Source organism: Cucurbita pepo, chromosome 15 (assembly GCF_057944985.1).
Source record: "Cucurbita pepo subsp. pepo isolate OVF chromosome 15, ASM5794498v1, whole genome shotgun sequence".
NCBI classification, from domain to species: Eukaryota; Viridiplantae; Streptophyta; class Magnoliopsida; order Cucurbitales; family Cucurbitaceae; genus Cucurbita; species Cucurbita pepo.
In genome coordinates this window covers 2,861,470-2,933,558 of record NC_141812.1, presented here as the reverse complement: position 1 = coordinate 2,933,558, position 72,089 = coordinate 2,861,470, and the positions used below count along the sequence as shown (strand labels likewise).

The 72,089-nt window shown below is 35.8% G+C and overlaps 7 protein-coding genes, 2 non-coding genes and 1 pseudogene across 9 annotated transcripts in view; 6 read left to right on the top strand and 4 right to left on the bottom strand.

Annotated features, from left to right (window-relative positions):
- Positions 1-1,107, top strand: part of LOC111811474 (7-deoxyloganetin glucosyltransferase-like) — a 1,841-nt gene extending 734 nt beyond the window's left edge. The window contains exon 2 of the mRNA XM_087117790.1: positions 83-1,107. Within this exon, the coding sequence (XP_086973916.1) occupies positions 83-1,023 (941 nt within the window). The 3' untranslated portion in view covers positions 1,024-1,107. The remainder of the gene's footprint in view (positions 1-82) is intronic.
- Positions 1,108-13,267: 12,160 nt separating this feature from the next.
- On the bottom strand, positions 13,268-14,554 carry LOC147789171 (uncharacterized). Its single transcript, XM_087118242.1, has 3 exons — positions 14,474-14,554; positions 13,780-14,359; positions 13,268-13,677 (listed from the first exon to the last, which is right to left on the bottom strand). Exons 1-3 carry the CDS (start codon positions 14,552-14,554, stop codon positions 13,268-13,270), a joined length of 1,071 nt encoding a protein of 356 aa, XP_086974368.1.
- Positions 14,555-21,563: 7,009 nt separating this feature from the next.
- On the top strand, positions 21,564-23,408 carry LOC111811602 (7-deoxyloganetin glucosyltransferase). Its single transcript, XM_023698533.2, has 2 exons — positions 21,564-22,075; positions 22,371-23,408. The coding sequence occupies exons 1-2, from the start codon at positions 21,577-21,579 to the stop codon at positions 23,309-23,311; spliced, it is 1,440 nt and encodes a 479-aa protein (XP_023554301.2). The 5' UTR covers positions 21,564-21,576; the 3' UTR covers positions 23,312-23,408.
- A 4,766-nt stretch (positions 23,409-28,174) lies between these two features.
- On the bottom strand, positions 28,175-33,720 carry LOC111811909 (Peptidase M20/M25/M40 family protein). The gene is made up of 10 exons (XM_023698965.2): positions 33,301-33,720; positions 32,860-33,104; positions 31,600-31,708; positions 30,421-30,559; positions 30,287-30,344; positions 30,153-30,170; positions 29,923-30,045; positions 28,746-28,899; positions 28,629-28,662; positions 28,175-28,504 (listed from the first exon to the last, which is right to left on the bottom strand). Exons 1-10 carry the CDS (start codon positions 33,622-33,624, stop codon positions 28,398-28,400), a joined length of 1,311 nt encoding a protein of 436 aa, XP_023554733.2. The 5' UTR covers positions 33,625-33,720; the 3' UTR covers positions 28,175-28,397.
- A 6,739-nt stretch (positions 33,721-40,459) lies between these two features.
- LOC111776333 (uncharacterized) lies at positions 40,460-41,407 on the bottom strand. Its single transcript, XM_023655762.2, has one exon. The coding sequence runs from the start codon at positions 41,297-41,299 to the stop codon at positions 40,592-40,594; it is 708 nt and encodes a 235-aa protein (XP_023511530.2). The 5' UTR covers positions 41,300-41,407; the 3' UTR covers positions 40,460-40,591.
- Positions 41,408-53,190: 11,783 nt separating this feature from the next.
- On the top strand, positions 53,191-54,356 carry LOC111776373 (AT-hook motif nuclear-localized protein 23 pseudogene; annotated as a pseudogene).
- A 2,749-nt stretch (positions 54,357-57,105) lies between these two features.
- Positions 57,106-57,187, top strand: TRNAS-UGA (transfer RNA serine (anticodon UGA)). Its single transcript has one exon. It is a non-coding gene; the product is annotated as a tRNA-Ser (tRNA).
- Positions 57,188-57,263: 76 nt separating this feature from the next.
- TRNAS-UGA (transfer RNA serine (anticodon UGA)) lies at positions 57,264-57,345 on the top strand. Its single transcript has one exon. It is a non-coding gene; the product is annotated as a tRNA-Ser (tRNA).
- Positions 57,346-57,949: 604 nt separating this feature from the next.
- LOC111811331 (AT-hook motif nuclear-localized protein 8) lies at positions 57,950-63,103 on the bottom strand. The gene is made up of 5 exons (XM_023698116.2): positions 62,469-63,103; positions 62,334-62,386; positions 60,430-60,561; positions 58,671-58,832; positions 57,950-58,546 (listed from the first exon to the last, which is right to left on the bottom strand). The coding sequence occupies exons 1-5, from the start codon at positions 62,929-62,931 to the stop codon at positions 58,214-58,216; spliced, it is 1,143 nt and encodes a 380-aa protein (XP_023553884.1). The 5' UTR covers positions 62,932-63,103; the 3' UTR covers positions 57,950-58,213.
- A 5,618-nt stretch (positions 63,104-68,721) lies between these two features.
- Positions 68,722-72,089, top strand: part of LOC111811551 (mitochondrial carnitine/acylcarnitine carrier-like protein) — a 4,094-nt gene continuing 726 nt past the window's right edge. The window contains exons 1-3 of the mRNA XM_023698453.2: positions 68,722-68,881; positions 70,648-71,082; positions 72,064-72,089. The exon at positions 72,064-72,089 is cut by the window's right edge and continues 726 nt beyond it. Coding sequence (XP_023554221.1) covers positions 70,691-71,082; positions 72,064-72,089 — 418 coding nt within the window. The 5' untranslated portion in view covers positions 68,722-68,881; positions 70,648-70,690. The remainder of the gene's footprint in view (positions 68,882-70,647; positions 71,083-72,063) is intronic.

Here is a 72,089-nt window from a genome sequence, read left to right as displayed (position 1 = left end):
TATGTAAAGATTTGGTAATTTAACTAATTTTTTAATTTGAGACTTGCTTTATTTGAATTTTGACTTATTTATTTGTGAACAGATGCAAGTCATATCACAAACGGATATTTGGAAAATACAATAGAATGGACCGATGAAATGAAAAATATACGTTTGAGAGATCTTCCTAGTTTTATTAGAACTACAAACCCAGATGATATCATGCTAAATTTCCTCACTCAACAAATGAAAAGATCTCAAGAAGCTTCTGCGATTATAATAAACACATATGAACCACTTGAACGAGATGTTTTGAATTCTCTTTCTTCCATCCTTCCGTCTATTTACACTATTGGTCCACTTCACTTGCTTGCCAACCAAATTGAGGACCAAAGTTTAAAAGTGTTAGGTTCAAATCTTTGGGCTGAGGAACCAAAGTGCGTTGAGTGGCTGAATTCAAAGGAACCGAACTCGGTTGTTTATGTAAATTTTGGTAGTATAACCGTGATGACACCGGAGCAATTGATCGAGTTTGCTTGGGGATTAGCGAACAGTGGGAAGCCATTCTTGTGGATTACAAGACCTGACGTAGTGGTGGGAGATTCCGCCATTTTGCCACCTAAATTTGTGGAAGAAACCAAAGAGAGAAGCATGATAGCAAGTTGGTGTTGTCAAGAACAAGTGTTGAACCATCCTTCGGTTGGAGGGTTTCTAACGCATAGTGGTTGGAATTCAACGCTTGAGAGTATCTGTGCTGGCGTGCCGATGATCTCATGGCCTTTCTTTGCTGAACAGCAGACAAACTGTCGTTATTGTTGTACTGAGTGGGGCATTGGAATGGAAATTGATAGCAATGTCAAAAGAAATGAAGTGGAGGAGCTTGTAAGAGAGCTAATGGATGGTGAAAAGGGTAAGAAAATGAAGGAGAATGTTATGAACTTGAAGATTAAAGCTGAAGAAGCATATAATCGTGGTGGGTTTGCTTACAAGAACTTGGACAAATTGATCGATGAAGTTCTTCTATCAAATATGAAGACGTTTTAGTTCAAATAATCATTTTAAATATCTACAACACTGCAAGGTTTATCTAATAAATAAGAAATAAATTTTCTTATGATTGTTTTGTCATGATTTTGATTGTTATCTTTGGCAAGTTTGCCTCACTTACATGCTTCCTAAAGAAAGCACATTTGACTTAGAAGTTTCTATGATTGAGTCACTAAAAAAGAAGGTAAAAGATGTTAAGATCGCTCAACAATTCACATAACATCACTCAACAATTCACACACTCGATCAAGATGAACACAAAGAATATGAGAGAGAAAATGCAAGGAGGAATATTGGCCAAAGTTTTATTGATGACTTCAGGAATGTAAAATGAGGGAGAATACCGAGAATGATAGGATTTTGAAATTACTAGGGTATATATATGGTTTCAGGTTACTATATATAGGTTTAACCGATTTTAACCTAATCTACCATCTACATTTCTATCCAATTTTACTAAAAATATCTACCAAACATATCTCTGCCCGATCTTTACTGTAAATAGGCATCAAGCTCCATATTTCAACAATGTCCCACTAGTAGACTGATCTAATCAACCAAGAGTTTCATTCTCAATCTGCACCATACCACTTAGGCTTTGTACAACCTCAATGTTCCAACATCAACACAACATGTTTGCTAGATTCTTTGCACCTTTTATCTCCTCCAAACACATCGTCATCTTCCACTAATTTCAAAGTGAAATGGTATCGTCTTCTGTATTTTGTTTTTGAATGATAGACCGGGTTCCTCACCAACTGTATGACACTCTAACTATCTTTTAGATAATCCGTCATCCATAGCATCTCCTTTCCAGCTTCAACTATTGCTACATACTCAGCCTCAACTGATGAAATAGCAACTTATTTATGAAGCCTAGACATCCCATCATCCATGACTTACTCCCACTTGGTTGTATCCTCTAAATGTAGGGCCTTATCAAGGGGCTCTCGTTCCCCTTCATTAGTCACCAACCGATAGTGTAAAGAAGGTACATATCTATCTGGTATTCTGATAGCTCTGGATTTTCTTTTCAACACTTGCTCAGGTGTCACTTGCTCCACTTTTGGTTCCTCAGCAACAGTCTCAGAAGTTTCTTGAGTACCCGCTATAACATCACTAGATGAATCTTTCAGCAACTCAACCTCCAACTCCCACTTGCTTCGTTGTCCTGAAACCTTTCTTCAATTCTCTAGCAATCTTTGTGAAGCTAACTCGTTTCTTCTTGCTCATAACGCAGTTCTCACAAGAACTCATATCAACAAATTTCAGACCTTCCAAAACTTCTTTCACAGCCAACATCTTCATCCCTTTGACGCTCATATGTCCAAGTCTATTGTGTCATAGACTTGAATTAGAAGCACTCTCAGCAACAACAACTATGTTTACACAGCCTACAGTGGTGTATAAGGTTCCAGATTTTGTGCCACGTGCTACACCCATAGCACCCTTCACAATCTTGCACAAACTCTTTCCAAACTCTGTTGCATAACCTGTGCTGTCCAACTGACCAATAGAGATCAAGTTCTTCTTGAGACCAGAAATATATCTGACATCTTTAATGTCCACTGATTTCCTACCATAGTTTTTATGCAGACATCCCCTTTTCCTTCAATCTTCCAATCTTTGTTGTCGGCAAGATACACCTTCTCGAAATTTCTAGACTTGAAATTTCGAAACAACTCTTTATTTGGAGATGAATGAAAAGATGCACCTGGATCCAAAATTCAAGATTCAATCGGACTGTCCACGCTAAGGATTAGAGAATCCCCAATGTCGTTTGCTGAATTTACCGAATCATCGTCATCCTTTGATTTGTGATTCTGCTTCTTCTTTGTACTATCTGCCCAAAAGTGACCTTTTTCTCCACAACTCCAACACTTCGCATTTGGTTTGTTTGGAGATTTTCCCCGATTCTTTAATTTTGATTGCTCATTGTTTGGGCCCTTTGATTTGTTTCTTCCCCTTTGGTCAACACTAAGAGCACTACCAAATGAATCCCCAATTTCTCGTTTGAGAATACTTTCGCTAAGAACTACAACTCGGATTTTATCGAACTTCAGCTTCTTAGATCCTCGGGAACTGCTGATCGTGGCAACAACAGTATCCCACGACTCGGGTAAAAATGACATCAAAATCAGTGCCTTAATTTCATCTTCGAAATTAATTTCCACCGAATTCAGTTGACTTACAATCATATTGAATTCATTTATATGATCAGTAACAGATCCACCTTCATACATTTGTAGATTGAATAATCTCCGCATCAAATACACCTTATTCATAGCCGACGATTCCTCGTATATATTAGACCGCACCTTCAATAGATCTGAAGTTGTCTTCTCTTTGATGATGTTGAACGCCACATTTCTGAACAGTGTCAATCGGATCAACCCGAAGGACTACCGATCATTAAGTTTCCACTGCTTCGTGGTCATAGTATCCGGCTTAACCCATAATAGGGGTTCGTAAAGATCTTTTTGGTACAAACAATCTTCAATCTACATCTTCCAGAAACTGAAATCGAATTCATCAAACTTTTCAATCCCAATCTTTGAAATTTCCATCTTCACAGATCATGATGGATCTCTTCTCGCTCTGATACCAGTTCTTAGGGCTCAACAACGCACACACTCGATCAAGATGAACGCAAGGAACAGGAGAGAGAACATTCAAGGAGGAATAATGACTAATGAACGCAAGGAACAGGAGAAAGAAAATTCAAGGAGGAATATTGACTAAAGATTTTATTGATGACTTGTACAACAATATAGAATATAGAGGACGAAGAAAAGTACATTTTGAAATCACTGTCTAAAGGAGTATATATATAGTTTCAGTTTACTAAATATAAACATAGGTTTAACCGTAATCTACCAATATATCTCTACCAAATATTTACTAAGTATCTTCCATATATATTTTTATCATATCTTTACTAAATATCTACCAAACATATCTCTACCGAATCTTGACTGTAAATAGGCATCTGACTCCATGTCCGAACAAAAGAAAGGTGCACTTTATCATATTAACTCTGAATTTTTTAAGCCTATCTTATCCTCAAAATCGGTCTCATTCATATATGGTCCATTTTTTTTTTCTTTTTTCCTTTTTTTCTTTCTTTCTTTCTTTCTAGTGTCACAATCATCATATGTTTTATTTTATTTTATTGCTCATTATCAAGAACACCTCACTCATACGGCAAAGAAATGCAATAAAATCCCTTCATGCTCAACAAATCAAAACCAATCCCATAAAATAATGCCATTTTATAATAAAATATTTTGTTCTTAAAAGGGTTTTGAAAAATGAATGGTTTTTAAATACAAATTGGTGTTGGTTTGTTCTTGTCGGATGATGTCGAGATCCTTTTATCTTTATCCATATTCAACAAAATAGACAAAAACAGTTTAATTTAGTGTCCCACGTACGAGTCAATATAAAATAGGACAACATATTTAATTACGCTGTCAAGTATCATGATACACATATAGTTTTATTTTATATGTTTGAAGATATCATTAATTTTTTTTATATTTATTTCTTGATTACAAATTAATTACATTTTTTAGTCTCTAAAATATGTAGAGTTTGATACTAATTTTTTTAAGTTTTAAAATTCAATATTTTAATATTCGAGCTTGGAAAAATGTTTTTTTTTTTTTTTTTTTTGTTATTATTGTTAATTTTATATTATTTAAGGTTGACTAGACATTTTTTTTTAAATTATTTTTAGACCAATTTAAGATAAATATATTAATGTTATAGTTATGAAATGGTGATGTGATAAAAATATATTTATTATTAATTTTAATATTAAAGTAAATTAAATTCTAAGAACTTTTATTTTTCTTTTATTTTTTTAATTTTCTTTCTCTGTCTTCTTTCTCTTTCCTCCCCATCTCATCTCCACCAAAATTCTTTGTTAGTATTGCACAAATTCACATTTTCAATTTAGACTCAAATACGTAAAAGAAAATAGAAAAAATGGAAAGAGAAGTATACGAGTTAATACTCGGATGGTAAACTCCAGTGTGGCTAGAGGATTATATCCTCAATACTGTCTGTATGCAGGAAGGGCTCGTGCAGCTGCCGCAGGATTTGAAAAAGGAATTGATCGTGATTTTGAACCTGTTCTTTTCATGACTCCTCTTAACTGAGACAGGCGATCTAATGCTTGAAGTCAAAATCAATACTATCTATAATTGTACGTACTAGAAGTCATCAATATAAATCCCTAGTTACCACGGAGTTTATCATCCCGGTGTTACCATATATATTTCTTTTTGTTTCTAGTATAAATAATCTTCCGTTTGCATCTTCTAGAAATCAAAATCGATCCATTAGACTTCTAGATTATATCTTTGAGCTTTCGCTATTGCATCTTCACATATTGTAACGGCCCAAGCCCATTGCTAGAAGATATTGTCCTCTTTGGGCTTTCCCTTTACGGCTTCCCCTCAGTGTTTATAAAACGTGTCTACTAGGGAAAAGAAGTTTCCACACCCTAGTAAAGAATGATTCATTCTCCTCCCCAACCGATGTGGGATCTCACAATCCACCTCCCTTCGGAGACCTTCGTCCTCACTGGCACTCGTTCCCTTCTCCAATTGACGTGGGACCCCCAATACAACCCCTTTTTGGGGCCTAGTGTCCTTACTGGCACATTGCTTGGTGTCTAACTCTGATACCATTTGTAATATGCTTGATATGTGTGAAATGTTTATGATTTACGTTATGATGTGATGCATTTGACGATATGTTTGAGATATGATATGTGTACGGTATGACATGATATGTTGAGAGACATGATATGCTTACGATATGATCCACGTGACATGATAAGATGTATGATATGAATGACATGCAATAAGATGTTTCAACATGATACACAACCCTGAAACTACATGAAAAGTTATGATAATGATGTGATATGAAGGAAGACGCTAGAGGGATTTTCATACATGATAATGAAAAAGGAAAAATGTTAGGACCCCATGCATCATTGTGTGTTCATGCATTGGGGATATTCCCTTTTATGATCGTACCAACATGTAGTTGGTGACAACAAAAATTGAAGTGAAATTGAGAGGAGTGATTTGAATGATTGGAAAGGGAGGTCATTTTATTGTTGGGTTTTATATCCTAAAACTCATAGTTTGTAAACAAAAACATATTCTATTTTCAATAAAGTTATTATTGTTATTTATTCAATAAAGATTGTTATTGAATAAAGTGAACTTTACGATCATTAATCTAAATCCAATAAACTAAGAACACTCTGGCTATAGTATGATTACTTGAACTATATGTAGAGACATAAGAGTGGATCAAGTTCAAGTATATAGTCAAAATGATCTATAGTATAAGGATAAGGCTGATAACCTTATTCTGGGGACACTATGGATGCGGCCCACTTTTGTATATGATATAAACAATGTGATCACTAAATTGTACATGTGGAGACATGTGAGTGGGGGCGTCCTATGCAATGAGTATTGCATAAGATCGGACCATGAAGAAAACCACTCTCACTTTATAATGTCGTTTACTGTTGAGACTGATTTTCTTTTCATTCGATAACCTAGGTAACTCGATTTTAATCCTGAGCTAACCATGAACTCCTGTTTATTCGGAATTATCCTTAGATTTGCATGGGTGAGAGTGACTCTAGTTCGCCAACTCAATAGGCCTCCCATTTCAGGGGTAAGACTGGGTGAATGGCTGGGGACGTGGGGTGCAAGATGAAATTCACTCCTACCCACTTTTAGGGATAGAAGAAAGGTAGTTCCCTTAAGCACTTACTCCAGGTCTTGAACAAGGGGCCCCACCCTATCAATTGGCCTGAGAGGGATTCGGTTTACTGGTTGGACCACAAACCAATTGTTCATTAGAGGATCAGTGAGACATAAGGAACAAGAAGTAACTTTAGGCGTAAAACGGTAAATTGACCCAGCTCTAGTTACGAACAATCTGTGAAGGATCGACTTACTAATCATGGTTATATCAAATGGACAGAAATATATCTATAGTGAGGGGAGTGCAACTACTAGGCTATAGTGGAGTGTCCTAGTAGTTAACGAATGTTGGTTAACAAGGTTAATGAGTTTAGCCGGTTAATCTTGGATCGTTGGAGCCCATGATCTATAGGTCCATTAGGTCCCTCTGCTAGCTCATATCGGACTAAACCATAGAACAGTGTGACAAGTGAGTTCGAAGTGTTCGAATTCAAATTAGGGAATATGCGCTACATATATACGATATATTTAACCGCATTTTTGTTTTATTTACGAATTAAACAAAAGGAGAGAATCGGAGATATTTAAATAAGATTTAAATATCTTAATCAATTATGTGTCGGAATTGATTGAGATTGGCATTTGAATTAATATTAAATATTAATTAAATAGTTTAATTAATCATTTAATGTTACTTTAATTTGAAATTCATTATTCAAATTAATTGTTGAATTAAAATAAAGAAAGTCAAAATGTTGACTTCATTTAATGGAAAAATTCATGTTAGTGGAATTTTGAGGTGTCAAAATTTGGTTTAACCAAACTTGCATGTTTGCCAAATAAACCCCACAAGTTTGAGTGGAATTTTGAGTGTCAAAATTTGGTTAACTCAAACATGCATTTTGGTTAACTCAAACATGCATGCTTGCTACATAATCCCAAATATTTGAGTGGAATTTTAAGTGTCAAAATTTGGTGATCTCAAATTTGCATGAACATGCAAACATCACTCTTTAAATAGAGTGATCATTGTACATGGAAGGTCTTCTTCTTCTTGGTGGAAAACCTTGAGAAAAACCTCTCACAAACATCTCTTCACATATACAAAATCCCTTCCAAGTTTAGTCACTCACCGGATTCCACAATCCCGTTCTAAGGCCGGAGGATAGTGGAGAAGACACTAGTGGTGATTCGAAACCGGTTCGTGAGGAAAAAGGAGTTTGAACTACAAAAGGTTAGTATCTAAACTAATTAAGTTTTAATACTTATGAACATGCTAGTTATATACTATAATTAATGTTCTTAAAGTGCTTAAGATCCAAATTGCTTCGTTATATTAACACCATCATTTATAGGACAGGATTTCATTGCTTCCTAGAGTTGGTTGGGATTTCTGTGGATGAAATTGCTTTCACCCCTCCTTCTCCGTAGTAACTAAATTTGTTAAACAAACTACTACTTTTTCTATCTTTAGAAATGTATCTACTAGTGTCCCTTCAACACCCTCCCTTAAACTGAATTCGGCAGAAATCAGTTTAGAACTTCACTTCATCTTTTTGATATACATCTTGAATTCTACACATCCCCATCTTTCTTCTAAGCTTCTCCAACAATGGTTGTTTCAAGGGTTTTGTGAATAGCTCTGCGATTTGTTCATCACTTCGGCAAAAGTTGAGTTCAATAATGCCTTCTTTACACAAATCACGCAAGAAATGAAATCGAACATCTATGTGCTTACTCCTTCCATGCAACACAGGATTTTTAAACAACTTAATAGTTGACATATTATCACAATATATAACTGCCGTACCTGGTTGCTTCTAATTAAGAATTTCAAGCATTTTTCTTAACCAAATTGCTTGGCACGAGCATGCTGCTGCTGCCACAAATTCTGCTTCTGTAGTTGAGAGTGTTACAATAGGTTGCTTCTTTGAAGACCAGAAAATAGCTCCTGAACTAATCATGAAAATACTTCCTGAAGTACTTTTACGATCATCTATATCACCTGCATAGTCGCTATCTGTATAGCCAACCATCTTCGGATCATCTCCTTTCTTGTAGAATACCCCCAAATCAAAGGTTCCTCTCACATAACGAAGTATCCTTCTTGCTGCATTGAGATGTTTTTCCGTTGGATGCTCCATGTAACGACTTATCATACTAACCGCATACATGATGTCTGGTCTTGTTGAAGTTAAGTACATCAAACTTACCACAATTTGTTTGAAGTACCTTTTATCAACCTCTCGCCCTTCAATATCCTTGTGCAACTTCAAACCCAATTCTGATGGAGTTCCAAATGTGCACTCATCCAATTTAAATCTTTCAAGTAATTCTTGAGCATATTTCTTCTGACAGATAAAATTACCTGCGGGAGTTTGAGTAACTTCTACTCCAAGAAAATATCTCATCAAACCAAGATCTGTCATTTCAAATTCCTTCATCATGCTCTTCCTACAAAATTCAAACATTTCTTCATTTTTTCCAGTAAATATTAAATCGTCGACATATAAGCAAATAATGAGAATGTTACCTCCCTTTTCAGTTTTCACATACAACGTATGTTCATATGGGCATTTAGTGAATCTCATCTTTTCAAAATGAGAATTAATGCGATTGTACCATGCCCTCGGAGCTTGCTTCAAACCGTACAAAGCTTTCTTCAACTTGTATACTTTTTCCTCTTTACCTTTTTGAACAAAACCTTCTGGTTGCTCCACATATACCTCTTCTTGAAGGTCTCCATGTAGGAAGGCCGGTTTCACATCAAATTGATAAATAGGCCAAGATTTCTGTGCTGCAATAGAAATTATAAGCCTGATAGTATCTTGACGTGCCACTGGTGCAAATACCTCCATATAATCAACTCCATACTTCTGCTTGTATCCTTTTGCAACGAGTCGCGCCTTGTACTTATCCACCTCTCCGTTTTCATTCAACTTGGTTTTGAAAATCCATTTTACTCCGATTGTTTTCTGTCCTCTAGGAAGATCAGTGAGCTCCCAAGTCTTGTTCTTCTCTATAGATTTGATTTCACTGTCCATAGCTTCCTTCCATTTCTTCTCCTTTACCGCTTCTTCATAGACAATTGGATCACTATCCATAAAGAATGCAAAATAAGTACTATCACTTGATTCATAGTCCATCTCATAATCAACCATCCAATTTGGTCTCTTTCTTGTTCTTGAATTTCTTTGATTATGATCATGATCTTCTTCTACTGGTTCTTCTTGTTGAGCTTGTGATGAGCTCTCTCCATGCTCACAGTGAGGCTAAATAGGGGCTTCAGTTTGTTCTTCTTCAAGATCTACAGGAATCTGCTGATTCACAGTGATCTTTTCTTCCCATGTCCAAGTCTTCTTTTCGTCAAAGATTACATCACGACTTACCACCACCTTCTTTGTCAAAGGATCATAGAGCTTGTACGCCTTAGAAGTCTCGCTTACTCCAAGGAACACACACTTCAAACTCTTGTCCTCAAGTTTCTTTCTTTTCTCATCAGGAATGTGTGCATATGCTATGCACCCAAAGATTCTAAAGTGGTCTACTGCAGGTTTTCTTCCGCTCCATGCTTCTTGTGGAGTCATATCTCTAACAGAAAAAGTAGGGCTCCGGTTGAGAATGTGAACGGACCACACGATAGCTTCTGGCCAGAATTCCTTCGGAACTTCTCCTTTATTTAGTAATCTTCGAACCATGTTGAGAATGGTCATATTTTTCCTTTCGGCCACACCATTTTGTTGTGGTGTATATGTTGTTGTTAACTGTCTCCTTATGCCCTTCTCTTCACAAAATTTAATAAACTCGTTCGAGCAGAACTCTCCACCTCTATCAGTTCTTAAAGCCTTGACTCTTCTTCCAGTTTCCGTCTTCACAGTAGCACAAAAATTTTTGAAGCAATCAAAGGCTTCTAATTTGGCGTGCAAGAAATAAGTTGTAACACTCGTTTATCGTCAACGCGATTCATAGGAGCTACCACTGACATCGATAATAAACTCTGACAACCAATCATAAATTTCAAAATATTTCTAAAACTTAAAATGACCAAAGTAAATTCTTGACAACGAAAGCATAAGTACACAAAATAGACACAGACATGGATTCCCAAATAGTTTCTAGCCCGCTAGTCTCGTCCTCGTCCTCAGTTGGCCTGCATCAACTAAATCTCGAAAGAAAAGTTAAATAATTTTGATGAGTAATTAAATTACCCAGTAAGTAGCCAACTTTATCTTTCATGAATTCATAACTAATCTTTTCAGGTGTTTTTAAGTTTTATTCGTCATTGACTCCTAGTTTCTCTTACTAGGGTCATCTGTTCATTAATGAGATATCTCAGCTACGTCCAGCTTAGGTTACTGACTCTCTTTTGATATGCTTATCTAGAATTTTTGGACTCGTATGTAAGACTCGCTCTCGGTCAAATACGGTCTGTCTACTAATTTCTCTGGCGGCCTGTTTATCTCATATACCAACGGCCAAGAGTACTCATGCCCCTAACTTAGCACACAGTGCGTTGGTCAGGAACTCATTAATGCATGCTTTCATACATTTATCATACTCATATAAATAAGTCATGGCTCGACAACCAATAAGCATATCCTAGAGTCATAACCTTTCCATTAACATGCATAACATACTCGCATTTACTGCATGCTTTCATACATTTATCATGTTCAACACATAGAACATTCTGGCAATCGTTTATATCATGCTTACATCACAGGCAAGCAGTCACAATATACAATAAACATTCAATATCATCAAAGCTCATCTTAACATACTAAGCTCTTATAAGGTAAACAACATACTCATATGTTGTAAAACATGTTAAGAACTAGTTCATAGATCGATATGCTACTTACCTGGTTTCGAATCCCTTTCTCTCTTGAATGTACGTTTAATAGGGTATTTCAACATAATTTCCTCCAATCAGACCTATATTTCACCATTTTTAAGATAAGTATAGGCCAATTTTAATAGGACAGGTTGAAAGGATTCGAACGGGAGAAACTGGGAGCCAAAACGACGACGCACGCGCCCTCATGCGCCTGCACACGCTCGGCGTGTTTTTCTCACGCGACTGATCTACGCACAGTCGTGCTCCCACTCTCGGACTCCCACGCGCCCCGCGTGTCCCTCACACGCTCGTCTTCAACCTCTGTTTCCTGCAATTTTTTCCCCAAACTTTTCCTTTAATACTCGTTGTGTCCCAAAGCCATATTCCATCTCTACCGCTCGAATTTCATTCTGACTTCTTCTACAACTTTATAGATCTCCTAATTACGGTTCTAAGAAGCCCTATTTCATAATTTATTATGCAATATGAATCAAGACATCGAGATTTAAAGGTTCGGTGATATGGGTTTTTCGTTACCTTCGAATAAACGTTCGATTCAGCTTAAATTCAGAGCTTCAATGGCTGAAAATCGTCACACTCGTTCCCCCATCCTCACGTTTGCAAACTACCACCACAATCGCTGAAGAATCTTTCGAATTACCGAACACATGGGTAAGTTTCACCTTCCTCTGTTTTCTGGGTTTCAACCATCCATTACCCTTCAGTTTCAAATCCTAATCCATTCCCTATCTTGCTTCCCCACCATCTAGCAGACCCTTCTTCATTCCACACCTCCATCTTCCTCTCTTTTCTCCCAAGTCCACCTGTCATTCCCCTCATCCTCCATGGCAGCAGCGAAAGCTGCTGCTGTCTTCTTCTTCTTCTTCTTTTTTTTTTTTTTAACTAATTAATTTATTTACTTATTTCATAATTATCATAATAATAATAATTATTATTATCAGTAATATCAACACAAAAACATACATACCCAAACACACATTATATTATTTTGGATCATTACATAAGTCCATGTTTTTCCGACTAAAATCATCGATGAGGGTCATGAAATATTTCTTGTCACCATTTGATGCTGGAGAGATGGGACCGCATATGTCTGAATGAATCAACTCCAAAATTGCTTGAGCTCTTCTTAATTTTTCGGATGAAAAAGAATTTCTTTCATGTTTTGCTACTACACAGCTCTCGTAAATTTCTGTTGGAAGAGTAATATCTGGCAACCCAGTTACCATTTGTTAGATAAAACCTGAGTTTTTCTTATTTAGATTCACACGATTTCATTAGTTCTACGTTTGACCATTTGACAAACACGTCGAATGGATTAACAAAGTTTTAGACGGCAATTTTGTAGGAAGTGGCACAGATTTAGTTGGCCACTCTCAGGCCATTTTTAGGATAGATTATATTTAAATAGGAAATCTTTTGAGAAGATTTAATCAATCTGATTTTAAGCGCAGTCAAAATTTCAGTCATTCTCTCTCTTTATTATTTTACGCATTTTATTTTTCTTCCAACAACCTCTTGTCGACGATTTCCTCTCACCGAAAAGAAAGGATTTCCCTGGCCGATTATCGAAAAACAACACCATCTTCTTTGAAGACAACGTCTTTAATCGTTTGAAGTGTAGATGACCATACCTAAAATGTCAAAGCCAAGTGGTATCTTCTTTCTTCACCATCAAACTTTTGGCAACGATATTTAACGTCAACGGATATAGACGGTTGGTGGTCATATTCATCTTAGCAATCGATCCTCTTTTGGAGTCATAAATCTCACATTCATCATTTTGGAATGTGATCACATACCCCTTTTCTTGTAACTGACCGATGCTAAGTAAGTTGGCCTTCATATCAAGAATGTAGAATACATTAGAAATAGACTCTACAAATTCATTTCTAGTCTTGATATCTACCGTTTCTTTCCCCATCACTTGGATAGTTGAATTGTTGCCAAGAGAAACCGTAGTATGAAAATTTTCAACTAGAGTTGAGAAGAATTCCTTACAACCTGTCATATGGTTGCTGCATCCAGAGTCTACGACCCATACACCTTGATCTGCAACCTTCATAGCATGGAATGACATTAACAATGTTTCTTCTTCTCTTCTCTCCACAAAATTGGATTGATCTCTTTTCTCCTTTTGGAGCCTGGTATAACATTCATTTTTGTTATGTCCAAAGGCGTCCACATCTGTAGCATTCCACCTTAGACTTGTCAAAGTGTCTCTTGCCTCGTTTCTGACTAGATCTGCTGACCTGCCAACATCTCCACTTCTTTCTCGACTGCCTCTCCCACGACCTCTGCCTCTTCTTTGCCCTCTACCTCTAGGGCTTGAAGTTTCACTTGGTGTGGATATCTTTAAGACTGTCATCTCCTCTATTGCACTTGTACGATTGAGTCTCTGTTCATGTACTAACAGGGAGCGTTGGAGTTCATCTATTTGCATCTCTTCGACATTGTTTGCTTCTTCTATAGAACATACAATGTATTCGAACTTTGGAGTTAGTGATCGCAAAATCTTTTCTATGACCGCAACATCCGTGATTGAATCACTATGCATCCTCGTTTTACTTGCAAGACTCCTACCCTTGTCAATATAAGCATTCACCGTTTCTCCCTTTTGCATTTGGAGAATTTCAAAGTCTCTTCTAACTGCTTGAAGTTGAGCACGCGTTACTCTCATTGAGCCTTGATACTTCCTCCTTATAGAATCCCAAATTTCCTTGGATGTCTTCTTCTGAAGCATGGTTTCCAAGATAGTCCTATCAATGGACTGAAATAAATAGTTCTTGATCTTCAGGTCCTTCAACTTCGATGCTGCCAACAGTTGCTATTGACCAGCTGAGAGTACCTCGCCTTCATTTGGCTCTTCATAACCCGTCTCCACCATATCAAAAAACTCCTTTGATCTGAGAAAATTTTCCATCAACATCGCCCAATGATCGTAGTGACCATCGAATCTCGGGATGGCGGGCTGAACGTAGCTCTCAACTTATTTTTCTGCTGTCATTCTTGCTGCTGCAAGATCGCTCTGATACCAGTTGTTGGTGACAACAAAAATTGAAGTGAAATTGAGAGGAGGAGTGATTTGAATGATTGGAAAGGGAGGTCATTTTATAGGACGGGATTTCATTGCTTCCCGGTGTTGGTTGGGATTTCTGTGGATGAAATTGCTTTCACCTCCTCCTTCTCCGTAGTAACTAAATTTGTTAAACAAATTATACTTTTTCTATCTTTAGAAATGTATCTACTAGTGTCCCTCCGACACATGTAGGTTACGAGGCAGAAAAATGATTATTAAGGTTATCATAATGATGTGATGACCAGGCAAGAAAACGATCATTATGTTTACCATAATGTTGCGACGGTCAGGCACGAAAATGATCATTAAGTTTATCCTAATGCTACGACGGTCGCTATTCCTAAATGGGTGTCCGACATCAACAACTACCAAAGAATGCTCGCTAGAGGATTATATCAGAGTGGCGTAATGGTAAACTCCACGGCGGCTAGAGGATTATATCCTCAATACTCTTTGTACTATCTGTAATTGTACATACCAGAAGTCATCAATATAAATCTCTAGCCACGGAGTTTATCATCCCGGTGTTACCATATATATTTCTTTTTGTTTCTAGCATAAATAATCTTACGTTTGCATCTTCTAGAAATCGAACCGGATCATATTCTTCTAGATTATATCTTTGAGCTTTCGTTATTGCATCTTCACATATTGTAACAGCCCAAGCCCACTGCTAGAAGATATTGTCCTCTTTGGGCTTTCCCTTTTGAGCTAACCTCAAGGTTTTCAAAACGTGTCTGGTAAGAATAAGTTTCCACACCCTTGTAAAGAATACTTCCTTCTCCAACCCAACCGATATGGGATCTCACAATCCACCTCCCTTCGAAGCCCACTGTCCTTACTGGCACACCACCTTGTGTCTACCCTCATTCGGGACTCAGCCTCCTCGCTACCATATTACCTGGTGTCTGACTCTTATACCATTTGTAATATGCTTGATATGTGTGAAATGTTTGATAAGTGTGAAATGTTTGATAAGTGTGAAATGTTTATGATTTATGTTATGATGTGATGCATTTGACAATATGTTTGAGATATGATACGTGTACGGTATGACATGATATGTTGAAAGGCATGATATGTTTACAATATGATACACGTGACATGGTAAGATGTATGATATGAATGACATGCAATAAGATGTTTTGACATGATACACAACCTTGTAATTACATGAAAAGTTATGATAATGATATGATACGAAGGAAAATGCTAGAGGGGTTGTCATACATGACAATGAAAAAGGAAAAATGTTAGGACCTCATGCATCATTGTGTTTTCATGCATCGGCAGATATCCCGTTCTTACGATGGTACGGACGCATATGTTACGAGGCAAAAAATAATCATTATGGTTATCATAATGCTGCGACGAGGCAAAAAAAAATGATATTGTGTTTATCATAATGTTGCAACGGCCAGTCAGAAAAACGATCATTAAGTTTATCCTAATGCTGTGACAGTCATTATTTCTAAACAAGTGTCCGGCATCAACAACTACCAGAGAATGCTCGCTCGACAAGAAAGGGGCCCAGGAAGTGTGCAAACCGACTAGTGGTTCATACTCGCACGTGCGGACTATGTGTAGAACAGTAAATACACATCTAATTAGCTTGTTTAGGATAACGGTCCACGGAACATAGACCGATACGATAGGTCTCACTCATGCTTGTTTAGTTAACGACTATAGGTAAGTAGAAATCTAGGGTCTTTATATAGATAGTGGTGAATATCTCCTAGCTCTGATACCAATTGTTAGGAATCCAACAACCTTCACCATCGGCCAACCCTGACCACTACCACCAAAATTAATTAAAGCATATAAATCTAAAAGCTTAAACATTTTTAAAATACCTTAAGCTTTTATTTGGGATAAGAGAGAAAACTTAAAATAATGGATTATAAGCCTTTAAACATTATAACTCGTTTAGACGTCAACCAAACATTACAATCCTATTATCGAATAGCCTAGCTAAAATCTCAAAACATGAAATTAAATATCGAAGTTAGACTATCACTATCTCGTGACCTCTACAACAAGCATCATCAACCACTAAAGTTGCTCGTACCCTTATCTAAGCACAAGTTTAGAGAAGGTTAAGTATAAAAAAAAATAACCAGTAAATGACATCACTTTTAGGATAAAGAAATACAAGCACGTGCAAATATAGCTATGACTATTATGACTTTTGGTACCTACAATCTTGACTTTTCTTGGGCTCCATTTCTTTTTTAGTAAAAATTAGCTGTACATTACTTTCGTACACACGACATATGCACATGCACATGAATTCACTAGGTGAGCATCACTTTCAGAGTCCCTAAAGATGACTATGGACATGCATACACTCGATCGAGTATAAATAATTCGTGAGTTGAGAAATAATCCAGGTCAACAGTCACACATATACATGAGATCCCATTTATAAAGGGTAATTCAATTGTCTAGAATTAATCATTTCATAGTCAATATTATAGTTTCGAAATTTTCTATTGTCATTTTATTTTAGTTTTATAGCAAGAAACCTCTAGTATATGGGTTTGAATATAATAGTTCTTGTAATAACCTAGAAGAAGAAGAGAAGATAAGAAAAAAAAAATCTAGCAATCAGGCTCGACTCGCACTCTTCTCGTAGATCTCTAATTGCCCGGTTTCTTTCGCTCATTCTCTCCCAAGCCCCAGTCTCAATCTCATGTCTTACTTATAAAATTTATCGTCACCGTCCTACTCCCACAATTCTGGTTCCGATCATCGCGCTCTCTCTAATACTCTTCACACTAGCGAACATCATGGTTTTATGCTTTATTCATAATTATTTTTCATCAATTCACTCTAAAAAATTAGGAGAAAATATATTTTAGAAATATGTTAGAAATTCTATCTTACCCTTGTGATATTTGACAAATGGTAGTTGCGTTCATGATATAGGGTTTGGAATTTCTTCGATTTAGGTTAGTTTTTTCTCTCATTGATATACAATTATGTCAATTTTTTATCGGTCTGTTTGGTTTAGGGCTATCTCGAACATTTTAAGTAAGATTCATGCATGTCAACGTACTTGTGGAAGGTTACATTCTCGAACTAAGTGATTTTCCTATTGGTTGACTTTAGAACTAGGTTAGGTATGTATTCATTGTGGTGATTTGTGTTGTGTGGGATTTATATAATGGTTGTGCATGCATTTACTACGTTGTTGAAAATTAAATTTGGGACTTCATTCACGTACTCAATGACGCAAGTAATTTGGCACAAAATACCCACTAATTTCATAATATCGTATGTAGGAATGGTTTGAATTCACCGACTGGGTGGACAATTCTATATGTAACGATTGTATTTTTTCTATTGAAATAAAGTCACTACTACATACATGACTTAATTACAAAACATGTAAAAGTCTGAGCAAGGTTAGATGTGTGGTACTTCTCCACGCATGCACACATGGACACATTAAGTAGACTCGTGTATGTACCTCCTGGGTCTAGCTTGTTGGGCTGAACATGCTGACGCGTCACCAGACACCACATAGGAAAAGACCCGTATGATATTATGGTGAATATAAATATCAGAAGTACGTGTCTGTACTAACATACCATAACGAAAAAGTATCCCAATACACATAACACACATAAATGTATAAGATTTCTTTGGCTTAAAACCATACCATATATAAAAAATAAAAAAAAATAAAAAAAAATAGTTTGTTCTTCTTTTCATTCATGTCATAATGCACCAAGTGTATGCATAGTCATGCATCATCATTAATAAGGGTATAAACCTATAACATTGCCTCTCATTGGAGTAATGAACACCAAGACTCCTACATAAAAACGATCATTGAATTGATATAATCAATTAGCGAGTTAATTGACCACTAAGTCATAAGTATTTTTACTGAACAAATTTATCTTTCCTTAGATGCACGTTGTTGATTGTGTATACGTATTTAATACCAATAGAGGATTACTTGTGGAGTAATTTTAATACATACATTTTTTTCAATTTTTTCAGTTAAGGGCAATGAGATACAAAGTATATGATGAGTTCGGTCTCTGACTATACCATAAAGTCTATGATATCGTAAAAAGAGAAGTAGCCCTTTGGTTATGTACACACAAAATGCATGAGGTCCCTACTGTTTCTCATCTCTAAAACATCTTTATGACACAATCTTAATTCTATCATTATACCAAGTAATATATGTGTATTAGTCTTCATACTTTCATCATTTTTAACATTTTCTAGGGTCGTATCCTAGGAAAACATCGTTATTTATGATGGAAATTAACGCCATATTAAAGAAATATCATCATCTTACATCTTCATATTAGCATGCATTGTCATCATCATACAACGTCATATATAACACATCATAATCACGTAAACCATCATCAGGCATCATCATATAACTCATACACGTCATCATACGTCATATATCATAAATCATCATCAACATCATGCGTACAAAGCATAAATGACACGTGCAGGTGCCACTAGGCACATGTCGTTCAGTCTATCCTATAGTAAGGCCACTTACTTGGTTGGTCTTAGTTAGCATTTTCCTAAGTTCGAGTACACGAATCTTTCGTCCCTCGAAGTTGTTTCATATGTCACCGGAAGTCGTTTTCTAATAGGTTGTCCATTTCATTTCGTTAGTATTTTCCAATTCTAATATAATTTAACTTGAATTTTGTGAAATAGGGCATCATACCGACCTTAATCACCTTAATTAGGGTCAAAATCAGCTTCGAAAGGGTTAGAACGGTGGAAAATAGTATATTTGTCTTTTACCGAGTCGAGGAGCCAATTTTTGAGTCCCAGAGCCGAGTCCAGCTGATTAAAGCCGCTGGGGTCTAGGGCGTGCCCGGCTGCAGGCATGACACATGTCATCGTGGAAGAGGAACACGTCGTAGTTTACCTCTCGGGTCGAGAGGTGGGTTCAGGTTGCCATCTCGGACACGCAGGCTGCAAGCATTTGAACCGAGGTGTGGGCTTCTGCGGTTTGGGCTAGTTGTACGTTTTGGGTTGCAGCTTCATGTGGGTCGAGGCTGATAGACTGTCAGTGGGTTTTGGACTGATACCGATCCAAATCCAAATCTGATGTGGTCATCTTCTCTGTTAGCCTCTCCTCTTCACTCCTAGTACATATTATGGATGGTGAGTACCTACAACAACCTAGATCTGTGAGGTTTAAAAATCTGATACCCAAGTCTCATTTTCGACCAAGAGAATCGTTGTCGAGGCGTGAAACGTACTTTGGGTGTACGTGCAGTCATCAGTGATCCCTTCCACGGTGTGGATTGGTTGTTTTCAACGTCGAAGTTGTGCGTTTGGCCTCATCGGAATTCGTTCGTAATATTTCTCTCTCTCGTTCTCTCTCCCAGTATTCCTCTCTTGCAAATGATATGAGAGCGTTGTTAAGATCTGTGGGTCGTGTTTTTGCATGTTGTGGAGTTGGGGGGAGTGTGTGGATCAACATTCTTTTTTATACGACCGATACATCAAGGGAAGAGATTTGAAGGTATTTGCTATGATTACGAGAAGAAGAGCCACGTGTCCAAATGGGGTTGAAATGGTATTCCTAGCCTTACACTATGTATCATTCAAAATTTCAATAATTTTTAATAATTAAAGGTAGATTTGTTATCCTTAAAAATATTAATTAATTAATTAATTAATTCAGTTTAGGAATATTACAAATAGTATTAGAGCACATCGAGAGGTGTGCCAGCAAGTACATTGGGTCCCTAAAGAGGTGAATTGTGAGATCCCTCGTTGATTGGAGAGGGGAATGAAACATTTCAAGGGTATAAATGGTATGAGAGGCAGAAAACCAAGCCCCAAGGGGTGGATTGTGAGATCTCACGTTGGTTGATGAGGGGAACGAAACCCTTCTTACAAGGGTTTCAAGACACATTTTAAAATTATGAGACTGACAATGATACGTAACGGACGGGGAATGAAACCCTTCTTATAAGGGTGTGGAGACGCATTTTAAAATTGTGAAGCTGACAGTGATACGTAAAGGACCGGGGAACAAAACCCTTCTTATAAGGGTGTAGAGACGCATTTTAAAATTGTGAAACTGATAGTGATACGTAACGGACCAGGGAACGAAACCTTTCTTATAAGGGTGTGGAGACGCATTTTAAAATTGTGAGACTGACAGTGATACGTAACGGACCAGGGAACGAAACCTTTCTTATAAGGGTGTGGAGACGCATTTTAAAATTGTGAGACTGACAGTGATACGTAATGGACCAAGGAACGAAACCCTTCTTATAAGGGTGTAGAGACACATTTTAAAATTATGAAACTGATAGTGATACATAACGGACCGGAGAACAAACCCTTCTTATAAGGGTGTAGAGACGCATTTTAAAATTGTGAAACTGACAGTGATACGTAACGGACCGGGGAACGAAATCCTTCTTATAAGGGTATGGAGATGCATTTTAAAATTGTGAGACTGACAGTGATACGTAACGGACCGGGGAACGAAACCCTTCTTATAATCGTGTGGAGATGCATTTTAAAATTGTGAAACTGACAGTGATACGTAACGGACCGGGGAACGAAACCCTTCTTATAATCGTGTGGAGACGCATTTTAAAATTGTGAGGCTGACAGTGATACGTAACGGACCGAAACAGACAGATAATATCAACTAGGAGTAGAATTGGATCGTAACAATCTTACCATATATTTTTGTCCAATGGGACCAAATTAATTTGTGGGCACAAAGATGTGAAGATTTTGGAAGCTTTAGAAAAGAAGAAAAGTAATGTCGTTTTGCTTCACTTTTCAACGGCTTATAAAACGTCTTTCATTCAAACAAAACCAGTTTGTTACCCAAAGAAAGAGAGTCAAAGATGGGTTATTCAATCTCACCAAATCACAAACCCCACGCCATTTGCATCCCATATCCAGCTCAAGGCCATCTCACCCCTATGCTCAACTTAGCCAAGCTTCTTCACCAAAAAGGCTTCCACATAACATTCCTCAACACGGAGTACAACCATCGGCGGCTGCTCGAGTCGCGAGGCTCGAACGCTGTCCATGGCTTGCTAGATTTTCAGTTCAAAACTATCCCCGATGGCTTACCGTACTCGCACGCCAACGCCACACAACATATCCCTACACTCTGGGACTCCATCACCAAGAACGGCTTAGCTCCTTTGTGTGACCTTATTTCTATTGCCAATCCGCCCATTACCTGCCTTGTTACCGATGCGGTTATGTTCTTCGCTGTGTCGGCTGCCAATAAGTTTAACATTCCTTATGCCTTGTTCTTTACTACAAGTGCTTGTGGCTACTTCGGTTACTTACAATATTCTAAGCTTGTGAAGCACAGTTTAATCCCGCTAAAGGGTATGATTCTTCGATTCTTAATTTTCTTCAATTTTCATATTTTTTAAACGTGATACTAATGTTGTTTCGGGATATTTTTTAGAAAAAGTTTTTAAAAGAAATTTAAGGATATTAAGGTATTTTTAAAACTATTTTAATTTTTTTTAACCACAAGGGTATTAATGAAAATTTTTAAAGTTTAATAAATCTATGCGTGTTAAAATCTTCCCGTACAAAAACTATATTTTTACAACTAAACGTTAATTATGATTCCAAAAGTTAGATAATTCAATATATAATTTTCTTTGGTTTACAGATACAAGTTGTCTGACCGATGGATATCTAGAACAAACAATAGAATGGACTCAGGGAATGAAAACTATACGATTGAGGGATCTTCCTACCCTTCTTAGAACAACGGATCCAAACGATATCATGTTGAATCTTATGCTACAGACAATGAAAACATGCAGAGAAGCTTCTGCAATGATCTTGAACACATATGATGAACTTGAACTGGATGTATTAGAGGCTCTCTCTTCCATCAATTCTCTTCTTTACACTATTGGTCCACTTCACTTGCTTGCCAACCAAATAGAGGATGAAAAACTAAGAGAAATTGGGTCGAATCTTTGGGTCGAGGAATCCGAGTGCATAGAGTGGCTGAACTCGAAGGAACCCAACTCGGTGGTTTACGTAAATTTTGGTAGTATAACGGTGATGACACCGGAGCAACTGATTGAGCTTGCTTGGGGATTAGCCGACACTGGGAAGCCATTTCTATGGATTATAAGACCAGATATAGTTATGGGAGATTTGGCCATTTTGCCATCTGAATTTGTGGTAGAAACTAAAGATAGAAGCATGATAGCAAGTTGGTGTTGTCAAGAACAAGTGTTGAACCATCCTTCAATTGGAGGGTTTCTAATGCATAGTGGGTGGAATTCAACGCTTGAGAGTATCTGTGCTGGTGTGCCGATGATCTCGTGGCCTTTCTTTGCTGAGCAGCAGACCAACTGTCGTTATTGTTGTACCGAGTGGGGCATTGGCATGGAAATTGATAGCAATGTCAAAAGAAATGAAGTGGAGGAGCTTGTGAGAGAGCTTATGGATGGTGAAAAGGGCAAGAAAATGAAGGAGAATGTTATGGACTTGAAGATTAAAGCTGAAGAAGCATGTGTTCGTGGTGGGTCAGCTTACAAGAACTTGGACAAATTGATCGATGAAGTTCTTCTATCAAATATGAAGACGTTGTAGTTCGAATAATAAACTATCGAAGAACGGTAGGGTTTGTCCAATAAATTTTTCTATAATTGTTTTGTCATAATGAAATCTTTTAATTATTGTTGTTATAGCTTTGGTATCGATGAAAAAAAAATATGTATGCTCTTAATAATCAACCTAAATTCAAATTATTTGTGATGGACTAGGTAAGATGGTTGGCTATAATATTTCATTTTGGTAGAATTGAAAATGTTTTTTTTTTTTTGTTTCTTGAGGTGTATGTCAAACTTGAAAACCTCGAACAAACCCAACCTACATCATAAGGGTTGGATTAGATTAGATAGAGTTCGAGTTATTTTTCTAGAACCGAACCAGTTTAAGTTTCGAGTTTTGGAAGTAATGTTTGAAAGTTTGTAACACAATTGTGGCACTACATTATAGCAAACTTCTCAATTGACCACCTTTACGTGACAAACGTTGTACTGACACTTCTCTGGTGTTGTTGTAGCTTCATTCTCTATATCACTCACGTTCAACCTGAAACTCTCTTCTCTTGGGATGTTGGTCTCGACACTCTTGTGATGCCACCCACCTTAGGTACTAGGTGATATCTCAAGGAATACACATGTGCTCGTTTGTTAGAGCACTTTTACGAGGTAAGCAACTCATTTCTCGAGCTCTTCCTTACTCAACTCAACTGATCTCTCACAACGACGTCGTCAACTCGTATTGTCTTGCGTCGTGCACAATTTTGCCCTTGGCTAACACATGTCTCATCTGACCCTCGACTTCTTTGTTTGCAACCATTAACATTATTCTTCTATTGCGAATGACTCTTTGGAGGCACCTTGGTACACATTCTGGTTATCGATTTGCCCAATTTCAAAACTCTAAACCTTTTGGTAAGTGAGCTTGGTACACCTTCGAATTATCGAATTATCGAATTGCCCAATTTCAAACTCCCAAGCCATTGGCAAATGAGCTTGGTTCGTGCTAAGACTCCTCCTCAGGGAGTCTAGCTTCGACCCACAAAGCTAATATTTATTCTGACTTGCAACTGGCATACTCAATGTGGCACTTATGACACACTTGTAAACTCTTCATTCAACCTTTGTGTTAATTTTCCTAACTACCTTGTTCGACTTAAACACACAAATTGTGGCTTTGATACTAATTGTCATGGTTGTACATTTTAAACTGTGTGACGTCATGATCTTGACACACTTATGACAAGTATTAAGGAAAACTTAAGCTTCATTTACATTTTTTTACCGTCTTGTGGTTTCGTTGGTCCTTAGGTGAGGTTCTCCTTCGTCAACTAAACATAACTCGTGCAAAATTCAAGCTTGTTCTGCCACACACGTTGCCCTTGTGTGCATGTTCAATCATCGGCAACTCTAGCAAACTTGCCTCTACACTAGGCAAAATCATTCGGTTTGATCTCACCTTTACTCTAGCTCAAGGTCTCTCATGTGCAAGTCGCATCTTAGTCATCATCTTGGTTTCCAACAACATGACCCATTGATGCCATCCTGTAACAACCCAAACCCACCACTAGTAGATATTGTCTGCTTTTACCCGTTACATATCGCCATCAGACTCACAGTTTTAAAGTGTGTCTGCTAGGGAGAGGTTTCCACCCCCTTATAAAGAATGTTTCTTCCCCTCTCCAACCGATATGAGATCTCAATCCAACCCCTTGAGGTCCAGCATCCTCGCTGGCATACCAACCGGTTGTTTGACTTTGATACCAACTATAACGATCCTATTTTTCTACTGAATTAGAGTCGCTACTACATGCATGACATGACTGTTAACTCTGAAAATATTCATTTCCAATATTTCAAAAACAATGTCATAGACACGTTAGAAATAAAATCCTTAAATCAATCCAAAAACATATAAGAAATGAGAATGAACAATATATAAAAAACTAGAAGACAAAACGCCCTAATCTAATCAAGGAATATAAATAAGATGAAACACAACTACCATAACACTGGTTCCATGGTCTTCACGCGTCGCCTCCGTCATCCGTATAGGGGTGTCTTGCATTTACATGAAATGTAAGAGTAGCCCGTCATTCGTATAGGGGTGTTTGCCTTTGCGTGAAATGTAAGAATAGCACATGACTTAGTGTTTTAATAAAAAAGAAAAAATGATATCAAATCCAAGTTTCAATCTTCAAACCTATGGGTTATGGCCCACCATGCTTGAATACATACCTTGACTAGAAATAGCTTTCGACTCCTTTGTTATTGAAAAAACAAGTAGAACCTATGGATTATGGGCCCACCACGCTTCGGTGCACCCACGGTCTCAATCCTTTATTTGATTGAATGCATACATTGACAGAAATAGTACGGTCCATTTTTTGAATCCATTATAGTTTTCATCTCCTTTGTTAAAAACATCAAAAGCTACACTTTATATATCAAAGCCACATTTTGATCTTGGGATTTGTGAGTTATGGGCCAACCATGCTTCCGCTGCGCCACTCTGATTAGTTCATATAGAAATAAACCACCATGTTTCCGCTGCGCCACTCTGATTACTTCATATAAAAATAAAAGCCACTATGCTTCCACTACACCACTCTCTCATTAGTTCATATAAAAATAAAAAGTCTCAATCTAGGAAATAGTTGGGTCCATTCTTTAAATCCATTATAGCTTTCCTCTCCATTGTTATTTGAAAAAACAAGAATAAAAAAGCTACACTTTTATATATCAAAGCCAAGTTTCAATCTTGGGACCTGTGGGTTATGGGCCCACCACGCTTCCGCTACGCCACTCTGATTAATTGATGTATAAAAAAGTCTCAATCCATTCTTCAAATGCATATATTGACAAGAAATAGTTCAAATAAGAATTAGTATGAGCTTGGGTTATGATAGACCACGCCTTCCGCTGCGCCACTCTGATTAGTTGATATATAATTCAAACAAGAATCACGAGCTACACTATCATATATCAAAGCGAAGTTTCAATCCATTCTTTGAATGCACATATTGACAGGAAATAGTTCAAACAAGAATCACGAGCTACGCTATCATATATCAAAGTCAAGTTTTGATCTTGGGACCTGTGGGTTATGGGCCCACCACGCTTCCACTGTGCCACTCTAATTAGTTCATATAAAAATAAAAAGTCTCAATCCGTTATTTTAAATGTATACATTGACAGGAAATAGTTCCTAGGGTTATTATGGGCCCCACGAGGTGTCATAGTTCAGTATGCTATTATATATAAATAGTCAAGTTTCAATCTTGGAACTTGTGGGTTATGGGCCTACACCACGCTTCCGCTGAACTATCAGAGCCAAGTTTCGATCTTGGGACCTGTGGGTTATGGGCCCACCACGCTTCCGCTGCGCCACTCTGATTAGATGATATATAAAAAAAGTCTCAATTCATTATTTGAATGCATATATTATCACCAGCTACACTATTATATATCAAAGCCAAGTTTCAATCTTGGGATCTATGGGTTATGGACCCACCACATTTCCGCTACGCTACTTTGATCAGTTGATATATAAAAATGTCTCAATCTATTGTTTGAATAGATATATTGATAGGAAATAGTTCGGTCCATTCTTTGAATCCATTAGCTTTCATCTTCTTTGTTATTGAAAAAACAAGAATCAAGAGCTACACTATTATGTATCAGAGCCAAGTTTCAATCTTGGACCTGTGGGTGCCGTTGTGCCACTCTGATTAATTAATATATAAAAAAATAAAAATAAAAAGTCTCAATCTCCTCTGTGAGACAATCTTTTTAATGAAGACAAATAACTCTCGAGCACTTTATGTAGTCAACAATATATTCATATTTTTGTCATTTGAGCGAGCGGAGTAGAAGTGACTTAGCAATGCTTTCTCGTGTTGTTCCCAACTATTTATTAACTCAAAATCTAGAGTAGTATGCCAATGAAATTGTTGAACTTTGAAGTTAGTAGATTGACATTCTAAGAATATCAATTCTCTTAGTATATAGGACGCGGTGAATACAAAGGTATTCATAAGGATATTGAAATATCTCGTACATTACTAGAAGGAGCCCGGGTGGAGAACAAAAATGAAGGAATCCAGTTATGTAATAGGGTGGATCCCTAAAGAGTAGGAATCTTGTTGCGAATCGTAAGGTTGTGAAGGAAAAATTCACACCCTATATGATTGTGAGACCAACTATACCCACAGACCCATAAGCCCTCGAGGTGAGTTCAAAACGACAATGTGGAAAATACTCCTCTTACTTTTAAGACTATTACTACATACACGTCATAACATTTTACACGATTTCATACTTTCAAATTTATTGAACTTAAATGAAGTTTTTTTTTTTTTTTTTAAAGTTTTATCAATTCTCGGGAGGCGATTAACTTGTACTAATCACATTCTCCATCGCTTCATTGAGTACTAATCACATGTCTGATTTGAGATTCTTTCAATCCTCGAGGAGGGTAATTACCCTGTACTAAAAAAAAATCTTGCACTAATAATAAACTTTGCCTCGTAAGTACCTTCAACTAAAAAATAGCTAATCTTCATCGAAATTAGTCACACAATTTACAAAAAAGAGCTTACATCTTTGTTACACTTAGTTGTAACGATGTACATGGTCCAGATTAAGTTGGGTTGAAGGATTTTTTTTAAACCAACCCAAAAGTTGAAGTTGGTTGGATTGGTAATCCAAACCAACCCAAAAATTTTCACAACCCAAAATGCTAATCCAAAAGTTTAAAATCATAAGAGCGAAGAACGAAAAAGTATCCATAAAAAATTTTGGAAGTAGAAGGGCCCCAATGAGATCTAAATCTTATTTTTACCGTTCTTTTTTTCAGAATATTGCATCATAAATGTAGAGTGAAAAAAAAAAAGTATAAGCCCTACCATTTCCGTCAATATCAGCATAGCTCAACTAACATAATATTGATCAGAGATTTGAACGTTCGACAACTCATACTTATCGTAAACTAAAAAACTTAAACTCTTCTATTGCCTTTATTGAATAGAAATTACAGATCCCCACGAAGAAAGTGTTCAGTAATAAGAGTGAAGATGTATCAGGTTACCTCTCAAAGTAGTACACCATTTGAAACAGCGATGGTCATGTTATCAATCTTGTTCTAATTGGGAGATGATACTGGCAAATATCTTGTAGCCATTGCCCATATCACTAAGAAGACAATACTCATTTTGGGCATGGTATGTGTCTAATAAACCTGCATCAAAGCATAATGGCAGAAATCATGTTCTTCATGATCAGCAATCTATAACAAAAATTACTCTGTTTATGCTCTCCTAAGATAAATTGAACTATGGGTTTTGTTGTAACATTAATTATACCGTAGCCTGCAGTATGAACATCAAAGCCCTCCTCCTACAAGTAATGATAACAAAAAGATGAGAAGACGAAAATGATGAACACCAGCAGAGGAAAAGATGAACGGAAATGTGTTTTACTTGGAGCTCTCGAATAAGTGGCAAACTCCCGGTAATTGAGTACGGTTTGACATGTCCTATAACTTCCTTTGTTGCATTATGTAACAGTTTATAGCCACGAGAATCAAGATCGCATGCAACTCCCGACATTGCCTCACCGAAAGTTAAATCAATTCTACAAAAAAGTTTGTTAGAATTCGATTGAATAAAACATCATTCCTCTAGGGGAGGAAGAGTCGTGAAGTGAATTATTATGTTCATATGTAACGGCCCAAGCCCACCGCTAGCAGATATTGTCCTCTTTGAGTTTTCTTTTTTGGGCTTCCCCTCAAGGTTTTTAAAACGCATCTGCCCGAAAGAGGTTTTCATATCCTTATAAAGAATGTTTTGTTCCCCTCTCCAACCGATGTAGGATCTCACAATCCACCCTTCAGGACCCAGCATTCTGGCTAGCACACCGCCCGGTGTCTGACTCTGATACCATTTGTGACGGCCCAAGCCCACCACTAGCAAATATTGTCCTCTTTGGGCTTTCCCTCAAGGTTTTTAAAACGCGTCAGCTAGGAAGAGGTTTCCACACCCTTATAAAGAATGTTTTGTTCCCCTCTCCAACCGATGTAGGATCTCACAATCCACCCCCCTTCGGGACCCAACGTTCTCGCCGGCACACCGCCCGGTATCTGGTTCTAATACCATTTGTGACGGCCCAAGCCCACCGATAGCAAATATTGTCCTCTTTGGACTTTCCCTTTCGAGGTTTCCCTCAAGGTTTTTAAAACGCGTCTGCTAGGGAGAGGTTTCCACGCCCTTATAAAAAATGTTTTGTTCCCCTCTCCAACCGATGTGAGATCTCACAATACACCTCCCTTCAAGGCCCAGCGTCCTCGCTGACACTCATTTTCCTCACCATTCGATGTGAGATCTCACAATTCACCCTTCTTTGAGACCCAGCGTCCTCGCTGGCACACCGCTCGGTGTCTGGCTCTGATATCATTTGTAACGGCCCAAGCCCACCGCTAGCAAATATTGTCCTCTTTGGGCTTCCCCTTTCGGGCTACCACTCAAGGTTTTTAAAACGTGTCTGCTAGGAAGAGGTTTCCACACCCTTATAAAGAATGTTTTGCTCCCCTCTCCAACCGACGTGGATCTCACATCATATGTCATGGAAGTTATAGCATAGTAGAGAAAGAGCACACACCTTCCCCTGATGCCTTCATTTGGTAGGACATACTTTGAAACAGGACCCCTCGTATCAAGTTTCTCAATGTTTGCATTAATGTAATCAACATAGCCTTTGAGTTTTGTCATAACATCCTTCACACTGGAAGAAAAATTGACAGAGACTAATCCATAAAGTGTCTAAGCAGCAAACAAAGAAAACGGATATAATAGCTTATGCTCGACAAGGAAAGGAAGTAAACGACTTACTTGTAGAAGGGGGTTAACCTGCCAAATGAATCCAACACGACATATGTAAGAAAATTTGAGAAAGACCCGAACGGACGATGTTATTATATGTCGATTTTATAGTAAATCACAAAAAAGCTCAGACTTGAATTAACCTGACATCTCCTGAAATAGTACATTCTCCGGGAATTTGATTGAGACCACCTCCTGGATCTAAGATGAAGAAATGATCATGATGAAAACATATTTTTCTCTACCTAAAATTAAAACGTGAAGATTAAGAACTTACAAATCCATTGGGTTGGTTTCATGGTTGATGGTGTTGCAAATCCATATACCTGTTCCTTAGGATGGGGAGGAAAATCTTCATAAAAACGCGCTTGGATCACTTTAAGGGCTTCCATGGCTAGCTCCATAGCATTAATAGCCTGCATTCAAGAGAGGTAAGCAATTATGTATCTTGAGCTGATCAATTGGCATAAAGTAATGGACGAGTATTCAAGTTTTATTGTATTCGAGATTAGCACTCACATCAACAAAATTCTGTAAGCTTTCTTCTGCACTAATATTAATGGACACATTTAGCAAACCTTTTCTTTTCGGTAACCCTTACATAAAATGTAAGGGCCTAAGCCCACCGCTAGCAAATATTGTCCTCTTTGAGCTTTCCCTTCCAGGCTTCCCCTCAAGGTTTTAAAACACGTCCACTAAGGAGAGGTATCCACACCCTTCTAAGAAATGTTTCGTTCCCTTCTCCAACCGACGTGGGATCTCACAATCCACACCCCTTGGGGCCCAACGTTCTCTTTGGCATATTGCCCAGTGTCTGGCTCTGCCATTTGTAACAGTCTAAGCCCACAGCTAGCAGATATCATCCTTTTTGGACTTTTCCTTCTGGGCTTCTCCTCAAGGTTTTAAAATACATCTACTAGGGAGAGGTTTCCACACCCTTATAAGGAATGCTTCGTTCCTCTCTCCAACCGATATGGGATCTCACCGTTCATATTCAAATAAAAATTTACTGGTATAGTTCATCATTAGTGACAATATTGAGGGAAAAAAACTACAATCGTACAGATTGTGAAGCTTCAATATCATGAAGATCTCAAATACACACTCTCATATTCTAACATTCAGTTTAATCAAATCAACAACCAAAATGATATGAATTACTAAGGCCCATTTCATAACAACTTAACTTTTGTTTTCTGTTCTTGATATTTATGATTGTTTCACCATTTCTTTACTATGATTTTCACCTTTCTTAATGAAACTTCAGAATTTTAGCTCAAATTCCAAAAACAAAAACAAGTTTTTCATGGAAATAGTGTTTACAAACATCATTTTCAGAAACTAAAATGGCTATCACATGGGGCATAAAATTCTACCTCAAAATACATGGGAAGACTCCCATTCAGTTGATGAAATGCGTGCATACCAGGACACAGAAGACAATATATCAATCTACCTGGTGTGCCAAACCACTGTGGAAAAGTTTTCCATGTGCTACGAGTTTCCAAGGTATTTGACCGCCCGTACCGATACAAGGGTGTGAATCTGCTGTATCAATCCAATATCTACGCAGAAAACCAATTATACACAGCTTAATAATGCATAGGAGAAGTTTACAAAACTTAGCATTAGTAAAATGACTAAGATCTAAGAAGTAGTGATCATTGATGCATATAAAAAGTTAAGGAAACTTTTGAGGAATGGGTTCAAACCCCATGATACCAAGCCAATATTAAAATCATACATAGGTAATGTGAGATCCCACCTCGATTGGGGAGGAGAACAAAACATTTTTTATAAGGACGTGGAAACCTCTCCCTAGCAAATGCGTTTTAAAAACCTTGAGGGGAAGCCCGGAAGGAAAAGCCCAAAGAGAACAATATCTACTAGCGGTGGGCTTAGGCTGTTACAAATGGTATCAGAGTCAGACATCGGGCGATGTGCCAGTAAAGACGTTGGGCCCCCAAGGAGTGTGGATTGTGAGACCCACATTGGTTGGTGAGGAGAACGAAACATTCTTTATAAGGGTGTGGAAACCTCTCCCTAGCAGACGCGTTTTAAAAACCTTGAGGGGAAGCCCGGAAGGGAAAGCCCAAAGAGGACAATATCTGCTAGCGATAGGCTTGGCCTGTTACAAATGGTATCAGAGCCAAACATCGTGTGATGTGCCAGTAAGGACGCTGGGCCCCTAAGGGGTGTGGATAGTGAGATCCCACATCGGTTGGTGAGAAGAACAAAACATTCTTTATAAGGGTGTGGAAATCTCTCCCTAGCATACGCGATTTAAAACCTTGAGGGGAAACCCAAAGAAGACAATATCTGCTAATGGTGGGCTTGGGCTGTTATAAATAGTATCAAAGCTAGACATCGGGCAATATACGAGCGAGGAGGTTGAGCCCCGAAGGGAAGTGGACACGAGGCAGTGTGCCAGCAAGGACACTGGCCTCAAACGGGGGTAGATTGGGGAGTCCCACATTGATTGGAGAAGGAAACAAGTGTCAACAAGGACGTTCAGCCCCGAACAGAGGTGGATTGTGAGATTTCACATCGGTTGGGGAAGAGAACGAAACATTCTTTATAAGGGTGTGAAAACCTCTCCCTAAAAAAAACCCAAAAAGGACAATATCTGCTAGCAATGCGCTTGGACGGTTTCAAATAACCTATAAGATTAATCGAGATGTTGAGATCTTATTCGGAAGGAAAAGCAATCACTTACAGAGGCCCTCCTTTTAAAGCATCAAAGTATCCCTCTTTAGCAAGTTGCTCAACTCCAATTCCAGGGATTGAATTATTCTCTTCAGAGGCAATAAATACAACAACAACAGAGGACTTCAACTTCAGCTTTGTTTCAGCAAGCTTCTTCAATAGTTCAGTAAGAAGAGCAACATGTCCAAGACAATCAGTAGTCCCACGACCACGAAGTTGATCCCCTTCAACACTCAACGAGAAAGGACTAAATTTCTGCACATATAACAATATTTCTTCAACATGTAACCCTAATTTCTATTTGGCCTAACCTAAATCCAATCCATTAAATTACAAAAACAGAATCACAGTATGACAAAATAAAAATTCAAATCAAACCCTAAATCAGCTTCAAAATAGGTCACCAAAATCGCAGAAACATTAAGGGATTTAAGAAGGAAATAAAGAATACCCATGTATCGGGATCGGCAGGGACGACATCCATATGACTACCGACGAACGAGACAACCTTTCCAGATACAGTCCCAGGATACTCGACAATCAAATTTCCACGGCCAGGAGCGTAGCTGACATGATTGATTAGCAAGGGACCGCCATTGGCAGTGCTGAAAGGGTTAAGAACATCGAGGACGTGATTGACGATCTTATCTTCTTGAGGAATTAGGTTTTCCGGCGGGTTGTTCTGGACGAATTTGGCCTCGCCGATGAGCTTGGAGAGTAAAGAAACGAAGGAATCGTTGTTCAGTTCGCCGAGGATTTGTTTAATGGAATCCATGGCTGTGGTAGAAGAGAGAAACACTGGAAATGTTGGAAGTGAAGAAGGGCAATGAAGAATGTTGAAGAAATCGAGATTATCAATTACTCGTTTGAGATTATCAATTACTCGTTTGAGATTATCAATTACTCGTTTGTCCACCACGCTTCAGCTGCGCCACTCTCTGATTAGTTGATATATAAAAAGGTCTCAATCCATTCTTTGAAGGCATATATTGACAGGAAATAGTTCAAAAAAGAATCACAAGCTACGCTATTATATATCAGAGCCAAGTTTCAATCTTGAGACCTGTGGGTTATGGGCCCACCACGCTTCCGCTGCGCCACTCTGATTAGTTGATATATATAAAAAGGTCTCAAATCCATTCTTGAATGGCATATATTGCCAAGAAATAGTTCAAACAAGAATCACAAGCTACGACTATTATATATCAGAGCCAAGTTTCGATCTTGGGACCTGTGGGTTATGGGCCCACCACGCTTCCGCTGCGCCACTCTGATTAGTTGATATATATAAAAAGGTCTCAATCCATTCTTGAATGGCATATATTGCCAAGAAATAGTTCAAACAAGAATCACAAGCTACGACTATTATATATCAAAGCCAAGTTTCGATCTTGGGACCTGTGGGTTATGGGCCCACCACGCTTCCGCTGCGCCACTTTGATTAGTTGATATATATAAAAAGGTCTCAATCCATTTTTGAAGGCATATATTGCCAGGAAATAGTTCAAACAAGAATCACGAGCTACGACTATTATATATCAGAACCAAGTTTCAATCTTGGGACCTGTGTGGGTTATGGGCCCACCACGGTTCCGCTGCGCCACTCTGATCAGTTGATATATAAAAAAGTCTCAATCCATTCTTTGAATTCATTAGCTTTCATCTTCTTTGTTATTGCAAAAATAAGAATAACAAGCTATGCTATTTTATATCATAGCCAAGGTTCGATAATGGGACCTGTTGGGTTATGGGCCCACCACAAATCTACCGTGTCACTCTGGTTAGTTTATATATAAAAAAGTATGGGTGTACATGGTCCAGGTTGGGTTGGTGCCAACCCAACCCAAAACTTTTCACAACTCAACCCTCTATTTTCGGGTTGGATTGTCAATTTTTTTTAAAAAAAGTTTTGTTTATCCATAATTTATAATTATTCAGATACAATCTTAGATAACATATACTAAAAGTTCACAAACAAACACAAATCATTTATAATTATTCACAAAAATAATAATAATAATAATAATAACAAATTTAATAAAAAAAAAATAACGAGCGAAAATTGTAATATATTAACATAGTTCAACATTGTCATAAAACTAAAGACAACTAAATATCGATATTTCTTAAGAATTGGTTGAAGTAACAAAAATATAAAGATAGATCATGAAATTAAATAAATACTAAAAATGATTAGTTTAAAGGTACTAAAGATATTGTATAATAAGAGGGAAGATTTGTTGAACATAATTAATAAAATAGAATAATAAAGATGGGAGATTTGGTGAACATAATTAAAAGATAAAACCGAGATAAAACAAACTAAATATCATAGAACAAGAGTAAATAACTCCATCCAATTCTTTCGGCTAACAATATAACCAGTAATAATAAAAAATGAGATTTTATTAAAAATAGAACAATATATATATTATAACATTCCAAGACTCAACCCATACAAAATCTCTAATGCTTTTACCACATGACCATTGTAAAATTTAACGAATTAGACTTGAAATTGATTTCATGGGTTCATATAGGTTAACTTGGATACAAATGACAAAAATCGAACTTTGCTAAATTGGTGACATCAGCTTAACCTAATCAGGTAAGGGCCTTACTGTAAGATAGGCTAGAAATGGTATGAATTACAATTTATGATGTATGAGCTATGATGATACATGAGTTATGATGATGTATGAGTTGTATCGTATGATGCCGTATACTAGTATATCATTATGTATGAGTTATGATGCTGGATGATGTGCATAATATATATAGTTTGGTGTATGACGTACTTGATATGCTCGATGCACTTTAGAGCAATATGATGAGTATGATGATTGCATGACATTTGTCTTAATATGCTGATGTTTTCTATATTAAACATGTTATATGATGATAAGTGTCATATTGCATCATGTTGATAGACTGACATAGGACACAACCCTAAGAGCATGAAAATGAAATTGATATAAATATCGAATTACTTAATGTAATAAAGAGATGAGACTAGAGGGTTGTGCCATAAGAGATGATAAGATGGAAATTAGAGGGACCTCATGCATGTTGTGTATTCATAACAAAGAGATGAGACAATAAGTGCAGACGCGCATAGTACGATGATGAGGGCGTTCATGGGGAGCATGCCACCAAAGGGTTCTATTGACCTCTAGACGTTGGTACAGATTAGCTTGACTAGAGAGGGTCCAGGGGGTGTGTAAGTCCCCTAGAGATTCACACTTGGACGTGTGGGTCGTGTATAGGGAAGTACTACACATCCATATTAGTCTGAGACTAGAGGTCACCCTTAGAAAATAGAGATAGGTCCCAAGAGCATGATTGCATGTAGTTGACAATTGATATCACCTAGATGGTATGAAAATCCAAGGTCATTAATGTAATTTTGAACAGTATATAGTTGACTTATATGAGGATCATGCTCAAGTAATAACCTAAATGATCTCTAATATATGTATAAGGTTAGGTGTGTTGTCTTGGTAAAATTATTATTACGACCCACTTTGTAATTATTATAAATTATTTGATCCAAATCGTTCATGTGTAGACAGATGAGTGAGAATATCCTATACAATGAGTTTGTATAAGACTACATTACTAAATATTTAATCTCTTTTTATAAATCTGTTAATTGAAAATGGCTCTTGTAGCCCATACAATATGTGACTCAATCTTAATAGCTATGAACTCTTGCCTGCGAACGTTTGTTATTTGATTTGTATGGGTGAGAATGACTCTTGTAACCGATTCAATATGTTTATCATTTCAAGAACTTGGTCAAATAGAGAGTTGGGAACATGATATCACGGAATGAAATTCGTTCCTTTCCATACAATAAAAGTAAATGATTTGTGCTTTCAAGTGCTGATTTTGAGACTTGAACAATAGGGCCCCACTCTCTCGTTGGCCCGAGAGGGACTTGATTTAAGATTAATCATTAACAAATTGTTAATTAGAGAATCACTAGTACTTAAGTGAAATATATAGTTATAAGGTAAAACTGATTTTTTACTCAACTATAATTATGAACCACTCCTGAATGATTGACTTGCTTGTAATGATTATATCAACAGACATAACTTGTTCTACAGTGCGTAACATTGCAACTCTAAGTCTATAGTGGAGCGATCTATATTAATGAATGAAAATTGATTAATTAAAAAGTTTAATTAATTAATTTTATATTCTAGAGCTTATAATGTATAGGTTCATAAGATCACCTTGCTAGCTCTTAACATTAAAACATTACATTAATTAAACAATATATATTGAGAGGTATATACGAGTTAGAAATGTTGGTTTTCAAACCCAACCCTTATTGAATCTCGTGGGTCACTCTGCAGCATTAGACACATGGTAGCATCATTTGCTCTAATCATTCTCTCATTTCGATCGAATAAACTATCAAACACATTATAACATCATTTGCTCTAATCATTCCATCGTTTCATTCGAATAAAATTATCAGACACATCGTAGCATCATCTGCTCCAATCATTCCCTCGTTTCGATCAAACAAAACTATGAAACACATTGTAGTATCATCTGCTCCGATCATTCCCTCGTTTCAGTCAAATAAAACTATCACACACATTGTAGCATCATCTACTCCAATCATTCCCTCATTTCGGTGAAATAAAACTATCATACACATTGTACCATCATATGCTCCAATCATTCCCTCGTTTCATTCGAATAAAACTATCAGACACATTGTACCATTATATGTTCCAATCATTCCCTCATTTAGATCAAATAAAACTATCAGACACATTATAGCATCATCTGCTCCAATCATTGCCTCATTTTGGTTGAATTAAGATACATTGAACCATCATCGACTCGAATCATACCCTCGTTTCGATCAAATAAAACTATCAGACACATTATACCATTCTCGATAGAGTAATAATTCGCATAGAGAAAGAAGAAGAGTGAGAAGGGGATGAGTGGGTGAGAAAGTGTTAAAAAGGAAAGCGTGTGGGAAGTGGGTTTTGAGGTATAGTCGTGGTCAGTGCATGGGGAGCTCCAATTCCAAACTTACCCAAAATCACTAAAAGCGACACTTCCCACGACACACTCTGCATAAAGCTCTTCTCTTTTCTTTCTTCTTTTCACCCACAAATCTCTTTCTTACTCCACCACTCGTGTGCCATTTAATATTATTGTCTTTATTTTCCCGTCTTATATGTAACAGATCACACGTCTACCACTGTTACATATTGTCTGCTTTGGCTTTCTACGTATCGTCTTCAGTCTCACGATTATAAAACGCATATGTTAGGGAGAGAATTCAACGTTGTTATAAGCAATGTTTTATTCTTCTCTCTAACGGACGTGAGATCTCACATGTTAGAATTGTAAGAAAAGATTGAAATGAGTAGAACAAAATGTTATCTCTTCAAATAAAAAATCAAAAGGAAGAAAAGTTGAAATTGAGACCAAAATGAACATGAATCCCGTCTCTCCCACTTGTTTATTGTAGACTGAAGAGAAGAAAAAAGAGGCATTCGTCATCGTAGGAAGGCGTAGTACCTTCTCGGCCTATGAATTACGTGACATTTTTTCACAAATTTTCCAAATTGAGACCCTTATTTTTCATACTTGTCTTCAAGTGATCGGGAAATCGAAAATCAAAAAGTTATTGATTTCTTTCCAACACTCTGGATGATCGTATTGTGCAGAACACTCACAAAAGCCGTAATCTTCCCGGGGTGAAAAAAAAAAAGAGAGAGATGAAGTTCTCTCGTATGTGGTTTGAGGCTCCCGAGACAAGGAACACGTGACGTTTAAAAAATACGAGGACCAAAATAAACCTAAGAAGAAACTACAAAAGTGCATTTAAACTTTTTTTTTTTTTTTTTTTTTTTGCTTGCAATAATCGACTGTAACTTTCTTCATTTTTTGGGACAAAGAGATGCCTTTGTTCTGTCGTTGAGTACTTTGTCATTGTCTTGGTTTTGTCTGATGAGGGTATGAGAGATTATTGCATTCAAAATGATATTTCTAAACCTTTTGTGATACCCGAGTGAATGAGAGGTACATGAATGAACCGAGATCACATCTGAATGAGAGCGATTCTAAAGATAGGATCACTAAGAAATGCTATAAAAAAAAAATTGAAAGTCACTACCTATACCAATAAGTTACATAGTTAAGCGTACTTTGTTTGGAATAATTCTATGTTGGATGACTTCTAGAAATTTTTTTAAGATGAATATAAGTGAGAACAAAACATGTTGGAAGGACTAGAAATAAGTAACGTGACCATGTCGCTAGAGATACAGGAGAATGTCGGAGCCATCAGGTGCCGAATTCTCATACTTCTTATAGTGCTAAAATGTCCCACATTGCAAACGTCTCTCCCAATAGCTTTTCTCAAGGTTCGAGATAGAAATAATAAATAAAGTGTAGGGAAAAAAGAACTTTATGTACCAAATCTATATGCTTAGACTTGGGAAAGAGAGGAAGAAGGGGAGAATGGCTATGATATGGGGTTCTCTACATTGATTTGTTTCTAAGTTATATTAAAAGTTTAAATCTAATCATTTCCAAAGTTTATTATAGGGATCCGAACTTTAAAAATATCTAAAAAGCCTTTGAACTTACAAAATTGGCCCCGTAAATCATTGACGTATTGAACGTCTAATGAAACGTTACATTTCCAATTTTATGTCAGCATATCTGTTATTTTTTTAAAAAAATATCGTATGTCAAGAACTCGTTAGATCCAAAATTAAAAATTAAGGATATATGTATGATAAAATTGAATTCGGTTAAAGTTTAGGGATTTCTTAGACAATTTTAAAGGTTAAAAAACCGAATAGACATAAATTTGAACACAAACTTGTAATTTTAACTTTTTTTCTTTCTAGGAGTTAATTTCCCGACCAATCATAGGAAAATTTTCAGACCCGACAAAAACCCAGTTGATCTAACTATTCATACTATTCATGACTAGGAAGTGAGCAAAGAGACATTAACCCTAAACTTTTAATTTTATGTTGAGTAGATCAGTGAACTTTTAAAAAATCGGATGTCAAAAACCTATTAAACTCAAAAATGAAAGTTCGAGGATTCATAGGACAAATTTGAAAAAGTTGAAGACCTATTAAACACTCATTAAAGCTCATAGTTCTATTAGACACTTTTAAAGGTTCAAAAATCGAATAGACACAAATCATAAGAACATTTTCAGATCCAACGAAAACCCAGTTGATCTAACTATTCATCCTGATCAGAAACGAGCAAACAGACATTATACTCAATGTTTGAATGTTGATTTTGTAGTTAAGTCGAAAGCACTTTCAAACAGAGATCCTAAATACAAACATATATGCTTCATACGAGCTGTTCGAGTGGTTCGAGTAATTTTTTTCTTACTCGAAGTAAATCGTGAAAGTAATAATCCCCACGGAATTGTAGGCTCAGATGCTTACTTTTATCTTGAAATCTGTAACCTAGAAAAAGACATTCCACTGCTCACTTTCTTGTTCAGTCCCACAGCTCAAAACCCTAATTTTTTTTTCTTCCCAATAAGATTCTTCGAGAATAAAAATCTCCTCGTTTTATTCGTACTTTTTTTTTTTTTTTTTTTAATTTCTTCTTAATTCAATCCATCTTCCATTTTATTTCAATCCCAAAACAGAACAAAAAGATATGAAATTGAAAAATAAATAAATAAAGAGCTTCAAGAAATGTACATATATCTTACAAATTGATCAATCTGATGATCTCTTAGAGATCTTCTGTCCATTTTCGATGAGAGTTCGAGTCGAATCTGGACCGTGTCCAAGCCTGAGCTCTAGATCAAGTTCTTGGTTCCCATTTTCCATGGACGTCGAGAACTGTTGTTCAGATCGAGAGAAATTACTCTCTCCGAGCCCTCCGAGACGGTGGTCGTTCACCGGAAGACCCCGAGACATCGCCATGGAGGGAAGAAAGGTATTGAAGGAATGATTGGACATGGAGAAAAGAGAAGGGATATTGATCCCACCATTAATACCATTAGGGTTTGGGAATTGGTAGAGAAGGCACAAGCCTCCACCATTAAAATCAGGAGGTGGGATGATGAAAGAATTGGAAATCGAGGAAGACGACGAAGAGGGTTTCGTTGGATTCGACGGAGGAGCTTGGTGGAGGCGAGCACGGTCGCGACGGTGAACATTCATATGACCTCCTAGGGCTTGAGCTGATTTGAACTCTCTTCTACAATAAGTGCAAGTATATGACCTAGGAGGCCAAGTAGTTCCCATAACATTACGAGTGTCCTCGGCGAAAGCTCTGACTTCCCACGAGTCATCGTCATCGGCATCGGTAACGACGTCAGGAGTATGCATAGGGTTTAAACCTTTCAGATTCCACCCGTCTCGAACCGTTTCAGGCAAAGAAGAAGAGTGTTGAAATCCAAGCTCAAGCTTAGTAGCCATGGAAAAAGATGAATTGATATTTGAATAGATAAAGAGGTATGATTGAGTTGAAGTATAAAGGGGAATGGGTCTTCTCAAGTAAGAGGAAGGAGACAAAATGAAACCCTAAAATAGGTGATATCACCATATTTTGACACTTAGCTCTCTTTTATAATAAAAACCAATTAAAAGAACATTGTAAATTTCATCTTGAAGCGAAAAAAACAAGAAAAAAACCAAACACCAAGAACAACCTTAATGTCTTGTCTTAACATAATAAGACTAAGATCTTGTTAAGCTAATTAACTTAGTTAGGCAGTTGGATTTGAAGTAATGGGTTTTAATTAGGTTAATCCATTATTAATTTTTTTATTAATACGTCGAGGATCCGTGGAGTTTAATGTAGACAAATACGATGAGACCAAGTTCATTATTGTTCGTACTTTAGGAACCACGACCCACGACCCTCACACAATGGTATAATATTATTTACTTTGAGTATAAGCTCTCGTGGCTGTACTTTTGGTTTCCTCGTACCAATGAAGATAGTATTCCTTACTTATAAACTCGTGATCTTTCTTAGTAGATCTAAAAAATGAATAAATTATAGATTTTGGTCTTTAGATTTAATTATAATCTTTAATTTTGATTTATTTTTGTTTAGTTCAATGAGTTTGAGTTAACGATGGAAAATGATCGTGATTTGTTTTTGTGTTTTCTGATATCTGTGTACGTTGATTTGGGTATCGACATGGATTGATAGAAAGTGATAATGACTCGTTTTCTTATTTTTTGATATCTAGATAAAGAGTTGATAATATCGACATGAAGGGACCGAGCCTTTTTATTATTTATTTTTTTATGTGGTTGGAGTACATTGAGAATGACAACTTAAAATTTCTAGTGCAAAATGAAATGGACAAAGTCCATCTCACTCCAAATGTTAGGTGAAAAAATTCTTTCATGCTTTTTTATTTTTATTATTATTATTAATTTGAAATATTTATTTTATTTTTTTAAAATATTTATCACGACTATAATGAATAGAAAAGTTGTAACTCTCGTGTTCATTAATTCATTAATATCATAATGACCACCAACTAAACCGAAAACATATATGGTATAATCTTATCATCCCCATAAAATACTCGTGGCACAATGAAAAGAGCTTATTTTGTACTTAAACGTATATTTCTTCAATCATGATGGTGAACGTTGAAACGGGTCGATGCTAATCAGAGAGAGCGGGCATGATCTGAGGGAGACTGTGAGAGAGAGAGAGAGACGATATGATCGAGGGAGCTGATGCACGATGACTATTAACTTGGTCGACAAGTTCGACTTATCTCGATCTTATCTACGTCAAATAAAGACTCAAATCTCAAAACTTAACGAACACATCATACAACAATCGAGAGTAAATATATACTTATATATATATATATATATATATATATATATATACATACTAATATGCTATGTCCCAAATAAAGTAGATATTATATTACTATATTAGACTGCACAATTTATTTCTTTATTGCATTGCATTCAGAACTGGTTACGAAATGGGCTCCGGCCCAAATACAATGACTTTGCACGTTATGGGCCAAATCAAAGCCCACTAACCGGCCCAATTAAAAACGTGTAATTTGTCTAAAAAATACTACGTTTTCAATAATTACGACACTACCCTTAGACTTTAAAAAAAATAAAAAAAAATACTCTTACCCTTAATTTTGGACCGAAACGATTAATATTTTATTTAAAAAATAAATAAACAAGTTTCATTAATACCCTTCATTTTTTTTAATATATATCATCGGTACTAATTATAAAAAAAATATATATATATAGAAAACGGGAAAATTTCTCTACTGAGAGTCCAATCTCCATAACTTCCCTGTTCCCATTCGGTACTACAAGTTGTTTTAGATTTTCGTTCAATATTTCAATACCAAATTTGAAACAAGAATGTGTCGGGATCCGAACCTGATAGATCCTAATATATGATTGTATGCTATGGAAGGACATTTTTTAATTCATAGACCAAAACTATAAATTAATATGAATAATCGACTTTGTATATCCCTAGATTATCTAGACCTTGACCTAAATAATAAATTATGAGCATGATATGACTATCCTATCATTATTTAAATTATGAGTAGATTAGATTATATGAATATGGTTCATAAAAGCATATATTAAAAAGAATAATGATGATGTTATAAGTTGAATTGCTTTTATTTCATCACTTAGTTGGCTTTAAACAACATTGGTTTATATTTATTATATTTTTTTGTCCATTTATGAATTCCCATATTCAAAGTTGATAAGAACAAAAATTAATATCATATAGTTTCTAATATTATATGCTTACATTGAATTGATAATTTTAAATAAAAGAGGCAACTTTCATGTGTATTAACGTGGAAATCCAAGAATAAGGGGACAAAATTCTTCAATTTTTTAATAAAACAATTTTTTACCAACGTAAAATCAACCCCGTAAATGGGACGATCGTGAAATGAACCCGGATCCCCCTAAAAACCGTACGTGCGAGTCTCCTCGCATGTGGCTCACGTCATTTGAGGTGGTTCAGCCCAACATTCATTCACAAATCAATCCTGTAGTGAAATTGAGACTGCTTGACCTCGGAAGCTAATTCGCGTGTAGGCAACACTGTCTGTCGTACTGTTGACTCGAGATCTATTCATTGAATTTAGAATACGTTGGAGTGTTTGTGAGTTGGGTTAGGTTAAATTGAGACATTTTTTAAACTCAATTCAATTGTTGAGACAATGGATTTTTTCAACCTAAACAATTCTTATTAAATAATAAATTCAACCTAACCCAATCATAAATTTTTTTGGCTCGACTTTCTCTGGAACCCTTGAATAAAGTACACCCTTTGTTTGACACTTTAGTCACTTTTGACTACACCTTCGAGACTTACAATCTTTGTTCGATATTTGAGAATTCTATTGTCATGGCTAAGTTTAGAGCATGGCTCTTGAACAAAGTACACCCTTGTTCGATATTTGAGGATTCTATTGTCATGGCTAAGTTTAGAGCATGGCTCTCGAACAAAGTACACCCTTTGTTCGATATTTGAGAATTTTATTGTTATCGCTAAGTTTAGGGTATGGCTCTCGAACAAAGTACACCCTTGTTCGATATTTGAGGATTCTATTGTCATGGCTAAGTTTAGGGCATGACTCTCGAACAAAGTACACCTTTGTTCGATATTTGAGAACTCTATTGTCATGGCTAAGTTTAGAGCATGACTCTGATACCATGTTACGACACTTAAGTCACTTTTGACTACATCTTCGAGGCTCACATTTCTTTGTTCAATATTTGAGAATTTCTATTGTCATGGCTAAGTTTAGGAATCACGGATCTCTACAATGATATGATATTGTCCACTTTGAGCATAAGGTCATGGTTTTGCTTTGGGCTTTCCAAAATGCCTCGTACCATTGTAGATTAATAATAAAATTAATAATAAATTCGAGTTGATTCACACGATCTAATTTTACGAACACTCATGAACAAAATTCATAAAATCTTCATTTATTTGAATTCAATCCAATTCAAATAGTACGAGTTGGGTTGAGTTGATCAGATTTTTCAAGTTATCAGATCATTTGAACATGTTCGAAGATCTCGAAATGATTTTCCAAGAGAGTTTTTAAAACTCTTTTTCTAGCAATAATTGAATGAATTTGTTCTCGTATTTCGTTGATATATTTAATATATTTACAACGACCCTAGATTATAGAAACCCAACCTAAAGACCGAAGACGGAAGGGCAAAATAGACATTTACTAAAATATAAAGAGGAAAACAAAGATCCAATTTTTAAACATATAAACTAAAACAAATTTAGTACATATTGAGACACAATAATTACTAAAACAAATATAATTAAGCTTTGCTAAGTACATGATTAAACCAATGCTTAAACCTTTGCTTACTTTCTCCATCATTATCATGATTAAACAGAGAAACAAAACAACATCCATAAAGTTGGCTGTCTTTTAATATTGATTATTGCTAACCTTTACAATTAAATATTCAATAATATCTAAATATTTTATTCCAACGGGCAATCGGGTTGCAAGGATAAACATGTAAATTCCTCCACACGGGAACTTAAATTTTCATCCTAAATAGTCTCTATTCATCTTTGTTCAAGGCACGACAAGTTTTACTCGATAATCAGACATCTGGAAGGATAAACAAGTAAATTCCTTCACACGAGGACTTAAGTTTTCGTCCCAAACAGTCTCTATGCGTCTTCGTTCAAGGAAGGACATATTTTACTTCAATAGGCGGTCAGATGAAATATGTGTAAGGATAAAGGAGTAAATTCCTTCACACGAGAACTTAACTTTTCGTCCCAAATATACTCTTTCCATCTTCGTTCAAGGTATATTTTACTCCAATAAGAGATCGAGTGAAACATATGGAAGGATAAATGAGTAAATTTCTTCGGACAAGAACTTAAATTTTCATCCCAAATAGTCTCTATTCATTTTTGTTAAAGGCCGAACATGTTTTACTCCAACAGGCAATCGGGTAAAACATATGGAAGAATAAACGTGTAAATTCCTTCACACGAGAACTTAAATTTTCGTCACAAACCGTCTCTATTCATCTTCGTTCAAGGTAGGACATATTTTAGTATAATGGGCAATCAAGTTAAACATATGGAAGGATGAACGAGTAAATTTCTTCACACGAGAACTTAAATTTTCATCCCAAAGAGTCTCTATTCATCTTTATTCAAGGCAGGACACGTTCTACTCAAACAAGCAATCGGGTAAAACATATGGAAGAATAAACATGTAAATTCCTCCACACAGAAACTTAAATTTTCGTCACAAACAGTCTCGGTATGACATATTTTAGTATAATGGGTGATCAAGTTAAACATATGGAAAGATAAACAAGTAAATTTCTTCACACGAGGACATATTCATTCAACGCATGTGATCGGGTAAAAGATGTGGAAATTTTATTAATAATAGTAATTAAAAGTTGAACAAAGTTTGGGCAAGCATGTGCATTGGATGAATGGTGGTAGGTGCTTGGGAAAACTCGAAAAGATTTATGTAGATTTGAGTTAGTCAAAGGAAAGACTAAATCATTAAAGACTCCGAAAGTTATGTTTTTTAAATGGTAAAACATAGGAAATTTCTTGGTTTGTCAATCATACATAATAATTTATTCAATTAAAGAAGTCTTTGGTTCAATGGAAACCAAATAAGAACTTCATACATAATGCTATGACGTATACGTACTACTCTATATACGGCCCGTATGTGTGAATATGGATCAATCATGCAAGTCCCACATCTCTCGAGCTTCGAACTGGTCGAGCTAGCATCTCTGGTGTTGTTGTCGGACACCTGAAAGAGATAGTAACAGTCATGGCATCATGTTAAACATGACAATCCTTTTTCTTTTCGTAACGTACGCGTTCGTACTCATCATAAGGAAAAATATTCCGAAACATGTGGCATACATTTATGCATCAGGTCCCAATTGTTGGGATTTATGTCATAAATCCTTGTAATTAATTAAATAATAATTATTTGATTTACAATTTAACAATATCCATTATATGAAAATCCAAAATTATTAATGTAATTTGGAACGGTATGTGGTTGACATACAAGACTATCGTATTCAAGTAATAATCTAAAGGGCTCGTAGTATAGGATAAGGTTAGATGTCTTATCCTATTAACACTATTGATACGGTCCACTTTGTAATAGTTACAAATAATTTGATCCTAATCGTTCATGTGGAAACATGAGTGGTGGAGTTCTTACAAAACTGAAGGAGAATTTAGTTTACATTTGAAAATACAAGTGCCGATTTATTTTCTTGTTTAGGAAGCTCGTGAGGTGTTGATGTAAGTAGTAATCTCTATCATTGTTGAAGCTTTCTCTCTGTTTGTCCTTTCGGAAAGGGTTTGAAAATGGCTCGGTAGCTAAAAAAGTTAAGTCAATCTCAATATAAATCAACCATTTTTGGGTCGTATCAACTGAGTCAAACCACTAATTTGTCCACACTCTATCAGGATAGAATAAAGAAAGACGGAAAAACCTCCAAAAGCGAAAAGTCATAAATGTTTAGGTTGAATTTTAGGGGGCGTTTGGGTACAAGGATTTATCTTCGTTCAACCTGAATTGTTAAATCAGAATTTGTATACACCTGATTGGATAGTGAAGTATATCGAGACCTAAAACTAAAAACTAAATCTGAGTTAGTTTAACTAAACCAAAATCCTTCTCGGGTTTGTGTTAGTTTTAGATACGGCAAGTTTTCAACTCGGAAATTCCGTTTAAATCTTTTGTTTTTATAACTTTTTAAAAAAAATAATATATTTATTTAAATCAAAATAAATAAATATATATATTTATTCAGATACATGCACATACGGCTACTACTTACGTATTTAATCTTTAAAAAATAGATAAGATAGATAAAATTAAATAATGATATTACATGTCACGCCGTTTGAATATAATAATATAATATGAAATGTCGTCTTGTTTATACAAATTTTTAAATAATTTTTTATTTGTTGGACACTACATATTAAATTTTTATTGAATAAAAAAAATAAAAGATGAGATTTTTGGGAGTGAAGATCACGCGATTCGAAAAGAGCGTGGGAGTAGGAAATGGAAGGATTCTGGAGGACCACCCGAAATTTAAGGAGAAGAATTAGAAGTGAAGAGAGAGAAAAAAAAAAGATACAGAGCGGTTCCCTATGTAACATGACAGACACATCGTGGCCGACAACCATAGGGTGTCACTCTGGGGCTGTGACCTGGACTTGCACGTGAATGTCACCCACCGTCTTCCTCCTCACGCTTTGGCTTTGGTGTTCATCGTTAAGAAACCAAATTAATATTTAATTTAATTTAATTTTTGAGTCAATATTCTTTTTTTTTTTTTTTTTTGAGTTTGTCAAACCACTTGTATTTTTTAATATATATATATATATATATATATATATATATTCGTTTTACTCGATAAAATTTATATGGTGTGTCTCTCACTTCAATTATTCGAGACTATATGAAAGACAAAAAATTGTTTCTATAACTAAAGTGGGTGAGAGGAACGGTGAAAAAATGACAATAATTGTGGAAACGTACTACTGAAGTCATTAAAATATTAAAAAAATAAATTTATTAGACAGAGAAAAAAGAATAAAAACGCTTTTACTCGAAAATACACTTAATTTGTTTATGAATGAGAAATGATGGGACGCTCGACTTATCCTACTGTAGTATTGTTCTTATTGCTCTTTTGAATGACCTGATCTCGTAGTTGTACTATGTTATATATTATTAGTGACAACGAAACCAATTATGATAGTGTCTCTTACTTATATACTCGTGATCTTCCTTTTAACTAGTTAATGTGGAAGTCTAATAATCCTCCTTTTACACCATTGAGCCTACCCTAGACGAGACCTCCAATAAAACTCTAGCACGGATCTTCACGAGGCTCGCATTTCTTCTTTGGACAACATTGCTAGTCCAATACACCTTTAGTCTAGCACGGATCTTCACGAGACCCGCAACTTCTTATTTGGAGCACATTGCTAGTACAATAAAACTCTACCCTAACACGAATCTTCACGAGGCTCACAACTTATTCTCTAGAGCACATTGCTAGTCCAGTACAACTTTACTCTAGCACGGATCTTCACGAGTCTCACAACTTCCTCTCTAGAGCATATTACTAGTCCAACAAAACCCTACCCTAGAACAGATCTTCACAATGCTCACAACTTCTTCGTTTAACTATTAAGAATTCTATTGATATAACTATATTAAGATAAGAACATGACTCTGATACGAACAACAAATCTCCACAATAGTACGATATTATCCACTTTGAACACAACCAATAAAAAATCTCGTACAACATATCCCATGCTCAACCAATTTTAAAATCAATGTAAATTAAATCACAAATATATATTAAAAAAGAAACATTGGGTTATAAATTAATATATAGTACGAGGATACATAGATTTATATATATTTTACCAATCTTAGGAAGTATTATAAAAATAATATAATTGAACTAAGTTATTGCTTGAATCTTGAGCTAGACATTATTAGATTTTGACAAGCTGCAAAACCCTAGCCATTGCTTATTTAATAATTACTTTTATTTTTTATTTTTTAATATAATGTTCGTTTCTATAAAGGAAAATCTTATCTGAATAAGAATTTGTGCCAAAGTGAGAAAAAAACATGTATTTAAATTAATAATTACCTAACTTTTTATTTATTTATTTATTTATTTATTTTCATTTAAAGTTGGACTAATATTCTCTCTTCTTTGTAAACCCTAATTTTTTAAATAATCAAAAGCCCTTTGGATCTTCCAATAGACACTTGAAAAATGAATTAGGGTTTTTCTCGAATGAAAAAGGTGTAATTTGGAATGACTCGAGATTAAACGTAGTTAAAGAGATTGCTGATGCATTAATCCGTTGCTCGTTAAGTTGGACTCGAGATTATTTTTCCGTCCTTAACGACATTTACTAGAGGTGTTAAAAAAAATTGTTGAACTAAAAAAATCCGACCAACCCAACCTAATTTAAACACGTACGATCTGGGTTAACACTGAGTTAGTTTAAGAGTCCTCTTAAAACTAAATTGGGTTAAATCAAAGGAAACCGAACTTATTGTTAATTTAAAAATATAAATTTTTGTACATATGTTTATTTTATTTTTATTTAATTTTATAATAATTCAAATATAATTTGTTTAAATATATATTGAAATTGACGAGTTGAAAATAAATAAATAGATATTTTACGGATTAACATTTTACTAGGGGTGTATATTCAACCCGACAACCAGGATCAACCAGGTTGGTTGGGTTGGATTAGCATTTTGGATAGGGTTTGGTTCATTTTTCTGAACCCGAACTGAATCGGTTCTGTTTTGGGTTCATGGGACAAAACCTTTGGGTTGACTTGAGCCAAATAAAAATATATAAAATATATTAAGAATCTTTCTGTAAAATAATTTTACTTATATTAAAAAAATAAATATTTAAATAAATGACCCGAACAACTTAAACTAAACCAACCCAAAAAAATTTATAGTTAGATTTAGTTGGGTCCACGATTTGACACGAAAATTAGGTCATGTCTAAAAAAAATGTCTCAATCTGGTCCAACCCAATCCAACCCACGAACCAAACACGGATTATTAACCTCTATATATATATATATATAGAGAGAGAGAGAGAGAGAGAGGTTAGGGTGGTTGGATATATCAATCTCCCTATTATTGGCTTATTCCATACAAAAATAATAATTATAATCCATTAAACATAATTTATACACATATTTAGAACCCCATTAATTATTTATTTTAAACTTTTGTCTCATTCATAAACAAATGGATTAGATTGAGAATAAAATTAAAAAAAATTTAAAATATATATATATTAAATTACAATTAATTAACGTTATGTGATTGATGATATATTTAGGTCAGTAGATCAAAACATTTGTGTCTTTAACTAGTTGAGCTATGTTTAGGTCAAAGATCAAATTTATTTATCGACAGTAAAGACCAAGACGTTACGTCGACCAAATTGCTGTAGATTTCGAAGTAAAATAAAATGGTCCCATGTTAAAATTTACGAGCATGGAGCTTGAAAACCCTAATGCATTCGAGTTTATTTCAATAGCTACCACACGTGAGATTTGACCGTCTTCCTCCTATATTGTTGCCCGCTAGAAGAAGAAAAGTTCAGTGGACTTTCCTTTCGAAATCGAATCATATCGTGTTAGATGAACACGACTCTCCACAATGGTATGATATTATCCACTTTGAGCATAAGCTCTCATGACTCTACTTTAGGCTTCTCCAAAATGCCTCGGAGACAATATTTCTTGATTATTAACCAATGATCATTCTCTAAATTAGTCGATGTGTGACTTTCATCATCCAACATGTCGAATTCTGGATGAGCTGCAAAGTTTCACCTACGCTACGATTTCATAAGATTGGACGTTATTTTTGGTCGAGGTTAAATTATTATTTATATAAAAGCTCGACTAAGTATAAAATTTGTGAGTCCCATCGTAACCTAACCGAGTCCATCAATATAAAAATGGCCGTCCAAGGGTCGGATAAAGGGGACAAAAGTGGGACCCAGCCGCCGCAGGTGGACCACTTGCCCAACTCCAGCCCTCCATTTAATTTTAAAAACAGCAAAAGAAAAATAAATAAATAAATAAATAAAAAGTTTACCCTAAGCTTAGTACTAAACCCTAACTCATGGTCAAATTTGTTCCAAACCCTGGTTAACTAATTTTTAAATTCCGTCTAAATTAATAAAAATATCTTATTTTATCAGAAGAATACAATATTTTAAAAGTTTCAATAATATTTTTATCCGTTCAAAAGAAAATTTAAATTATTAGTAGTTTGTTTCAAAAATACCTTTTAACTTTAAATTATTTTTATTCACGATACAATTATGTATACATATATTTATTTTATTTTATTTATCTAATTTAATAATTATTTTTTATTAATTATTCTCCAAATATTTTTAACTATTTAAAAATATGAATTATAAATCTTAATTAAATATTTAAAAATAAATAACTTTTAAGTTTTATTAAAAATAAAAATTTGAATAAACCCTTTCTTTTTATTTTTTTTAATTATTTTTTTTAATAGAAAAGCAAAAATATTATCCTTCTAACTTTATATATATATATATATATAGAGTGACATTAGATATTAAGCTTTTAAATAATTGTTTTTTAACCTAAGACAACTTCAAAGGAGAAATTGCCCGACCTATTTAAAGGTAATCTAGGTAGATAATTAGTTGATTCTTTTAATTATAGTTTTAATTAAAAATTTAATTTAATCTCCCACCTTTTATCACCAACTTTTGTGTAGTTCAATGTACACTAGCAATAACAACTTGCCTTGTACAAGCATGACTGTAACATTCGCACGCGCTACAGGTAACATGTTTTGGACAAGCATGACCGTGACATCTGGCCTAACATTTAGGAGTTTTCTTAGAAAGCATGTGAGTGAAAATATGGAATAAACGTGCAACTACTGACAACTTGCTCCATGCAAGCATGACTGTGACATTCTACACGCAGCTACAAGAAACATGCCTTGGACAAGTATGGCCGTGACATTTAGGAGTTTTCTTAGGAAGCATGTGGGTGAAAAGATGGAACAAGCGTACAGTCACAGACATCTTACCCTATACAAGCATGACCGTGACATTCACACGCGCTACAGGCAACATGTTTCATGGCCATGACATACGGCTCAACATCTAAGAGTTTCGTAGAAAACATGTGAGTGAAAAGATTATTGATTTGTATTGATTTGTGAGGACAATCTTCACCTTCAAAAGAAGTTCAAAACAATTGAGTAACGTAGTTATGTGGCAAAGAAGCAGGTAAACGTCAAAGCAGGACATGAAACGATCACAACTGTGAGATCCCACATCGATTGAGAAGTAGAACGAAACATTCTTTACAAAGGTGTGAAAACCTCTCCCTACTAGACCCGTTTTAAAAATCTCAAGGGAAAGCCCAAACAGAACAATATCGGGTAACAGTGGTCTGAACGGAAAGTCGAAAGAGGACAATATCTACTCGCAGTGGACTTGAACCGTTACAACAACGATATAACCTTCCCGAACAGATGAAAGATTCAAATTTCTACCCTCACGGAATCTAAACTTGTGCCACAAACAAAAGGGAAAAGAAAAAAAAGGAAGAATAACAACAATTTGTCAACTAATTATTATTTTATAATCCATATACTTTAAGCTTAGAGAGAGAGAGGGGGATGGAGAGAGAAAGCTTGGGTTGTCTCTAATGGCTTCTTCTTCTTCTTCTTCTTCTTTTCATGTATTTATAATTCAAAACTCCAACAGTACCATCTCAAATTGCTCTTTAAATTCATAAAAATTTCACCTTTTTTTTAATATTATTCATAGTTTTCTATTTAATTCCTTTTCTTTTTCATCCTTATAATAAGCTTTGAGTCCCTCCATCCATGGCTGGCCTGGATTTAAGCAATCACTATATTCACCAACTTCAAAGGCCTGATTTCAACCACCACCACCACCACCAGCCACCGCCGCCTCCTCCACCCGATTCTCAATCGTGTCATGACACCGAATCTCATCATCTCGCCACCGATATGGTGGCGTCTCGCCGACCACGGGGTCGTCCACCCGGTTCCAAAAACAGACCAAAGCCACCGGTCATCATAACTCGAGAAAGCGCAAATACCTTAAGAGCTCATATTCTCGAGATCGGCGGTGGCTGCGACGTCTTCGATAGTATCGCTTCTTACGCTCGCCGCCGTCAGCGTGGGATCTGTATCTTGTGTGGCAGCGGAACGGTAACGAATGTCAACTTACGACAACCAACCGCGACGGGATCTGTGTTAACCCTACAAGGTAGGTTTGAGATATTATCGCTCACTGGATCTTTCTTACCGCCACCGGCTCCTCCCGGCGCCACCAGTTTGACCATATACTTGGCTGGTGGGCAAGGGCAAGTGGTCGGTGGTAACGTCGTTGGAGAATTGATGGCGGCCGGACCAGTGACGGTCATCACCGCTTCGTTTACGAATGTAGCATACGAGAGATTGCCACTGGAAGACGAAGAACAAGAACAAGAACAAGAACAAGATCAGATTCAGATGCAACCACAGACATCGCACGGAAACAATAACCCATTTCCAGATCCATCTTCAGGGCTTCAGTTCTTCAATTTGCCTGTAAATATGCAGAATCAAATTCAGCTACCATTCTGAAATATTAATGTTCTTGTTCATGGGAAACTCCGAATTAAAGGTAAGAACTTTCAAATGGTTTCATAGCATTCAATTAATAATGTCTCTTTTGTGGATTGTTGTAGTTGTTTAATTATCAAAATCTTCATCTTTTTTACTTCTTAATTTGTGTATGGTGATGAACAAATTCTCCAATGAATCCTTTAAACAATTTGGTTTAAGGGCTTAGATTTGTAATAACATTACAACTTTTTCCAATTTCTCTCTTTTCTTTAGATATAATTTGATGTTGGTATGTCCGTTGTTGATCGAAGAACACCGAAACAAATAATTGAAACCGAAAGAACAATTTGAGAGGAGAATTTCTTAGAACAGAAGAACGTCAAGTAGTATGTTTTTCAATTCTCTTTGTTGCTGTTAATAGAACATACATGTAACGAGTATTTATATGTCCCTTGATCGAAGAACACCGAAACAAATAATTGAAACCGAAAGAACAATTTGAGAGGAGAATTTCTTAGAACAGAAGAACATCAAGTAGTATGTTTTTCAATTCTCTTTGTTGCTATTAATAGAACATACATGTAACGAGTATTTATATGTCCCTTGATCGAAGAACACCGAAACGAATAATTGAAATAGAAAGAACAATTTGAGAGAATTTTTTGGAACCGAAGAACGTTAAAGTACTCTGTTTTTCAATTCTCTTTGTTGTTGTTAATAGTGTATACATCTAATGAATATTTACAGTGAAAGAAGCGCTAAGTTAAAATCAGTGACAATTCTCTTAAATAAATTACTAAATTTGCTCGAGAGCAACTACTAACAATTCTATTGATGTTTTTCGGTTTTTTCAGAAGTTTGTAACATAAACTAAGGGTTTTTTCGTTTTATATTATGATTTTGACGAATTTGATTAAGTTTTGTCACCCTTTAATTTCATTGGCATGTGCCTTGTTTTGATCAAGGGTGTTTGCACGTTCTATAAAATTTTGTTCGTAAATCGTTTGATTAAGTTTTGAGATCAATTTTTGGGGTGTTGGTGGGTTAGGTTGAGTTCGTTTGAGACATTTTTAGATCCAACGCGATTGTTCGGGTTGTCAATTTTTTCAATTCAAACAATTCTTATTAGATAATGAACTCAATACCTTGACAAACTATATATATATATATATATATATATATATATATATATATATATATATATATATATATATATTAATCTGTTAAAAAATTATTTATATTAAGTAAGGCGAGGAACTGGGTAGGGATGGGACAGAAAATATAATCCTATCTTCGGCCCCATTTATCTAATGGGTAAGAAACATTCCTCGTCTCATCGAGGAATCCCTGCCCTGCTCAGGGTGGGTTTTCCAACGGCGCTCTAGCCCCACGGATTAAATGAACATCTCTATATATAATTGTATCATAAGCAAAAATAAAAATAAAAATAAAAATAAATAAATAAATAAATAAAAATTAACAATAAATTCGAGCAGTTCAATTCAATTGAATATAGTTTTAGGAGAACCCATAAACCAACTCAATCTATAATTTTTATTTATTTATTTGAACCAAACCCAAATAAGTTCCTAATTCAACCCAAGTCGTACGAGTTGGATTGTGTAACGACCCTAAATTTCTACTTACTAAAATGCGAAATCTAACTCTTAAAAGAAGACATTATCTATAATATAATGCTGAAAGCATTTAAAAACATCTTCTACCTCTCGAAAACACATTTATGGTCTTAGGTGTTTAAATACGAAATATTGATATTTAGAGAAACTAAAAACAAATACAAAATAACTTAAATCGATAAAATGCAAAACAACATGTTCTAACCTAGGACTAGGAATTTAAATATGAGTCTACAATGAGCACGTGCCACAGTTTCTGCTCACGATGCTGTCGTCCTCCATACAAGTGCGCCTTGCCTTTACCTGAAAAATGATGTGGCACAGAACCTGAGTATTTCAAAGAATACTTAGTAAGGGGTCCCACTGTAGGGCCATGCAAATGCAAACACATGAAATCATGCTCTTGGGACCTATCTCTATTCTCTGGTGGTGGCCTTCAGTCTCGGACAAATTGGATGTGTAATACTTCTTTACACACGACTTGCACGTGCGAGTGTGAATTCCCAGGAGGCTCGCACACCCCTTGGACCCTCTGGTCAAGCTAATATGTATTGACTTTTGAAGGCCAACAGAACCCCATAATTTCATGCTCCCCATGCTATCATCATCATATTGTGTGCGTCCGCACTTATTATCTTTGGAGTAGTATCCTTATGCTTATGAACATACAATGTGCATAAGGTCCCTCTAAATTCCATCTTATCGCCCCCTTCTGACACAACTCTCTAGTCTCATCTCTTTGTTACATTAAATAACACATGCTCGTTAGATATTTATATTAATATCATTTTCATGCTTTTAGGATTGTGTCTTATTACATTTTCATTCAAACTTCGATATATATATTTTTAAATAATAATAAATTCGGGTTTATTTAGTTCAACTCAATCTAATTTTAGAAGAACGCATGAACTAACTCTAACTTATAAAGTTTTCATTTATATGAATTCAATTTAGCAAACTTAAATAAGTTCATTATCCAACTTAAGCTACATGAGTTGGGATGGTTTGATCGGACTTTTCGTATCATCAATGTTTTTAGCACTCAAGAGCTCAATCAAACCTAGGGTACACACTCTCGTATTTGTTCGTAATAACACAAATTATATCCTATTATTTTTTAAATCCCTATTTTGAAATTTCAACATTTAGAAATAAATAGTTCTTATAAGTTTTGGAAGTAGTTGAAAGAGATTGGTGCCTTTCCAATTTAAAATGGTAAAATGTAATAAAAATAATAGTGAGTGAATTAAAAAGCCTTAAATTAATTATTGGAAAAATAAATTGAATATTATATTGATAAAAATAAAAATGTTTGCAATTTTAACAAAAAGTCGATATGTCCGAGTGGTTAAGGAGATAGACTTGAAATCTATTGGGCTTCGCCCGCGCAGGTTCGAACCCTGCTGTCGACGATATTTTCATTTTTTTCATTTTGAAAAATATATAAATATATTTATATAGTTTAAAAATTTAAAAATTTAACAAAAAGTCGATATGTCCGAGTGGTTAAGGAGACAGACTTGAAATCTGTTGGGTTTCGCCCGCGCAGGCTCGAACCCTGCTGTCGACGATATTTTCATTTTTTTTCATTTTTCCTTTTTTCCACCTGATCTTTTAATAATTGTGTAGGCTTGTTATTATTATTTTTAATAACTCTTTTTTAACTTATTTTCTTTTTTCAATTATTTGTGTTTGGGTGTGGTTTTAGGGTTTCCTTTTAGTTTTTTTTTTTTTTTCTTGATAATTCTTTTTTTGTCTGAAAAAAAATTATTTATTTATATAAATTTGACAAAAAAATTATTTATTTATATAAAATTTTGACCTCTTAATTTATTTCATTTTGAATAAACTCAACTAAACAATTGATTTTAGCATACAAAATTATTATAACTAATAATTCAATTATAAGAAATCATTATTTATTTAAATATATATTATTGTAACTAATAATTTAATTATAAGAAATCATTATTTATTTAAATATATATTCAAATTATTTTTTTAAGATCATATATATAAGTATCTAAAATAAACAATGTAATGTAATAAAATTGTTAAAAATACCTTATTTATATAAAATTCTTATATCAACCTTTTTCATGCAACACCAAACCCAATCATTTGATTACTAAGCATCCTAATCTTATTTTCAGACATCGTATTCTCAAGCAACTTTATTTTCAAAAATTCTAAATAAAACTTCCAACCAAACGATCTCCGAAGTTAACTTTAGCTATCGACCAAAAAAACATGGTCAAAACTCGGCTAATGCAAGCCTTTGATCGGTTGAACCTATGTGGTTGGGTGCTGCAGAAAGTGAGAAGAAAAGATAGCAATATAAATTTAAAGCCTAATCTAAAATGCTTTTGGTAATTAAGAGCGGAAGTTAGATTCACAAAAACGATGAGCACTTCACTGTTAGTTGCAAACACAAAGCCTCACTGCTGCGTTTGGCCTGACCATAATTGGTGGTACATCTGATTATTATTGTGCATCGGCTGGCTGGTATTATTATTATTATTGAACATTCCAGGATGCCTATTATTAAGAGGGCTCTCTCCGTTTTCAGCAGATGACTCCCCGCTCGATGCCCCTAACGATCGAGGGCTGGCTGCTGCTGCTGCTGCTACTGCTGATGACGACGATGCTGCATCACCACCACCACCACCACCAAAGTTCATCATTTGTAATGGCGCAGAAGACGATCCAGAATTCAGCATACTTGTGGTGTTGAAATTTTTATCATCCTCCAGAAAATTTCCCACAATCACCTGAGAGGATGCAATTCGATCAGAGATTTGTAAGAATGATTTGTGAAGTGTGTTTTTGTTTATCCTACACGTACACGATGCCTATAAACTGCGTCGGGTGGAAGATCTGAGGGCTAAGGGTTACCTGTACTTGAGAACCTGCCATGAGCATTCCTGCAACACCACCACCAAGAACCTGTCCATCTGACCCAGCCAGGAGCACATTCAAACCACCTGTTCTACTTCCAGTTTCATTGTTCTCCAAGGGAAAAATGGGGCCTGACAGAGAGATGATCTCAAACTGGCCCTGCAAAAGATTAGACAAACTCAATCATCTGTATAAGGTTGCGTAACCACGTCCCCGAATGAGCAAAACCTATTCCATTTGCATTTGTTTGTATTAAACTCCATACATAATATCATGGTCTTACATTTTCATACAGTCTATACTTCCAAATTTTATGGTTATCAGTGATGTAATTTCCAGTGGAAAGATTAATTGCATAGGAGTTCAGGTCCTTTACTAGTTGTTCCCTTTTTACTCCTTCCATTTCTTTACTAGTTGTTCCCTCTTTACTCCTTCCATTTCTTAGCTCTTCTTTGTAGACGGAGTGTTGAGGATTGTTGGGAGGGAGTCTTACATTGGCTAATTTAGGAAATGATTATGGGTTTATAAGTAAGGAATACATCTCCATTGATACGAGGCCTTTTGGGGAAGCCCGAAGCAAAGACATGAGAGCTTATGCTCAAAGTGGACAATATCATATACCATTGTGGAGATCCGTGATTCCTAATATCGAGGACATGCCATTTCATCAGAAATTGTTGAAAGCAATTCCTAGATAGGCTACTCGGCCAGTCCTCACATCGACCAATCCCTTTTTTCTTTATCTCTCCATCTTGTAAATATCCTCTCTCCTTTATTTTCTTTCCTTCTTAGTTTATTTACCATAGGGAGTATTTCTTTCCTTCAACCTTGGCTTAATTCTTAATCATATAAACAAAGAAAAGTAATTACTTCAAATCTGGAAAATTATCAGAAACGTTCTCAATTCACTGCAAGAATCCAGTAAGGATCCTTATATTCATTGTCGGGTTCAGAAAGCTCAGGTCACATATTCATGACAAATCTATTGCTAAGCCCAGGGGAGGCACAAGAGTAATGCACTTGAGCCAAGTAAGTGAATTTTTTTAAATAGAAATATCAGTTCTACAGCAAAGATTAGAATACATGATACATAATGATAGATGATTTGGCCTCCTAACACATACATTTTTTTTAAGTTTTGATAATTCTTTTATTTTCAAGAGAGATAGTGACAGCCAAGCCCACCGCTAGCAGATATTGTCCTCTTTGGGATTTCCCTTTCGGGCTTCTCCTCAAGGTTTTTAAAATGCGTCTGCTAGGGAGAGGTTTCCACACCCTTATAAAGAGTGTTTCGTTCTCCTCCCCAACCGATGTGGGATATAGAAATGAACTTTAAGAAGTTTATTAAACATAGAAAAAAGATTTGGGCCTTTATATCACTCCAGTGCCAATGGTGATAGAAAAGGTGACTAAGATGATAGCCCAAGCAAATGCTCGCACATGTGGCTCCTGCCTGACCTTATAAACACTGCCTATGAGTCACTGATTCTCTACAAAATCTATTGCAAACAAATGTTATATACTAACTTGAGTACCACTAAAAATTGCACAATTCTTTTCCATTTGCCTATCCACTATCCAAGGTTCATGTAGTTGTTTAAACAGCGCTATCATATTGGAGTTCAATCGAAGGCTTCAAGTTTACATGAGTTAATGACTAATTCAAGAAGGCAAATGCTTAATACAGAAAGACATTTGTAATCATATCCATGCAGAAAGTCAACCAGTAAGGCAATACAACAAAAGATAGAAGTACCTTATATGTCACAGAACCACCAGACAATGCCGAATGTCTAAGGGTAGCATTACTGATGGTACCATTTGCAGAGAGAATAAAGGCGGTTCGTGTTCCTTGCTGTGAGTATGACAAAATTTTGGCTACTACATCCTGCAACCATATCGCAAGGAACCCATATTTCGACCAATGAGTCTCAACTATAATAGTTCTCAGCTAAAATAGAGAGAAGGAACCTTCAAACTTGGCGGCGAAATACTCATGTGATATATACAATTACAAACTAATGACCTATATGAGACAGGTCATGGCTATACTTGCTTACTTTCTTTCAACTAGAAACAATTTCATTCGTAAAATAACAAGCCCATAAAAATCAGGAGTTATAAAGAAACTCCTGCAATTGGTGCAAGCCAAGGAAAGATCACAGTTACAGACAGGGTTATACAAATAAACCCAAGAAGAGCGAACAAAAACAATTTACTCCCGTGAAGTGTAGGAATTCCTTTCAATAGTCTAACTTTCCCCCATATCCTTCCAGCCAGATCCCAACTAAAATGCACTTAACTGTATTCAGCAAGATAATCTTTTCTTTAACCTTGGGAAGATGTCATGTCAGCATCAATGAGAAGAGATGTAACAGTTCAAGCCAAGCCCACCGCTAGCAAATATTGTCCTATTTGGGCTTTTCCTTTCGGGTTTCCTCTAAAGGTTTTTAAAACACGTTTGCTAGGGAAAGGTTTCCACACCCTTATAAAGAATGCTTCGTTCTCCTCCCCAACCGATGTGAGATCTCACAATCCATGGGGCCCAACATCTTCGCTGGCACTCGTTCCCTTCTCCTCACTGGCACTCGTTTGAAAAACCTTGAGGGGAAGCCCGAAAGGAAAAGCCCAAAGAGGACAATATATGCTAGCAGTGAGCTTGGGCTGTTACAAGAGAGTAAAAGACGATCCTAGGGAACACCATGTCTGGGTTACATATTTATTTTAACTAAATCAACTATGCAGCAAGTAGATGTTTGTAGTGGCTCATTGCTTCAACTTTTGATGAAAAGAAAACAGTAAGACCATGACAAGGATAATCTAATAAATATTAGTCCCAACGCCAGTGATAAAAGATTTGTCATGAAGGAAAAAAAGGACTACTCAGAGTGAGGTAAATTAATGCAAATCTCAGAGGGACAATGTAAATCTTAAAATCATGTTGCAAGTAACAAGATATTCATTTAGATGCTTATAACAGGAAATTGACAGCTCCAAAACAACTAAAAGTAAATCAACAACAAACAATTTGTTTCATTTTTTTTTTTTTTTTTTTTTGAGTTTCATGCTTATTCATCGTACACAATTTGCATTCGTGGCAACTTCTACCTCATAAAATGGCATGTTCACTACAAGATTTTATGTAGTTAATGACTGCCATCATAATTAAGCTAACAGTTCAGACAACCATTTGTCAACATCAAGGATAAAACAATTACAATAGATTTCTAATGACAAATCAAAATAATTTCTGGTTGAAGATATCGAACAAGCTATCAGATTTCAGGAATTCACATTTTCTCCAACAAAAAAAAGGAGAAAGGTTTTTAGCTTTTGCCATATTTAATTTGGATGTATAATTATAATGATCATCTAAAGAGACACCCAGAAATCCAGTATCCCATTCAATATAACCACTTACCATACAGTTTGAATGTAGTTTTACACCATATCCGAAGTTTTCCTAGAACTACAAACAGAAAAAAGTGATTGCTGCCTTACTTTTCCAATTATAACACATTCTTTTGCGTGCATAACAATCATTCTAATAAATGCACTTCACCTTCAACGAGCAAGACTGAAGATCAGTTTACAAAGATCCATCATTCAAATTTCATTTGTTGTGTAAAAAACAAGCCAAGAATTAGATAAAATGCATACCTCTCCAGGCTTCGCCAATACGGCGTAAGGAGTAAAACTAGTGCCGCTTGAACCTACACAACAAAATGCCCTGATACATCAACGAAACATGAACAAAACAAAAATGCAACGAAACCGTAATTTAATTGACAATACCAAGAGCATTCGTCTGTTTCTTTCCAGAGCCCCGCGGCCTTCCCCTCGGTTTCCTGACCGGTTGCTCCAAATCAGGAGTAGCGCTCAAATCCCCGTGCACAACAGAAGAGGTAACAACAGTGGTAGGTGCCAAACCCAAGGCGATGATATTACCATCAGGATCGTACTTCCTCGGCCGGCCTCTCCTTTTCTTTCCGGAATCGACATTGAAATTTCCGGAATGCGTTCCGTCGTAAGGAGAAGCGTTCATAGAATCCAAATGCAGGGATGCAGGGGAGATCACAGACTTGAACGGAAATCGCGCAGAAGGCGGCATCATCTGAGAGGTAGGCGGAAATAGAGCCATATTGGAAGAGGCATTGTTGTTGGCGTTGGTCATGGCGGTTGAATACGCCGACGGTCCTCCGATCGCCATGTTGGACGGTGCAGAAAGTGGTGGAGGTGGAGTATCACGTGAATCCATCAAAAACAGTATGAAGAAACAGTGCCAAGATTGTTCCTGATCTTGTTCTTCTTGTTCTGAAAAAAACGTGAGATTAAGGTGAAGTTGAGAACGAAGAAGAAGAAGAAGAAGAACAGTGAAGAGGTTTGTGAAGGAAGTTAGAAAAGTGAAGAAAGAAACTGAATTTAAATTCTTCTTTTTTTTTTTTAGGGTTTATTTATTTTATTTACAAAATCAATTTTTATTTTATATTCTTAATGATAAAATATTCTATTTAATAAATAATTTATTTATATTTATTTTAAATATTTTTAGACTCAATTATGAATTTTTTAAAATTAAAATGTTAGTCAGTAAAATATTTATTTATTAGTTTTATACATTTAATGAAGAAGACTTAACCTTGAATTTGTTTGTCGTTGTTAAGAGTATCGACAAGACAATTTAGCAAAGTTGAGGTAGACCGAATCATAGATACATGAACTACTAAGGCAGGGTCGGTATACGATTACGTGATTATTATAAAGATGATATTATATGATGATGTGATGATATTATATAATGATATGACGACATTATATGATGATGTAATGATGTTGTGTAATGATGACGTTTTATGATGATGTGCTGATGTATATGATGATATGAGATGATGATGATGATGTATGATAACGTGACGATGTAAAATGTATAATGATGAGATGACTTAATATGACGTTATTCCATATTAAAAAGATGTACATGTATTAAATGTCATGATGCATTATGACGACGATTTTTCTACAACACAACCCTAGATAATGTTAATGATGATCATCATATGAAAGTCTATATATGCATGTTACTTAGAGTAATATGTGGACGGGTATAGGGTTGTGTCATAAAGATGATTTAAAGATGATAACTATTGGGACCTCATGCATTTTATGTGCACATATACATCGGGTTACTTCTCCATTTATGATGATGAGTACGAACGTGAATATTATGCTGATAACGATGATCATGCCTCGCACGATACCGAGGGTTTACTGTCCTCCGGACAACTAGCTCTACTATGATGGGTCCAGGGGGTGCGAACTGCCTAGGGATCCACACTCGCGCGTGTAGGTCGTGTGTAAGGAAGTACTACACATCCAATTTGTACAGACTGGAGGCACCCTTATGATGGTTTTAACGATAGGGTCACTAATCATGAGTTGCATTCTCTGACCTCAATAGCGGGGTCAGTTACTGAGTATTTCTTAAAATACTCAAGCAATGTGCTACTCATACTTTAGGTAAAGGCAAGACATCCCTATACGGTTGACAATGGTATCGGAAGTGTAGACCACGATAAGCAGTGATATTTTATTTCTTAGACTTTAGGTTAGTTTTTACTTTAATTGTTTATTTATTTCATTTAGTATTTTTTTACGTTGTTTTAAAGATGTTTTCAAACACATAAGTCCACGACAGTATTTTATGATAAAGTTTTTAATGTTTACTTCTGTATAAGAGCATAGGTTATGATGACAGTAATGACTTTAGGTCAGTAGAAATCTAGGGTCGTTACACTTTTCATCATCCAGTGTTGAGAAGAATTCCTTACAATCTGTCATAAGTCTACAAAACCCACAAACCATGATCTGCAATCTTCATTGCATGGAATGACACAACAAAGTTTCTTCTTCTCTTTTCTCCGCAAAGTTGGATTGATCTCCTTTCTCCTTTTTCAGCTTGTTATAACATTTATTCTTGTAATGACCAAGATGTGTAGCATTCCACCTTATACTTGTCAAAATGTCCCTTGTCTTTGTTGTCATCATTGGCTCTGGCTAGATCTAATGACTTGCCATCATCTCTACTTCTTTCTCGACTGCATCTTTCACGACCTCTGCTTCTTCCTCGCCTCTACCTCTGGAGCTTGAAGTTTTACCTTGTGTGGATATCTTTAAGGTTGTCATCTCCTCTATTGTGCGATTAAGCTGCTACTCATGCACTAGTCGGGAGCTTTATTTTATCAATTTGCATCTTCTCGATATTGTTTGCTTCTTCAATTGAACATACAATATAATCAAACATTGGAGTTCGAGATCACAAATTCTTTTCTACACCTGCAACATCATCAGTGATTGAAACACGATGCCTCCTCATTTTATTTGCAAGACACATAACCTTATCAATATAATCATTCACTATTTTTTATTTTTGCAATCGGAGAATTTCAAAGTCTCTTTTAATTGTTTGAAGTTAACTAACTTTACTCGGTTGAGCCTTGTTACTTTCTCTTTGTTGAATCTCAAATTTCCTTAGACGTCTTCTTCTCGAGCATCATTTCTAAGATAGTTCAATAGACTAGAATAAGTAGTTTTTGACCTTCAAATCCTTTAGCTTCGATGTTGGCAACCGTTGCTATTGAACAGACGAGAGTACCTCGTCAATTGGCTCTTCATAACCCATCTCCACCCTAAAAAGAACTCTTTTGATCTAATAAAATTTCTCATCAATATCGTCGAATGATCATAGTAACCATCAAATTTCCGGATAGCAGGTTAAACAAAGTTATTAACTTGTCTCTCTGTTGCCATTCTTACTGCGACAAGATCGGTCTAATACCAATTATTAATGACAGTAGAGAAATATGTTAGAACTTTTGGGTGAACAAAACTCTGTATTACTAGAAAATGATGCTAAATTGTTTTTCTACGTCTTCCACTAAGTGCCAACATATGTATATATTAGGTAATTTGAGACATTCTCCAGTATTATTCATATAATTACGTGCACTTAATGAAACACAATTACATATAATTATGAATGCGTGTAATAAATTGTTATCAACTAATGAACCTTCATGTACGTGTATCTAAGTAACCCTCCAACAATAACCTTAGCTCCTCCACCATCAAACCTTAACCATAGTAAAAATCATTGTACGATTAACTATAGTTATGCTCGATTTTTTTCAAAGTAAAAATCATCTATAATTGACTTCAGACTAAAAACCTCATAAATTTCTTTTTTAATGTAAATAATTAAGCACGAAACTCATTTTCCATCTTATTTTGAAACCTCGTTATCATAACTCTCGTCACAAAAAATGTTTACTTCATAATTGTTGTCAATACAGATAGGTTTTAGGTTCAAAATACTTCGGTAGTAAATAAACTTGATCGAGAACATTCTAGTGGCTTCTTCTAAGAAAAAAGAAAACATAGATGTCACATATGTAGCATCGCTTGTCGGGAGATTATTCTAACAAAGAAAATAGTACAAACCAATGAGGGGAAGATGAATCCAATTTCGAGTCTCGTTGCTGACCGTTGCAAATCGCTTCCTTTGAGATTTCAAGGTTATTCCTTCAACTCTTTCCCTTGAATTATTTGGAATGTAGTTTTGTTTCCGTTCAAATACGAGATTTTATTTATTAGAGTTTGGATTATGTTTTCAGTTACTCGTCGTATCGTTCTTGACTTGATCTTCAAGTTTGTTCACGTGTTATCGTCGTCGTTATCAATCTGATCATCTACGCTCGTTAATTGTTTGTAGTAAGTTTTCATCTAACCTACAATGTATATGCACCCAACAAAGCTTTCGTGATTGTTTGTAGTAAGTTTCGCCTCATCACTCTAACGTTATCAATCTTAGGAAAATTTCTCTCGGTTTATACCCATTTATCATCTCTCGAGTAATTGTTGTTCGAAATTTTAAAACATTAAAAATTTAGAGTAGGATTGTTAAAAAAAACTTGATTACCCAAAAACCGGGATCAACTTAACCAATCCAAGAGTTTGGGTTAGATTGATTCATGGGTTCTCCTAAAATTAGTTTGAGTTGAAAAAAAACGACTCGAATTTATTGTTAATTTTTAAAAATACATTTTTGTTTAAGATACATACATACATACATATTTTGTAACCGTTACGGTATGTGGTTGAGTTAGGTTGAGTTGGGCCATTTTTTATGAACCATCAGATCAAAAACAAAATCTTGATATCACTATTAGGACCAGGAAATAAAATTTAGGTTCACCCGTACAATGATCAACATAGGCTTACCCGTACGATGACCTCAATTACTCATTCCGCTGACTAGAAAATAAACTGAAATGTCTTTAAAGGTGGAGCCCAATTAACCACGTTTCCAGCACTTTAAATCAATCTGCACCGGATTGACCAATTTTCACCGAAAGAACCTGATTACTTGGTTCATGTTCAAATGCATTCGATGTTGTAGATCTAGACTCCTTAACGTTGGATCAATACGACAACTTTAGGGGATAAAAATGTAGAATAATTCTCTAAATTTTTTATTTTATGTCTAATAATCGTTCACATATTTAAAATTTTAAACATTCGCTCGTGTCAAATATATATATTATTCTTTTATTATTATTTTAAAATAATTAAAATAATTTAAATAATTTAAAGTGTTTATGATTTATATGGGAGACAAATGGAATCTTTATTTTTTAGGCTGTATCCTGTGCCTCACTCTAAGTAAACCAACAAATGGTTTGTGGGGCTAGAGCTAGGGCTGGCTTTGTTAGAAACACTAAGAATCACAAATATTTACTAATAAGAGAGAACGACGGTTGTCTCGTGGAGGTGAAAGAATGCTCGAGTGTTTTGGTTTTGTAGTGATTTCATATCATATCAGTGCTGGAAGGTCACATGTGTCGTTGTGCGAGATCTCACATTCATTGGAGAGGGAAATAGAGCTGTACCTCTCTCTTTCAGACGGGTTTTAAAAAATCGTGAGGTTGACAATGATACGTAACGAGTCAAATCGGACAATATCTACTAGCAGTGGGCTTGGGCTGTTACACGATGTGACAATTGAACAAAAATGAGAGGTATATGAATAAACCGAGACTTCATCTAAATAAGAGTCATCTTGATATCTACACATGCATGTTTTTTTTTATGGCTAAAACTAAGTATGTTTTATTTGGATCCTTCATACGAGCCACGATCCAGATCCAATGTAGACATAGATCTGCACAACCTCTAGTTAAGTTTGATCTTGTGTTTAGATGATTCGAGAACTCGATTAACTCAACTACCCAATTCAGACCGTAAAAATTGGGTTGGGTTAGATTTTCTTTTTAGATTGAGTTGAACTTCTGAAAAATAAAAAATTCGAGTCTGACTCTCAGAGTCGATATTTTCTGTTGATATTTTTTATCGAATCTATCCGATCAACTCAGAAATAAGATTACAATAGAATCCTACTCTACTATTAAAATAATTATAATCATTATAAATATTTAGATTTTAGTTTTTATAAAGTTAATTTTTTTAAAAAAATTATAACAATCTAACAATCCAACGTACCCTAACCTAAAAATAGATGGTTGAGTTGGATTTAGTTGTCAACTTCATTAGTTGCTCGGGTCACCAATTCAACTGAACTCAAAATTTAAGTTGATCCAAAAAATTTTTCCAACCCAACCCGTGTATACTCCTAAACTATAGCCATGTAACTTCTCAGTTGGAACTCTATTCGGTTGTTCACGTCTCACCAACTCAACCAACCTAAAATTTCAAGCTAATCCAAAATATTTTTCCAACCCAACTAACTATAGTTATGTAACTTCTCCGATCTGCCTCCGACTTGTTATTCCAAGGCGATGTCGATGGTAGCACCGGGACGGCACGGCCGCGATATGTCTTGCCATAAGATGAGTGGCTGAGAGAAAAATGCCACCTCAGCAAAAAAAAAAAAAAAAAAAAAAAAAAAAAAAAATTCCAACTCAATTTTAAAAAGCATTTGTGGCCACGTCATATTTTTCTAAATTTCTGGGACGGAATGTCTAAATTTTAATTCCGAACTTTACGAATAAAAAGTAGAATCCAATAGGATCTCCACTTCCTTTTCGCCATTGAAGTAAAGCAGAAAAAGACAGCCGTCGTCCCGTCGGGAGAAAAGAGTCCAAGGCGACTCCCATTCCCCTGTCTTCACTTCCATTTCTTCCGAATCGCTTCCGGTGAGATTTCAAGCTTCCTTCATCTCCATTCCTTGAATCTGTAGAATGCACCTCTGTTTCCGATCAAATACGAGATTTCATTGCTTCTGTGCGTTTATTCCAGTTTCAATTCCATTTTACTTCTCCGTTTCATTGATTCTCGTTTCCGCTTCTTCTGATTTTTCTTCTCTTGATTTACTAGTTGTTTAGGATACCGTATTGTGAAGTTCTAGCATGTAACCAATCTTTTCTGTTCTTGCGCTAATTTTAATGTTTAAGCTGGTTATAAGGATTCGGCAGCAGTTTCCACGCAAATCTGGAGCAGGTATTGATTGTTAGTGAAAGACTTTAAGTTATTGAATGGTTAACGAGAAGATTGAATTACGAAGAGCAAGAATGCTCTATATATCCACCGAAAATACAAAGAGATATTTAGAAAATCTACCGTAGGAAATCTGGTAACAAACCAGTAAACAAATCTAATCAAATCAAGAGATTTAATTAGATACAAACTGACAGCAATCTAAACACCATTGATGATCAAATAGATTCAGAACTTTTATTTTGAATTTAGATTTTCTGTGTCGGTGTATTTTATCGAAATATTCTTCGATTGACGTTCTGTAACTGTTTTAATGCGAGCCTTAGCTCAAGAATTTATCGTCTCATTCTGCATGGTTGATGAGGCTGAAATTCTGATAAGCTTGAGAGTGTTGATTAATTTATTATGCAAATCAGTTGTCATATTGCTTATGTGATCGTGGTAATTTCTAAGTTTGTTCAAAATTGGTTGTGGTTGGTTAAGCGGCAATAAGTGATCATTTCTGAAATGTTCTCTAGGAATATATATGATACATCGGTTAAGAAGAAGGAGAGAAGAATGGCTATGTATCTTGTATCTATCTTGGCCCTAAGTTTGTATGTTGTGTTAACTTTGGAAGTTTCGTACAAAGGTGCTGCTTTATGTTGAGGATTGTTGGGAGGGAGTCTCACATTGGTTAATTAAGGGAAAGATCATGTGTTTATATGTAAGGAATACTATCTCTATTGGTATGAGGCCTTTTGGAGAAATCTAAAGCAAACCCATGAGAGCTTATGCTCAAAGTGGACAATATCATACCATTGTGGAGGTTCGTGGTTCCTAAAACTTTGTAGCTAACAATTAATAAACTCAGCGTTGTTCTTCTTATTCCTTCCTTCGTCGTTCTTGGTTTAATTATCTTTCGCGTGCTCTGCTTGTAAACAGTTAACTTTATTTACCTCGGTAATGAACTTAAAACTTGGATTAAGTTTGAGGCTGCATCATCTGCATTATTTACCTCGGTAATGAACTTAAAACTTCGGATGACATAATATTGATTGTTGTAAGAGCACTTTCTGCAAAGCAGCTTATATTTTGAGCATTTTATCTCTGTGGCTGCCTTTTTTTGGCTTACTTGTATTTCAGAATATATGAAGTTCTGTGCATTCAAATTAACAAATCTAATTGCTTTGCTATAAAAAAAAAATTGAAAGATAACAAATACAAGCCTAATCTTCAATGGCTTATGGTGGTAATTATACTTCATTTTGATGTTTTAGTCAAGTGTGTTTAATGTATCCAGTGGTGGTGCAATTCATCTTTCGATATTACAAAGAAAATATTTAGAGCTCCTTCACAATATCATCCGGTTCCTTCTCGTGTGGAGCTCAATACAGTTCTATTATTTATTTTGTATATATATATATATATATGTATTCTTTTGTGAAATACTGGATGATGTATAATTGTTAGAAAAAATTTACAGATTGCTAAAGAACTTAAAAGAGTGCAAAGTTTTTATCATCCATATGGGAGATGTGGCGAAAGATCTTGCTGCTGGGACTGCTGGGGGAGCAGCTCAATTGATATGTGGGCACCCATTTGATACAATTAAGGTCAAGCTCCAAAGCCAACCTGCCCCCCTTTCTGGCCAACTTCCGAAGTATTCTGGAGCAATGGATGCTGTCAGACAAACTCTAGCTTCAGAAGGCTCAAGAGGTTTGTACAAAGGTATGGGAGCTCCACTTGCTACAGTTGCTGCACTAAATGCTGTTCTCTTCTCTGTAAGGGGACAACTAGAGTCCTTCTTTCGGCCTTATCCCGGTGCCTCCCTTGAAGTTAAACAACAAGTGGTTTGTGGGGCTGGGGCTGGTGCTGCTGTGTCTCTTCTAGCTTGTCCAACTGAACTGATCAAATGCAGGTATGTACAACCTTTTCTTGAATATCCTAAAGTTTGTGATCCCATCCCCAAATATTATATTATCACCAATAGTTCCTCAGATAACTTACCTTGAAAGGAACTTGATCCTTGTATAAAAGAGAGACATATATTATCCAACATATGAACAACCGCATTGAGTAAGCTCCAAAAATGGATGATATTGTCCACTTTGAGTAATCTCTCATGGCTTTACTTTTGGTTTCTTCAAAAGGCGTCATATCAATGAAAATGTATTCCTTACTTGTAAACCCATGATCAACCTCTTAATTACCCGATGTGGGACTCCTCTCCCAACAATCCTCAACATCTTCTTGACCATTGACCATTATTAACTTTATTGGTTTCTCATCCAGTGCATGCGTAGAGGAAGAGCAAACTAAATTACCGTTATATATGTATAGGCTCTTAATGATTTTACTTTGCCAACCTTTTTACATTTCATATTAAAATGGAGCAAGTTGTTGGATTTGACCCACAATCGAAATATGTCGAAACAAGTAAAAGAAGCAAAGTGAGAGAGCTTTTGGAACAAAGAAACCTTAAGCACTTACCTTTTCAATTCTCTTTTGTTGTTGTAAAAAAAACATACATTTCATGAGTATATATGGTAGAAAATGCACTAAGTATCTTCCTAAACTTTCTCCTCAAGTTAAGAACTAGTAACAATCTTCTTAAGTAAAGCACTAAATTTGATCCACAATTTGACAACTACTACCAATTCTCTTGTAGTTGCTCCATAAGTTAGTAACTTATTCCACAAAGTCTACCGAACAATTCTCCTTAAACTACCCCATAAGTTAGTAACTTATTTTATCAAGTCAAGTTTATTAGATCACACAAGAAAGTAGGAGACAAGCATTGTATCATAAGTTAGTTACGCTTCCGCAAAGTATTTAAGTTCATGACACTAAGAGAGTTCTCGAGGCATTACAACCTTCATCTTTTGTTGTCAATGAACAGACTACAAGCTCAGAGTGCATTGGCAG

Bases quoted from the DNA above. Each gene is read 5' to 3' on its own strand.
- LOC111776333 (XM_023655762.2), bottom strand. From the start codon at position 41,299: ATGGCTACTAAGCTTGAGCTTGGATTTCAACACTCTTCTTCTTTGCCT.
- LOC111811602 (XM_023698533.2), top strand. From the start codon at position 21,577: ATGGGTTATTCAATCTCACCAAATCACAAACCCCACGCCATTTGCATC. The intron at 22,076-22,370 runs GTATGATTCTTC...TTTGGTTTACAG, and splicing joins CAGTTTAATCCCGCTAAAGG to ATACAAGTTGTCTGACCGAT.
- LOC111811331 (XM_023698116.2), bottom strand. From the start codon at position 62,931: ATGGATTCACGTGATACTCCACCTCCACCACTTTCTGCACCGTCCAAC. The intron at 62,387-62,468 runs GTATTGTCAATT...TTTGTTGTGTAG, and splicing joins GAAACAGACGAATGCTCTTG to GTTCAAGCGGCACTAGTTTT. The intron at 60,562-62,333 runs GTATGCATTTTA...ATATGGTTGCAG, and splicing joins TATTGGCGAAGCCTGGAGAG to GATGTAGTAGCCAAAATTTT.
- LOC147789171 (XM_087118242.1), bottom strand. From the start codon at position 14,554: ATGTTGATGGAAAATTTTCTCAGATCAAAGGAGTTTTTTGATATGGTG. The intron at 14,360-14,473 runs GTACTCTCAGCT...ACCATGCTTCAG, and splicing joins AAGAGCCAAATGAAGGCGAG to AAGAAGACATCCAAGGAAAT. The intron at 13,678-13,779 runs GTTATACCAGGC...TGAAGGTTGCAG, and splicing joins TGGACATAACAAAAATGAAT to ATCAAGGTGTATGGGTCGTA.
- LOC111811909 (XM_023698965.2), bottom strand. From the start codon at position 33,624: ATGGATTCCATTAAACAAATCCTCGGCGAACTGAACAACGATTCCTTC. The intron at 31,709-32,859 runs GTAAGTGATTGC...TTTTCTGCGTAG, and splicing joins GCTTTAAAAGGAGGGCCTCT to ATATTGGATTGATACAGCAG. The intron at 28,663-28,745 runs GTAAAACACATT...CATTACTTGTAG, and splicing joins CACTTATTCGAGAGCTCCAA to GAGGAGGGCTTTGATGTTCA.